The sequence below is a fragment of the Protopterus annectens genome, chromosome 8.part0, assembly GCF_019279795.1.
Source record: "Protopterus annectens isolate FY-2018-M chromosome 8.part0, PAN1.0, whole genome shotgun sequence".
NCBI classification, from domain to species: Eukaryota; Metazoa; Chordata; order Ceratodontiformes; family Protopteridae; genus Protopterus; species Protopterus annectens.
In genome coordinates this window covers 1818856559-1818928647 of record NC_056741.1, presented here as the reverse complement: position 1 = coordinate 1818928647, position 72089 = coordinate 1818856559, and the positions used below count along the sequence as shown (strand labels likewise).

The following is a 72089-nucleotide window of genomic DNA, read 5'->3' as shown; positions in this document are numbered from 1 at the left end:
CTGCATGTACTCTAAGCTTTACTGAAGCTATTCTGGGTTTTGTTAGGGAGACCACACCCTTTAGCCTGTATCTTTTAACCTTGTGCTGCATACTATCTACATTAGCTTTGGAAGGTATTGGAAGCAAGCTTTACTCATTTGTAAGCATACTTGTGTGCCTTTCTGTAAGCTCATGCGTCTGACAAATCTCAATGGCCTTGTTTAAAGTTAAATCACTGTCTTGATGCAGAATCTTTCTCACTGTGTTATTATTAGTACCACACAAGCCTGTCTTTTATCAACTAATCTCTCAAATCACCAAATCTGCATGTTTTAGCCTAATTTCTCAAGTTGGTTAAGTATGCTGCAAAAGTTTCACCAGGCTTTTGATTGCTTATGTAAAATAATTGCCTTTCCATTGTAATAGTAATTTGGGGGTTACATATTTCTCTAAATTTACATTTTAAGTACTTAAGGTCTTCCCTAGTTTCATCCAGTACCACAATATGGTGGTCTCCCCCCTCCTCTGCAAACACAGCAGGTACATATACAAATGAATGCTCTCTTTCAATGGCTTCTGAACCATTGGTTCATAGGTTCATAGGTAGGTACTAGGCTATCGGCCCAAGGGCCTATGTAAGCATAGCCAGCAAGGTTTCCTGGCTTATGCCACCCAATAAAGTTATTTTCCTGTGCCACTGTTGAGCAGAGACACAGAAGTGATCCCCAAGGTGTATTTCCTATTTCCCATCCATTCATCGAAATTTTTCTTGAAGAGTGCTAATGAAGAACTTTGCTTGACATAGATGGGTAGCCTGTTCCAGAGTATGGGAAGTCTCTGGGATAGGAATCTATCCCTCCAGCATGTCCTGTCTATTGTGGTGACAAGGTTTAGGTCCCAAGAGAGTGTAGCTCAGAGGGATTGGGATTTCTTTAGGTGTAGCATGTCCAACAGCTCTGGGTTTGACACAGCTTAATATGTTAGGCAGAGATCACCTCGGAGTAGGTGATATGCTACGGAGTAAAGCTGGAGTTTTTTGAGACGGTCAGTGTAGGGCATTTGTTTGAGTCCAGTAATCTTCTTTGTGAGGTACTTCTGTGGCCTTTCCAGCTGCTACAGATGTCTTGTGAGGTACATTCCAAAAGGGGCGTTGTACTCTATAATGGGTCTAATGAGTGTTGAGTAGAGGGGACCTCTTTTTTCCTGGATGAGAACCCTTTTATGATGAGGTGTGCCACGTAGAAGGACTTCCTGACTACTGTGGCGATGTGACTATCAAAGGAGGGACTACTGTCCACCTGGGTCCCAAGGTCTCTTATCATGCATTCGGTGTTACGTAAATTGCTGCCTATGTGGTAGTTCATGGGTACAGAGTTTTTACCAAAGGGGATGACACTGCACTTTTTGGCATTGAGCTTGAGGCCATGGCTCTGAAAACCAGGCATCTGTCTCAGAGAGGCCCTTCTGTAGGATGTTCACATGTTTGGGGGACTTGACTATGGCTCCTAGTTTGCATCATCTGCGAACTTTGTTAGCCAGAGGCCTTCTGTGTTAGCCTGTACTTCAGAGAAGTAGATACCAAACAGGAGTGGTCCCAGGACGGAACCCTGTGGTACTTTACTTGTCACTGGTTTGAGGTCAGATTTGGAGTCTGCAACTTTTACAGTGTGGGTTCTGTCAGTGAGCCAGTTGGCAACCCATCTTGTGATGTATGGATTTATGCCTAGTTTATTGAGTTTAGCTATAATTCCAGAATGGGGGATGGTGTTGAAAGCCTTGGCGAGGTCAAGATAGGCTGTGTGAACCACCTTACCCTCATCTACGGCTTTGGCGACTGCCTCAAAAAAGTTGATCAGGTTCAGGAGGCATGATCTGCCTTTCACAAATCCAAACTGGGTGGGATCCAGAGTTTGGAGGTTACCAATGTCTTTGTTTATGAGTTTCATGATGATACGTTCCATGGCCTTGCAGACCAGGCTCATCAGGCTAATAGGTCTATAGTTCCCGGGATCAGTGGTGGCTCCCCCTTTGTGGAGTGGGATAACTGTTGCGGTGCGCCATTCAGTGGGCACAAAGCCTGATGCGAGGCTATTATTGAACATGGTGCTTAAGTGAGGAGCCAGTTCATTCTGAATTTCGTGTAAAACGCAGCCTGGGATGTTGTCCGGTCCCATGGATGCTGTGTTTTTGGCTTTAGAGAGTGCAGTTTTCACTTGCGTAGTTGTGATTACAGGGACTCTGCATTCTTCCTGTATAGATATGGGCCCTTTAGGGGGTGGGGGTGGGGTAAAATTAGAACTGAACCTATCTGCCAGGATGTTGGCAATATCAGTTGGTTCTGTAATTTTCATGCCTTGTGCTGTAACTCAGAGCAGATCTGGGTGTTGCCATTGAGATTCTTGACATAGCTATAGAATTCTTTGTGGTTGTCCTTGGAATTAGTGGTGATTTTATTTTCGTAGCTAGCTTTGGAAGATCTTATAAGGGATCTCAGCTTCTTACTGAGGCTGACCAGGGAGCTCCTCCACTCATGGGATTTTACTCTCTTTTGCAACAGTTTCTTCCTTCTGTTGTACAGTTTATTTATGGCAGGGACCACCAGATTGGCTTACTTTTTTTGGAGGATAGTGTCTTGGTTCTGTTTGGGATAGCACGATCCATTCACTCATGTAAGTGCTTATAGGGTGCTTATAGAGTGCATTTGTGTAGGATTCAACAGTTGTAACTGTATTGTCCATTTGCATGGGTGTTAGTGCCAACTAAATTAAGCAGAATAAATGCCTTTATGCATGTGCCTTTGTCAGAAAAAGCAGCCTGTATGGAAATATCTTACTCTTGCTCAAACACTCCAATTTTCTCCAAAATTGTTATCAAACACAAAAAAGGAAAAAATTGCTGTTCCAGATCAAGAAGGAGCAGTTGCCCAATTGTAAGCAATCTCTCCTTAGCCTGAACAAGCAAATAAGAGCACTAATGAAATCTTCTAAAGCAAAATTTCAGTCCAAATTGGCCATATCTACTAAAGACAGTCATAAGGCTTTCTTCACATATGTCCACATTCTCAAAGGTAGCACCCAGATCTGTTCTGAACTGGTGGTCATGGACACCACATGCACAAATGCAATAGATATAGCCAGCTTGCTGGCTGACAGATTCAGTGAAAACTTCACCCAACGGTCTCCCCCATCAGTAAATCAGGACATCCCCAGTACTTGCTCCCCCCCCCTTTATCTCTAGGGAACAGTTCATCACTGCTCTGTCAAAGGCAAAAACTACAGCCTCTATGGGACCCGATAACATCCCAAGCCACATCCAACATGCACTCAGACAGGAACTTTCAGTACCATTAGGCACCCTATTCAACCAAAGCCTGAGTACAGGCTTCATCTCAGTTGAGTGGAGGACATCCACACTGTCAACCCTTTGCACAAAGATGGAGCATCCACTGATCTGGGAAATTATAGACCCATCAGTCTAACTAGTCTAAACTGCAAGGCCATGGAACAGATTATCATAAACCTCATTAACAAGGACATTGGCAACCTCCAAACACTCATTCTCACATAGTTTTGCTTCATCAAGGAGAGGTCATGTCTGTTCATCTTGGTTGACTTCTTTGAAACAGTTACCAAAGCCATGGACGAGCGGAAGAGAGTGCACGCCGCCTACCTTGACCTGGCCAAAGCCTTCGACACTATTCCCCACTCAGGCATAATAGATACATTTTCTCAACTAGGCATCAATCCATATGTTACCAGATGGATGGCAAACTGGCTCACCAATAAAACCCACCTAGCCAAAATAGGGGAAGCCACCTCAAGTAGTAGACCCTTAATGAATGGTGTACCCCAAGGATTAGTCTTGGAGCCTTTGTTATCTAAGATATGCTTTTCTGAAGTGCATAATGCATCATCATTCCCTTTATGGAGAGTGACGTCCCCACAAATTATTACATCCTAAACATGCAATCAGTCAAGAGGGATTTGGGCATCCAGGTTGATAGCAACCTGTCATTTGACCACCATGTTGCTTCCATTGTATGGAAAGCTTTCCACATGGACTACCTTATAAGTAAGGGCGTCTCATCCAGGGACAATCAGGTCATAATATACCTGTATTCTTCTCTTATACAATGCCCCTTTTGACATGTACCTCACAAAGCACATGCAACAGCTGGAGAGAACACAGAGGTTCCTCACCAAGAGAATCCAGGACCTCAAACATCTATCCTATAATGACAGGCTAAAATTCCTGTCCCTCTACTCAGTTTCATACAGGCTCCTTTAAGATGACCTCTGTCTGGCATACAAAGCAATCTCAGACCCCAACTTGATGGGACTGCTGTATATCTGCATCTCAAGCTCGACTCGAGTAACCCACACGCGCGACCTCAGCCTGGTCTGTGACATCAATAGGACTTGTTGGCGGGACAGATTTGTGTCCCAGAGACTCCCTCATCTGTGGATTAGACTCCCTCTCCATGTCAAAAAGAGTACCTCATTATACCTTTTTAAGCGAAATTGGATAACTGGATGGGAAACAGAAAATACACCCTCAGGATTCCACCTGTGTTCCTGCTGGACTGGGGCAGTGAGTGCTGATTTGGCTAAACATGGGCTAAACTCTTGGTTAGGATTATAAGAGCCTCAGGGCCACTAGCCTAGTAACTTCCTATGATCCTAAGTGGATTTGGTCTGTGAAATCCTTCTGCCATGCAAACAAATTATGTTTAAACAAAATCTAACCTTGGCCCTTGTAATTATGCACAAACATGCGCACACACCAGGTACTTGTAATAATATTCAAATGGACAATGAACTCTTTGAAAAATGGTACTTTCCAAAATATTATTTGAAATGACTGTACTTTGAGAAATAACTGCACTGTAATGCTGCACACACTTGTCAATACTGCATACTTCAGATATTTTGAATAGCTTTAGTTAATGCAAAAACGTAGTACATAAAAAATACGGTCATTCTCCCTTTTTTATACATTTTATGTGATTTGAATATTGTTTCAAATTTTTTTGTAATTATTTCAATATTTCTATCAATATGTCACAGTTCCAGACATTTTGTTTAATTAGACATTCATTTTGAGCATTCTGAGTGCTTCATTTTATATTCATTGTGAGAAAAATCATTTAAGTGAGTTTTCGTACCTGGAATTGATTTCTGACCTGTTTGCAAGTCATTTGAGCAGTAGGGATGGTCCATTCATGTATATTCCTCCATTTCTAACTTCTTACCTAATGGTTCTGATTCTGGATCCCATTCTGACACCATGTCACTCATCTTGTACATCTGAATAAGATGAAGAGGCTTGGGTGTTCTTTTATGTCGTTTATTACATACAAACACATCAGGATGGATGGCAGGAACATTAAACATATTGTTAACCAGCTGTCTTTGGTTAACTTGCCTTGTGCTTGCTAACTGTTTTTTTTGATTGTTACATTCAACACACAGCCACCATTGTACTTTTTTAATCTCTGCTTTTTTTTTTTTTGTAAATTGTTCTATTTTCAACTGAAATTGGAGGCCTTCTCCCCCGGCGGATACTGAAAATATGATATATGTCCAGCTCACTAGCCCGGTCGTCAAATAATAATAAATAAACTAACTAACTGACTGACTGACTGACTGACTGACTATTACGTACTTGCATGCTCTCACTCTGGCTGCTCACTCAAAATGGCACTCTTGCTTGCACATGCTCAGTACTTATATGTACTTGCCCACTGAATGGAATGCTTCTTAAAGGTATATCACAAACTCTGATCTACATGTATGACATTGCAGGATTTATATAATTACTACTTTCCATTGAATTGTGAAGGATGCTGTGAGTGCTCTACTATTTCTTCTTTTTTTTTTTGCTGGGGGTGGACCAAATAGGTAGCACATTGCAAAGGCATACTTATCATAAATGTTTATCAAGCAGCCTTCATGCCATGCCTATGTACAGGTTGTACTCATACACAGTCACCACTCCCCACTCCCCAGCCCACATGTCCCGCTGATATTTTATAAGCGTCTAAAGTAATAATACTGTGTTTGTGGATAGGTGATTACACGTGCAGGTAGTTATGTCTTTATAAGTCTAGTGACTGAAAAGAGGCAACAGACCAGCTCACTTACCTGGTAAACAAATAGCAATAAATAAATAAATATATAAAAAGAATTGGGTGACTGAAATAGTTGCCTACATACAATGAACCACATATCAGCTGTGTATGTAAGTGGCAGGCAGGTTAATAAACAGTGGCAGTTCGAGCCTGTTGAGACCATGTTGCATACACTGGGTGTATCCATATATTCATGAACATTACTGAAATCATGCAAAGACTATATGGTGGCATTATCTTGGACTATGTGACATATGCTCATACACATGTCAGGAGAAGTCCTACATCCTTCCACATTTGAACCCTATATTTTCCTCCTGGTGGTCAGTCACCCCTGCTCCATATCGATATCACACACAGACACTACATATATAACTCTTCCACATAAATCTGACATGTAAATGTGGGTAGCATCCCTAACATACCTCAGTAGCACATGGTCTTCCTATCACTATCTTGTTGCTTGTGTAGCTGTATTGAAGTATGTCAGTCCTATTTATTTTTTCTTATATCTTATCACAAAAAAAGCAAATTTTTCTGTGCAGAGAATGAGATCTTGCTTTAGACCCTCCATCTGCATTGTTGGCAGATGTTTCATTATGAAAAATCTGATTGGGCCTTCCACAAGCATGGCTAGTGGGATGTGATAGCAGACATCTTTGCTGTTGGAGGGCAAAACTGAACATATGATGAAGACAGAAGACAGGCCACCAAAATGATTATTGTCATAAAATCTATAATGGCCAACATGGCACAGTTAGAGGTCCACCTACTAAACAAACTTTTAATAGAGATGTAAACATTCTTGACATCTCTGCCTGGAGTTCAGGCAGCTCGGACATCCATGGTGGAGTGATAGACTGGGTAATGAATTATGCAGGGTATTATGCATATCTGGTTTTGATGGGTATGTTTGAACGTGGCATATAATCTGCAATAGTACTTTACCATGTGCTAATACAATGTGCAACCATTACTTCTTAGTTTTACAGAAACATCAGGGGTGTAGATACAGAGGCTACCTGCCCAGTGCATTTTGACCTGCATTTTCTTCTACTGCTGTTTTAACTATTAGTACTGTATTCATTGGGCTACAGGATTGGTGAAGGGTTCATACATACTTTGGGTAATCTATAAGTATTTTCACTGGTGCTATGTTATGAGGGTTCTCCATCATGAATCTATGCCTGCCCATAGTCAGATAAATTACTGGTTCTGATGATGATGGCAGCCATATCCCAGCATAGTCGATGGTTATGACCTTAGTAGTGGACATGAACAATGTCAAGGCCACATTCCCACCTCATTCCATAGACAAAGTTTCTATGCCTATACATATCACCCATAATCCCAAGATGACACCAATGGATGGGAAAATGCACACAGATTCTGAGGGAATTGCGCCACTCCCATCAGCATACTCACCCTTGCTTGTTGCAAGCTCCACAGAGCATGATATAAAGGGATAGTGTGCCATGGCTACCATCAATTTCCCGCATTGAGTGCGTTCATGGTCACTACCCAGGACTCTAGTATGTAGGCAGGCAGACACCAACACAGCATAATTGAGATGGTTGAGGTAGCACATGGTCTGTGTAATGACCCTAGGGAGTGTAAGGGCCAGATAAACAATATCATGGACATGTCATGTGGAGTTTCCATGGCCTATGCATGTCCCATGTCTAGCCCACTTCCGAAGGCATAGTTTTGAACCAGAAGCACCACTGCTTTCATATACCATCTGGTTTTATGGGTATAATGGGCATATGTCCTAGCCACCAAACTGCAGCATAGTGTTGCATTATCTACTGAAGTTGTGTTCTAGCAGGCACATGCAGAAACACACACACACACATACACACACACACACACACACACACACACACACACACACACACACACACACACACACACACACACACACACACACACACACACACACACACACACACACTTCCCATTGATGATCACTGTTGCAGTACAAATTGTACGAGTTATATCCTATAAAGGATATAGCAGCCAGACAGCTTCCAAAGCTTCAGGGCACCTTCCATGAGCCCAAATCAATAGTCAACCTGAGCTGAGCTAAGTAAAAGTCAGGTTGCAGTGCCAAGACCTTCAGAGGTTTCATGCCAACAGACAGAAGGAGTCGAAAGCCCTAGAAGCCAATGTGAAGGAACCAAAAAAAAAATGTTCACACCGTGGTATACAATTAAAAGGGGTGAATGGAGAGGTTACTGCAGCAGTGATCGTTCGAGCATCTACTATTATGATACGTTTACTTGCACTAATGTATTATCGTTCTCATACTGATCCTCACTAAAGTAGCCTAAGCTCTGTGGTTAGACTGCCATAATTTAGTTAGACTGGGAGAAGCAAGGATGTGGGTCCATGAGACCCTGGGGAAGGGTACTAGCAAAGCCTGGAGAAGCAGTCTAGTTTATGATGCTTTATAAAACTATGTGCAAAAGACCAAGCTGCTGCTAGTTCTAGAATACTAGAATGCAGCTCTTTCCTTAAAGCCAATGATGAAGACAGAACCCTGATAGAAAGAGCCCTTACCCTGCCTGGAAATGGTTTGTTGTGGTGGGAGTTATAAAAAAATAATGATGCATCTGTTTGGAAATAGTTTGTTTTTATTATGGTTGTTCTCTCTTCTTACCCACACAAAAAAAAGAACAATTGATCAGAAGTTCTGAAACATTTTATTCTGTCAAGATAGTAACCCAGTTGCTTGCAGGTCATGCAAAGCATGGAGTATCCTTTCTCCCTCATTATTAGGTTCTGGAAAGAAGAAAGGAAGATGTATAGTCATTCTGACATATCTGAATATCCTTTGTTCTGGGGGGGGGTTCCCCCTTTCTTTTTGAAACCTCCCTGCCATTTATTTTTAAAAATCTGCTTATCAGCTTATTGCTGGGACTGTTAATTTTCTTTTTTATGAAAGTTGAAGAGGGAGCTTAGAATCCCTTGGTAAACTTGGAAAAGAGCACCTCATTGGCCCTCTTCAAAAGGAACCTTGATGATTGGATGGGAGATAGGAAATTCACCCTGGGGATCATGTCAGTCGCCCTGCTAGACAGGGGCCCAGAGAAGTAAATACTGTGAGAAAAAATTTCCAGGGAATTGTTATGGCTTGGCTTGCATAGGCCTTAGGGCCGATAGCCTAGTGCCAACCTATGAACCTATGAACCTATGAAAAGGAGGTCTGAAAATAAGAGAGATCTCTTGAATCAGCTTTCCTCTCTTATCACACTTTTAAATTATCTCTGCAGCAGACAGAAAAAAAAAAAAATATATATATATATATATATATATATATATATATATATATATATATATATTTTTTTTTTTTTCTGTCCAATCGAAAGTTAAAAATTTCACTTTTGACATTCTTGGGGAGGTTTTGAGAATGCAGCCATGCAAGCCTCCTCATAACAATGAGTAGTGACTTGACAAACAGAGGAAACCAAGTTACACAGAGCAGATTTCTCCTCACAAGAGGTAACAGATGCCAAAATAGTCCTCATATTCTCACAGGTGGCAAGCATAAAATTCAACTTACACTTTTTTTTTCCAAACATATCAAAAACTTCCCATCCTTGTTGGAAATAACAGGATTAGAATCATATGTTTATTGGTTCATAGGTAGGTACTAGGCTTTCGGCCCAAGGGCCTATGTAAGCCTAGCCAGCAAGGTTCCCTGGCTTACACCACCCAAGAAAGTTATTTTCCTGTGCCACTGTCGAGCAGAGACACAGAAGTGGTCCCTGGGGTGAATTTCCTATTTCCCATCCACTCATCAAGATTTTTCTTGAAGAGTGCTAATGAAGAACTTTGCTTGACATAGATGGGTAGCCTGTTACAGAGTATGGGAAGTCTCTAGGACAGGAATCTATCCCTCCAGCATGTCTTGTTTATTCTGGTGACAAGGTTTAGGTCCCTAGATCGTGTAGCTTGGAGGAATTGGGATTTCTCTAGGTGTAGCATGTCCAACAGCTTTGGGTTTGACATAGCTTTATATGTTAGGCAGAGATCACCTTGGAGTAGCCGACATGCTACGGAGTAAAGCTGGAGTTTTTTGAGGCGGTCAGTGTAGGGCATTTGTTTGAGGCCAATAATCCTCTTTGTGATGTACTTCTGTGGCCTTTCCAGCTGCTGCAGATGTCTTGTGAGGTACATTCCAAAAGGGGCCTTGTACTCTATAATGGGTCTAATGAGTGTTGAGTAGAGGGGAACAATGACCTCTTTTTTCCTGGATGAGAACCCTTTTTATGATGAGGTGTGCCATGTAGAAGGACTTCCTGACTACTGTGGTGATGTGACTATCAAAGGAGGGACTACTGTCCACCTGGGTCCCAAGGTCTCTTATCAAGCATTTGGTGTTATGTATATTGCTGCCTATGTGGTAGTTCATGGGTACAGAGTTTTTACCAAAGGGTAGGACACTGCAGTTTTTGGCATTGAGCTTGAGGCCATGGCTCTGACACCAGGCATCTGTCTCAGTGAGGCCCTTCTGTAGGATGTCCACATCATTTAGGGACTTGACTATGGCTCCTAGTTTGCAGTCATCTGCAAACTTCATTTGCCAGAGGCCTTCTGTGTTAGTCTGTACTTCAGAGAAGTAGATACCAAATAGGAGAGGTCCCAGGATGGAACCCTGTGGTACTCCACTTGTCACTGCTTTGAGGTCAGATTTGGAGTCTGCAACTTTTGCAGTGTAGGTTCTGTCAGTGAACCAGTTGGCAACCCATCTTGTGACGTAGGGATTTATACCTAGTTTATTGAGTTTAGCTATAACTCCAGAATGGGGGATGGTGTTGAAAGCCTTGGCAAGGTCAAGATAGGCTGTGTGACAAAGCAAAATCAAAACATATACTCTTGAATAGAGATGATGTTTATCATCTGAGTGAGTATCAAATTATTGGAGAAAGAGTTTCATCACTCGAATACCTAGGAATTCTTATAGCTGACAACATAAATACTACTATAACTTTAAATTATAATAAAATTCAAAACTTAATTCAAAAACAAATTGATACCTGGAATAAATTAACGTTAAAATTTGAAGATAGATTACAGATAATAAAAATGATATTATTACCCCAAATAAACTATATAGCATTAGCAATTCCTATCTTACCAAACAAAAAATTATAAAAAATTCAGAAACTCTTGATGGGCTTTCTATGGTATCCAAAAAATAGAATTGCTTTCACACACCATATTAGACCCTGGGACTTGGGAGGAATTAAATTTCCAGATATAGAGACATACATTAAAGCTTCCATCTTTAAACTTCTACTACAATGGATAAACCCAAACTACTCGTCTAGGTGGAAAACTCTACATACAACTTTTTTCTTAAATGAAAATAAAACATTAAAAAATATAGACTTGAAGAATCATAACAACATATTTTGGCACTTATTAAGTAGCAATCTACAAAACAATACAACAAAACCTACCAATTTATCATACTTAAATAACATATATAATCTATTTAGAAATTTCTTAAAAACAAATTCTGATATAAAACTATGGTTTGGACTTTTGATACCTTTTAATACAACAAAGAATTTTAAAGAAAAAATTCAAGAAAAAAATGTATTAAATGGGAAACTAATAATTTTATTTGTTGGTTCCAATGCTTAAACAATTCTAGCACATTAAACATCCAACAAGTAATAGATGAATTTAAAATACTTGATAAAGATAGAGAAGATCTCCAAAAAGTATTGCATCACGCAAAAAGTTTGTGGGAGGTTATTAATAATTCAAGTTTTAATTCTAAGCCAAAACTCATAAATTATATACAAGAAATAATTTATGACAAGCATAACAAGTTAATTTCTATATCTAAAATATATAAAATATTAATAGTGTATAAAACCAAAATAACTCAAAACACATGGAATACTATAACAAAAGATCTGACTACGAGCCTATTTCCTGAAAGTAAAAATGATCTTCTGCAATCAGTTAAATTAACCTCTAACTTCCAGATATGGAAAATCTTCACATGGAAATTTTTGCATAGAGCTTTTTATACCCCAAACAAAATTGCTAAATTTAATCCTAATCAGAAAGCTATTTGTTGGAGATGTACTCTAAATTGTGAAGCAGATTGGTTACATATATTTTACGATTGTATTAAAAAGTTATGGGATGACATTAATAAGTTTCTTCAAGCCATTTATAATGATACATTTGTTTTAACAAAATCATTAATTTTTTTGAATGCTGATGCCTTAATAACTGTTAATAAAAGAGATCAACTTCTTTTATGGACTATTCTGGCTGTGGCCAGAAAATGTATAACAAGAAGATGGAAATCCACAATCTCTCCAAGTTCTGAAGACTTCATTTCTCTTTTAAGGGAATCTGCACTAAAAGAAATAAAAGTTAAAGAAGAAAGAATTTTTCCCAGACGTTGGATTAACAACCCTTGGAATAGTCTTGATACTCATAGACACACTACAAAAAGACACAACTTTCTCTTCATGAATTTAAAGGGGACATGGAATAATGTGAACTTAAAGTAATATATAATTATAAATGTCATATGTGTTTTTTTTTTCTCTCTGTTTCCTTTCATTGGACCATTTGTAAATATTGTACATATTGTTATGATTATTAACTGCTTCTGTTAACTTGATCTGTAATTAATAGTGACTGTATCACAATTTACTCATAAACATAAAAAAAAATAAAAATCTGCTGAGTAAAAAAAAAAAAAAAAAAAAAAAAAAGATAGGCTGTGTGAACCACCTTACCCTCATCTACGGATTTGGTGACTGCCTCAATGAAGTCAATCAGGTTCAGGAGGCATGATCTGCCTTTCACAATCCTGAACTGGGTGGGATCCAGAGTTTGGAGGTTACCAATGTCTTTGTTTATGATTTCCATGATGATACGTTCCATGGCCTGGCAGACCAGGCTCGTCAGACTAATAGGTCGATAGTTCCTGGGATCAGTGGTGGCTCCCCCTTTGTGGAGTGGGATAACTGTTGCTGTGCACCATTCAGTGGGCACAAAGCCTGATGTGAGGCTATTATTGAACATGGTGCTTAAGTGGGGAGCCAGTTCGTTCTAAAGTTCGTGTAAAATACAGCCTGGGATGTTGTCCGGTCCCATGGATGCTGTGTTTTTGGCTTTAGAGAGTGCAGCTTTTACCTACGTAGTTGTGATTACAGGGACTCTGCATTCTTCCTTTATAGATGTTGGCCCTTTAGGGGGTGAGAGGGGAGTAAAGTTAGCACTGAACCTATCTGCCAGGATGTTGGCAATATCAGTTGGCTCTGTAATTTTCTTGCCTTTGTGCTGTAATTCAGAGCAGATCTGGGAGTTTCCATTGAGATTCTTGACATAGCTATAGAATGCTTTGTAGTTGTCCTTGGAATAAATGGCAATTTTGTTTTCGTAGCTAGCTTTGGAGGATCTTATAAGGGATCTCAGCTTCTTACTGAGGCTGACCAGGGAGCTCCTCCACTTATGGGATTTTACTCTCTTTTGCAACAGTTTCTTCCTTCTGTTGTACAGTTTGTTTATGGCAGGGGACCACCAGATTGGCTTCCTTTTTATGGAGGATAGCATCTTGGTTCTGTCTGGGATAGCACAATCCATGCACTCGTGTAAGTGCTTATAGAGTGCATTTGTGTAGGATTCAGCACTTTTAACAGTATTGTCCATCTGCACGGGTGTCATGAAGTTCACCACTTCTGTCTTAAGAAGCATGAAGTTGGCTTTGGAGAATTTTTTTTACTGTGGTTTCCTTAATGGGGGGTGGGGGCAGGATGTGGATATCAAGGGTGATTAACTTATGGTTGGATTGGACCAACTATTTAGCAACTGGGTTTATTAAAGCAATAGATCAGGGATAAGTGCATAATAACTTAAAAGACTGTGGTACTTGCATAATCTGTTTTTTTTTTAGGGTCAGCAGGCTGACTGACAGGGAAATTGCAGGCTGTGGCAAAAACATCCTCCAAAGTAGACAGGAGTAGGTTCTAAAACTTCTACTTTCAACAAATCATAATACTTTCAGAGGAACTGATAAAAATCTTTGTTTCCCATTGAAAAAACTGATTCCTTCTGGAAATAGTCTCAGTGAAAGAGAATCCTTCTAAGGGACTGATAAAACCCACACTGTCCTCTGAATATAAGTCTGAGATCTGTAGAGACAGAATAATGTGTTTGTTCAGACTCATTTTAAAGTTTATTCTCTTGACTCTCTTCAGAAAATGAAGAATTATTTTTTCTTTCACCAGAAAGAGCCATATAGGAAGGGTCAAGACCCTACAATAAACCACAAGCTAAGCCCAATAAGTTACTCCTGTCTAGTGTCACTAAGACAGAAGAAGACATTTTTGTTTCATTTTGACAGAAATTTCAGCAATGACCTTTGTAGGGATAGGTACAGATTTCTGGATAAGCAGAGAGGCATTACTTGCCCCTTCTCCCAGGACCAACAAAAGTGGCTCTCCTCTGCCCAAAAATGGCACACCAACAGCTGCAGAGGATGTGTCAAACTCCAGGTCCATTGTGACTGTAAGGACTACACCAGTGAGACCCAAGGAAAAAGAAGTGTGGTCCAAGGAACAAGCTTTGGCCACAGAACAATCACCCACCTGCATTTAAAGCATAATATCAGCATACCATGGTGCCAATCTATTCTTTTTCTGGCAGAAAGATTGTAGAACCAAGTAACCAGAAGGTCGTTCTATGGTTAAAATGAAAAATGTGCCTGATTCCTTAGGAAGCTTAGCAGCAATGATTCATGAGCAGGTATGTTGTAAAAAGTTACTTTTCCTCCTATAAAACACTGTAAAAAGTACATTAAATACTTACTACTCACAACAACAACAAAGAAAATAATACCAGTTTCTCCACAGAAAAAGTATTTAAAAAAAGTTTCAACAACTTTTTTCACAAAAGACAAAATGTAACACTAACATTTAAAAGACAACAAAAGTTATATGACAGTAATAAAAACACTTTCTCCTAGACAAAATATAAATATTTTATAGAAAAAATAAGTTTTCTGTCACAAAATGAAAAGTGGACTTTTTTCCCCAAAGGAAATTTATCCTCCATGCACTGGAACAGTGTTAGACGACTTTTGATCCCCAAAAGCTTGAACTGGAGTGGCTGGAGATCTCTGAGGGCTTGGTGCCCAAACTTTACTTTTAGTCAGCTTAACTCAACATAACTAATGGTTTGGATGAGTGGAAGGTGGCTTGAAGCTTCAGAAGTTGGCCAGCTGTTATATCCTTCGCAGGATATAACCCATATAGCTTAGACTATCACAGCAGTGATTAATATGAAGGACATTTTACTTTATTGTAGGGTTATACTGCAGTGCAGCCACACTATATACATTTAGACAGTAGAAGCAGGCCTTTTGCAGGCCAAACACACATTTGATAATGACCTGGGTCTGTGACATGGCGCTGTTTTAGCCATCCTCTGCCATAGTATGGGGGCTTTCTAATTGGTGTCATTAGCCATGAATCAAGAGTAGATCTGGCATCACCAATATAATGTCTCTAGGGAAAAATCACCCAGCAAAAATTGTTGGTAAAGGTCACATATGTACCATGTGTGGAAGTTGTGGATAGTGTGGGGGTAGCCTGCAGACACACTGTGCAGTATACTTTGTCCATATAGACCACCTGGCAGGTGATAGGGTGGAACCCCTACAACTAACATACTTTTGATTCTACTCCCAAAATGGTGCCTTTAATGCAATGCAGGTATACTCTATGGCCCAAAGAATCTTGGGAAAACTGACTTTGTCCTAAAAAGCCCACACAGTGTTGCCCCTTTTCTCTGTGTGCTCTCTTACATACTATAGCATGGTATTGAGTAACTGATGGAGTATCCTTGAGGCAGATGCCTGGGATTCACCCTCTGTATCCCCCAGTTGGCTGCTGAAAGGTCAAAGCATTGTCAAAGCCACACTTACATTTGTGTCCACTGAGATAGGTACTCCACTCATGCCTTGTGACTACACATGAAAGTTATAGATATAGTCCAGCACCTATGTGGTGATACTATCAACTTGGTAGCAGTCCATGCTTTCTCTGTCATGAAGTCCATAAAAATGTTAGTCATGGCTGGATGCTTGGCACAGCTGAAAGCAGCATTATGAAACCAGCAATGATAACATCCTCTTTTATTTATATATTTACTAGTGTATCAGCTACCATGTATACGATTTTGTTGTCTGTCTCTTGTAATTCCCAGTTTTTGCTGGGGTCAACAACCCTGGAGATAGCATTGCTCTGTGGATAATATATACAGTTCTGACTCACTTTTCTATTTTATTTGCCCTCATTTGCATGCGCGATTTGTTTCATTCTAATACCGTTGCCCATTTCTATCTCATTTAAAACATTTGCATATTATGCAAGCCACGGGATTTTTTTTTTTACTTTCTGCAGTCATGCTGACTGTGTCTTGGAAATGCCCCCCACATTGCACATGGTCACTCTTCATGCAAGATAGGATAATGTGGCAGGAAAACTATTTCTGAATCCCTATATTTATGTGTTGTTTGATAACCTAGAGAATAAAAAGGACAATTTACACATAGTTTAGTTTTACGGAAGGAGGTAACCCAGTCTTCTAACATTTCAGGCTCTCATACACACACACACACACACACACACACACACACACACACACACACACACACACACACACACATTATGTCTATCTCTGAGGTGTAGTTTTTATACCAAGAATTCAAGCTACATATTTTTTCTCCATATTAGCATTTTACAATTGCTTTTTTTAGCCAATAAGAAAGAAACAATGTGCTTCACTTTGTAGGCACAAGCAGATATTTAAGTACTGTATCTTTCATTAGTAACGTAACAACTCCTAATGAAGGGATCATCCTAGCCCAAAAGCTTGAGTTACAGGAAAAATATGCCGCTCTAATAAAAGTACATCATAAAGGTGCATACCTCTCAACTGTCCAGAATTTCATGGAATGCCAGGATTTATACCTCACAATGTTGGTCTGTGACTCATAAGATGTGTGGTTTTCTAGCAAATCACTGAAGATTGTTGTAACTAAATAATGACAGATGTTTGAATTTTAGACTTCAGGTACTTCAGAAAAATACATGCTAATGGAAAATCTGTTATTCTAGCAACTTTCTAAGTTTGTAAGAGCAACATTTAAAAATCATTCCCTGATTTGGGGCCTTTGTCCCTAACCCACACCAATTATTTTTGGATTGGGCATACATCCATGGTCTACAATGTCTTTGTGTTTTCTGTGTGAGAGTATGAGCTTTGGACCTACATATAAAATGTTTTGGAAACATCTTTATTCAGTCTATCAGTCTCAGTTAATGGTTTTGCAGAATTAATTAATCATCAAGGAAGTAAAACATTTTCAGAGTAAGGAAAACATACAATCAGTTCAGAGAACAGTGAACAAAATTATGAAGAAAAAATCAACATGTTCTGCTATCTATTATACACAAATCACACGGTAATTAGTTTATATTGTCACAACATTGTGCTGACAGATGTTATCAAAATAAAACTTTTGTCACAACAATAGTATTAGGTCATTTATAAAATTCCTAGAAGCTCTGGTGAGAATTTGTCATAATACCAGCAATTCACAGATTAATTCAATATTCCCAAATGTATTACAGACCAGACCACAGTCTGCCCTTGTTATAATTTGCAGTTAAATATTTCCAAAAAGAAGTTAACCTTTTCAACTAGGGTTACTCTGATGCAAATTCCAGTCATTCTGGTTTCTGTGTTTCTAATGTCTCCATTAAAAATGAAGTTCTACATCACAAACTAACCATTTTATTATAAGGTACAATAATAGCCATTTTCATCAGTCAGCAGAAGCATGCAAAACATTCTCAATTTCAGATAATTTGAGCTGCATCATTGCTGTCCTTACTGAAATGTATATACCTACATGGATGTAAACAGGACTAGTATGATGAATATTTGGAAAACTAAATTATGTAAATTAAGATATACTGTAATAGTAAGGATGTGATTTGTAGGGTGGCCACGGTGGTGTAGCAGTTAGTGTTGCTGCCTCACAGCAAGAGGTTCTCTGGTTCGATCCTTGGCTGGGGTGCCTTCTGTGCGGAGTCTGCATGTAATCCCTGTGGTCGCGTGGGTTTCCTCCGGGTGCTCCGGTTTCCTCCCACATCCCAAAGACATGCTGTAGGTGGATTGGACACACTAAATTGGCCCTAGGCATCAGTGTGTGCATGTGTGTGCCTTCTGTGGAAGGTTGGGTGCTGGGCTAGCAACTTGACACTGTAAAACTCCACTGCCAATCATGAGCGGACAGTGATCCGCTGTGGTGACCCCTAACTGGGAAAAGCCGAAAGAAGAAGAAGTAAGGATGCGATTCGTAGTCCTACAAAACAGTGCTTCACCAATATGCTAATGCAGTAATTACAAGCCTGCATTCTAATCAAAAACATCCAAGCAAAGTAGACAGAGAGAGAGAGAGAAGTGTATAAAGTAGGCTAAAGCAATCTGCAGGAATACTTATGTAGGTGTATGTGAATATATATATATATATATATATATATATATATATATATATATATATATATATATATATATATATATGGATCTACCTGACTACATTGACAGTTCAGAAGAGCGAAAACGACTTCACCAACACCAGAAGATCGACAAGTTAGAAGACCGACGGAGGAAAACACCGACGCTGAAAACACTGAGATGGGGAAAGGATGTGTAAGTATGCGGTAGTGACGGACGTTAGGGTGCGAGTAAGGTAAGTGTGCGATGTTGACGGTCTGTAGGGATAGGGGTGGGATAAGTGAGTTAGGGTTAGGGCGCGGGTTAGGTAAGGGTGCGAGTAAGGTAAGTGTGCGATGTTGGCGGTCTGTAGGGATAGGGGTGGGATAAGTGAGTTAGGGTTAGGGCGCGGGTTAGGTAAGGGTGCAGTAGTGATAGTTTTTGGGTTAGGGGCGGGTTAAGTGAGTTAGGGTTAGGGCACGGGTTAGGTGAGTGTGTGATAGTGACGGACCTTAGGGTTAGGGTTTCGGTTAGGGTTGTAGATAGTTGTGTATGTATGGGTTAGTGTTGGTTTGTAAGGATTTTGGTGTGCTTGTGTTGGGTGTGTGGGTTTTGGACAGGGGATTTGTTTTGTTTGTTGATTGTTGTTGTTATGATGTGTCGAGTGTATGAGGTGTCGTGTTTGTGAACTGTCGATCTTCTGGCATCGGTGAAGTCATTTTCGCTCTTCTGAACTGTCGATGTAGTCAGGTAGATCCATATATATATATATATATATATATGGAATCACTACGTAATACCGAAACTACACACTCCCAAAGCCCACAATACCGAGACTAAAATCCCTAAACCACACATTACCAACATTTTAAAAGCGCGAAATTCAAAATCGCGAAAGTACTACATAAATACAGCACACACACAAACATACACACAGCCTCCCCCCATAACCAAACAAACCACCTTACACTAAAGATAGCCCCCCTGCACCCCCCCATGTGGGGGGCTATGCCCCCCACACCCCCCGACTTTAATATTCCAACTCCGAAATCGCACAGACATACACACAAGGCAAACTCACACCCACACATTATAGCTCCTCTCTCACACACACACACGCACACACATACACACACACACACACACACACACACACACACACACACACACACACACACACTAAAGCCCGTCACAAACACACTTACACACACATACTTACCTGAACCGCAACACCAGAAGCACCAACTCAAAATCCCTTACCATCGGGATTTTGAATTTCGCGCTTCTGGTCTTTCGGTAATATTCTATTTCGGCTACATGGTCTCGAGCGGTAAGTGCCTCTTTGCACTGATGTTGTGAGGTTTGACTTCAAGAAGCTACATATAGCTGAGCTCAGCACTGCCAGGAAGCAGTCAAACTCACGTCCCCTGCTCCCTTGTTCTATGGTTGTCTGTCAAAGAACACCACTTTATTTCTTTTGTAAGTGTGGAAAGGGGTTGGAAAGAAACTTGGAAAATAACGTAAACAAAGGAAACACAGTAGAGGGTTATGCTGTATGAGGTGGTAGAAGTGAGCAGTTTATTTATTTATCTGGAAGGGGATATATATTTCAGAGAGAAAGAGGGGTCTAAGGGAAGAAAGGAAAGGATAAAGAGAAGCAAATGGAAGTATGGGAGGTCTGGAACAGATAAGGATTAGGACAATACAAATAAAAATACAGACAAGACAGACAGGGGTGGGAAGTCATACAATGGGTAAGATTCAGAGACTGATGAGCAGATGATGGACATATGGTAAAAGGTAGGAGTTGAGAAAATGCACAAAGGGTGGGTATAGCACTATAGGATGGATACACTGATAATGTGATACTGGGGCTCAGAACTGCCATGAGTATCATGCCATCCTAGAGACCATCATACAGAGCTCTGCTGACTGGTGCTTGACTAAACAGACCCCATTGTTGAGATGGTAGCTTCCAGAAGTTCAGTAGTCAACATGCGGGAAAAGAGAGTCTTGCATTCACTGCAGAAGAAGGTCATATTGGTTCACCACTTCTTCACAGCCTCTCTACAGCAGCTTCAGCCACAGGTTCACCACTTCTTCACAGCCTCTCTACAGCAGCCTCAGCCACAGGTTCACCACTTCTTCACAGCCTCTCTACAGCAGCCTCACCCACAAGTTCACCACTTCTTCACAGCCTCTCTACAGCAGCCTCAGCCACATGTTCACCACTTCTTCACAGCCTCTCTACAGCAGCCTCTGCCACAGCGTATAGCTGTGGCTGCTCTGGATGATGATGACTGCTGTGTCTTGGCCTGCCCACAAATAATGGCTACCACTTCTTACTAACAAAGAAGATCCTGGACATGTTGGGAGGAGATCACACACCTTGGTGTCATGAAGGGCTACAGCCTTGATGCTCTGGACTCTTTAAGACCTGGAGAGGGAGACAGCAGGGGAATCAAAAAATAAACATTAACAAAATGCATGTTTTTAATGATCTCAGGTTAAGTAACAACTTAGTTAAGGATACTAGAAACACGTACAAAGTCAGAGTAGCAGCGTTGCCCGCGTCCTGCGATAAATCTGGTGGTATATCTTGATCTCCTGCCATGCTGCAAATCAAAATGGAAAAAAGCGAAAAAAACCTTATTAGCAAAGTACTGGCATTGCTATTTTTATTAATTTATTTATTATTTATTTATTTTACATTTATTGACCGGGATTGTCTGACTGAGCTGAAGAGACCTTTTTCGTGAACATTTTGCTACACAAGTATTTAAATTAAATGTACAGTCCTGCCAGTAGACTTACTGGTATTGGTTCCCTCTGAAAAAGTGTAAATCATCACAATATTCCTACAGCCTGTGGCCACCTGCAAATACCTGCAGCAAGCAGTATCTCCTTATTCTGACTGTGATGGTTTCACTCACCCCCCCTCCCCTACTCTTGCAATTAATATTCTGCAGTGAGTTACCACTGTCTGCACAAGTTGCATAAAATGTTCTCATAGATAGAAACAGGGCACTACTACATGAATTTACTGCCAAAGTTGCACAGTGATAGAAAGCTTTCCATAAGTTGATAATCTTTTTTGTTATATTTTTTTTATAGGAGAATAAAGTACATAAAACCCCACCTTAAGGTAACATAATTCCACTTTCCTAAATGCTAGTTGCAACTGCTATACACAGTGGCAAATCTATTTAATATTATAAAGGACTAAGTGGAATCCTGAGAGTACAGCAACACTTTGCAACCATAACCCTGGTATTATTACTAAATAGTGCTACTGAAAGCCAAGTGAAGAAACATTTATTAAGTTACTCTCAGCACCATCCTGACGTTCTGCCACCACCTGGGCAAACACGTTAGACTACCAGCACAGCAGGTCACTGTACCTGTACTGAGACAGCTTACCTGTGCGAGATATTCCAGTCACTGACAACAACTCATCAGCAGCTTTTGTCCAGATATTAATTCTTTTCATGGAACCAACTTCTGCAGCTTGTAGCTTTTCCCTATAGTGGGTGCAGTTAACATACAGGAAGAGTTTAATCTCCCCTGCCTATCAGCTTGGGGATCTGGCCTCGGCATTCATAGATAGTATTTTGTATCAGAATCAAAAAGGAAAATGGTGTCTATTGTATGTAAATGCAACTCTAATGGTGTGAGATACACCTAATGGACTGTAACTATAAGCTTAGGCTAAAGGGCTACTGTCTGTTTCTGAACGGCATTGACACTCGTGCATGACTGAGGTGTATGTGCATGAAACTGTTGTTGCTCGTTCACAATATTTCACACTTGTTTATGACAATGACAATGCCTACACGTGTGCAGTGCTGCAATTTATAGAACACTGTTCCTAACAGAATTATTTACATAAGAACTTGGTAAACTCCCCAAATTTTGTTGAAACATCAGGAGCATAGCCACTTAATGCTCTGCTGGTTACCCCAGGAAAAGGATGAAAAAAAATAAGCAATTCAAAAATGACCCAAAAAGGTTTTATAGAAAACTGGGAAATAAAACAAAAGGAAAAGAAACATCACCAAAAAAGAAGAAATACGTACATTCTGGAGAAGAGTTTTTCTAAGAAGGGTTTTGGTGTTAAAGGGTGACTTAAAAACTACCACAAATTTGCGGTCGGCCACAGATGTAATTAGCCAGAGGGTCTGACTTTCTGCTTGGAGACCTGAAAAGTAAATGCCAAAAAGGAAAGATCAGTACTGGGCCCTGATGGACAAAGTGGGTCACCTTCATATTTTCTGATGAAGTACCCTCAACTTGCATTCTGTGGGTTCTGTCTTTCAACCTGTTTGCTATCCATTTTACCACATATGGGTTGCATTTTTAAAGTAATTAGGTTTTATATTTTGCTAGTATGAGGAATGGTGTTGAAGACCATGGACAGTTATACCTCTTGCATGGCATGGCCATCATCTACAGCCTCTGTAACCCTTTCAAAGAAATTTACCGGATTAAATAGAGAGAATCTACCCACTACAATTCCATACTGTTGAGATTCCAGTCTAATAAGAATCCTGATATTGCAGTTTATGAGGTTAGTTATAATATCATCTATGGTTTTGTAGATAAGGCTTGTCCCACCAGTAGGTCTGTGATCATCCAGGTCAGTTATAAGACCACCCTTATGGAGGGGAATCACCACTGCAGTGTTAGCACTCATCAGGAGTAAAACTCTTAGCTAAACTTACATGAAGCAGTTTAAGGAGTGAGTCTGAAAGTGCATCTTTAACTCTATTAATTAAGCAACAAAGGAATTCACCTGACCCAGTACACTCGCCCTATCTGTGCAAAATTTTTTATTTTTTGATATTTGGCCTGCCACCCTGTTTTGAAACTTCCTCTGCTAGTCAACCCCATGCCATTCGTATTACCCTTGGCATTCCTCCTCCAATATAACCCACAATGGAAAGTCTCCCTAATGTGAAAACTTCTAAGCATGAGGTTTCATTATCCCCATGTGCAAGTTCTAAGGGGTGAGAAGTCAGTGGCTCCAGGAACAGAATGGGGTGAGTTAGAAGCCATCACATTGCATGTTGTAATAATTGTCTGGAATCTCTAAGCCACTGCCCTGTGTTCTAACATCATTGTTATGCTGGGCAGGCAGTGGGGAATACCTTGAGTACATGTCATCCCCCCACCCTAGCCCATAGGACAGCCATGTCTGCTTTTAACTCATGCTATACAGACAGCAATTTCCTGTTTGAGGTCCAGCTTCTTCCAGAGCTCCACTTCATAAATGCCTGGTATGGCCTGCCTACCCAGAATAACAGGCCATCCTCCCTGCCTGCATTCTCAAGTACACAAGCCACTGATCAAACATGGTCACCTGGGTCATATTTAGGGCATTTTTCTTCCATGTCACATGTGTAGGTTTTATCCATGTAGCAATACTAATGAATGATAAACTAACTGTAACAACATGGTCGTTCTGTATCTGGATGCTTGTATACATGATGGCTGTCATAAAGAGTGCAACATATGATAAACAAAGTTAAATATACTACTGAATCTATGTATGCATGCCTTGCATACCTCTCAAATATATAGATTTTTGCAGAATGTCCAGATTTTTGCTTCATATTTTTGTTCTGTTCCTCATAACATTTGTAGTTTTATGGCAACTCACTGAGAATTTAAATCACTAAATACTAATAAATAATGACAGACATTTGAGTTTCAGACTTTATATCTTTCAGAGAATACATAATAATGCAAATACTGTCATTCTAGCAACTTTCTAAGTTTATATAGAGCAATATTTAAATGTTGTCCCTATTTTTGGGCCTTTGTCCCCCCATTCCTTCTGGCTTTGTCCAGATTTCTTGCATTGAGAGGTTGAGTGGTATGATGCCTTGTCTTTATCCTGAAGCCTTAATCAGTATGACTGCAATACTTACTACAAGCTGTACATATTTCAGTGTGGCCACTACTGTACGATCATAGGTTCATACATATGTACTTGGCTAGCTGTCCTTGTAGGCTATTTTAAGGTAAGTCAATCTCCCTTTTGGTGCTTGAATTAACCTCTCCCGTCTGTGTTACATTGGCCTTACCCATCCCATGGTTGATTATATATTACCCCAAGTGAAAATAACTGAGATCATACCATAGATAATTTGAGGGGACCCATGCATGGGATAAAGCATTTAAAAGCTGTTGCTGTTCATTAGTAATACATTGGGTGGTCCTGGGGTGAATTTTATGTTAACCATTCACATATCCAAGTTGTGCTTGAATATGAACAGGGATGAAAATTGTTTTACGTGGATGGGGAGTCTTTTCTAGAGCAGTGGTATCCTCTGCATGATATACCTGTCCCACTGTTGATATTGCATAGGAGGCTTAGATCTCTGGACTGATTATTTGTGATGCCATTTGACTTGCTTATGTGAAGTTCATAGGTTCATAAGTTCATAGGTGTTTACTAGGCTAATGACCACAAAGGCCTTTTTAAGCCTAGCCATGCATCCCAAATCTCTGACAAGTTCTGATACCCTTGATAAGTATAAGCATGGGCCTGTGAGATGAAACATTTACAGGTTAATAGTGTCCATTAGAGACATAGGTGCCAAACCAGGGATGAAGTTTCAGTTTCCCATTCAATTGCCCAAGTTGCACTTGAATTAGGTTAGGGAGGAACTCAACTTCACATGGCTGGGGAGCTTGTTCCATAGATGGGGTAGTCTAAGGAATATATATACCTATCTCTCCAGCAGGTCCTATTTATATCACAGGCAAGGTTCAAGTCTTTAGAATGGGTAATTCAGGTGCTGTTTGTTTTGTGGATATGCAGGAGGTCAGTCAGAGTGGGGTCTGACAATGCCCTGTATGCCAGGCATAGATCTCCCCTCAACAGCCTGTAGGAGACAGAATACAGGAATAGGGCCTTAAGGTGGTCTGCACAGGATATTTTACTTATGCTCTGTATTCTTTTAGTGAGGAACCTCTGTGGACATTCCAGTTGTTGGATATGCCTGGTTAGGTACCTCCAAAAGGGGACACTGTATTCACTGATAGGCCTGATGAATGCTGAATACAGTGAAACAATGACTTCCTTTGACTTAGATGCCATACCTTTGTTTATAAGTTGTGCATCATAGAATGAGTTCCTCACCACTGTAGACATGTGATGGTCAAAGGCGAGGTTATTATCTATGTGTGTGTCCCTAAGCCCCTGACTACTGGGTCATCTCTAAGGAGTGTGTTGTCAATATGATAGTTTCCAGGGATGGATAATTTCTCAAAGGATACTATTAAGCATTTCTTGGCATTTAGTTTTAGTCCATGGCTCTGACACCAGTTGTTTGCCTGTGTCAGCTCTTCCTGGAAAAAAATTGTGTCAGTGTGAGATTCAATGACAGCTCCTAATTTGCAGTCATTTGCAAATGTAGTCAGCCACAGACCACTGACATTGGCCTTGACTTCTGAGAAGTAAATACCAAAAAAGGAGAACTCCAAGGACTGATCCCTGAGGGTCTCCACATATGAATGACCTCTCTGTAGAGGTGGACTCCCTAATTCTAATTTCCTGGGTCCTGTCTGTGAGCCAGTTGGATATCCACCGAGTGACAAGCGGGTATGTACCTAAACTTTTGAGTTTGTCAACAATGCTCGAGTTGTGTATTGTGTCAAATGCCTTGGCCAGGTCAAAGTAGGTAGTGTGAATGATTTTGCCCTCATCCATTGCTTTGGTGACCTTCTCAAATCTAACTGAGTTGGGTCCAATTTCTGGAAGTTTACTATATCTCTACTGATCATCTCCAGGATAATTCTTTCCATGGCTTTACATATAAGACTAGTGAGATTTATGGGTCTGTAGTTTCCAGGGTCTGTAGATGGCCCACCTTTGTGCAGAGGTCCATCAGTATTGGATCAGAGGATGCCTTGTATACCAGACACACGTCACCTCTTAGCAGTCTGCAAGATATCTAGTATAGTGACAGGGCTTTGAGCTGGTCCATTTAAGACATATTTTTTAGGTCATGTATCTTTTTAGTAGGTATGTCAGTGAGCTTTCTGGTTGCTGCATCGTCTGGACAGATACATGCCATAGGGGGGCTCTTATACTCAAAGAATGGCCAAATGGGTATAAGTAAATGTGAACAATTATATCTCAAGATCTAGATGCAGTCCTTTTGTTTATAAGCTACACAACACAGATGGACTTTCTTGCAACAGTGGACACATGTTGGTTGAAAGTTAGTCACTGTCCACATATGTTCCTATATCTTGAACAGCTGGATCTGCTCTTAGAAAGTACTGTTAATGTGTTATTCCCTAGGGTAGATGACTTCCTAAAGAATATGATAATGCATTTTTTGGCATTTAGTTTCAGTCCATGGTTCTTTCACCAGTTATTTGTTTGGAACAAACCTTCCTGCAGGATGGCTAAGTAATTGGAGATTCAATGACTGCTCCCAGCTTGCTGACATCTGCAAACTTAGTCTGCCAGAACCCTTTGACATTAGCATTTACTTCAGAGGTCTCTTTGTAAAGAAGTTGGTTTTCCTGTTTTGATATCCAGCATCATATCTGTGAGCCATGTGGCAATTCAGCAGATAATGTAGGGGTTCGTTCTCAGTTTATTTAGTTTTTCTACTATGCCTAAGTAGGGGATTGCATCAAAAGATTTGGCCAGGTCAAGGTATGCTGAGTGTACCATTTTACCTTCACATGTTACTTTGGTGACCTTTTAAAAAGGATCAGTCAGGTTCTGTAAACATGGCATGCCATATTTAATACAGTTTACCTACAATATGTATACATACTCTTTTTTTAATTTAGCATTTGTTGCCTGGTTTATTCTCACTAGGTTAGTGGCCACTGTTCAGGGAATACCTGAGGTGGTATTTATATTGCTAGGGAAAATTTGGCAAGGACGTCAGGGAACTCTCCCTACCTCTACAACATGCATGGTCCATGTGGTCATTGACTGTCAGTGTCCGTTCCATTCTTAGCACAGTGGTATCTGGGAGAATGGCAGGCAAAACATAGCAACCAAAGAAAATGGAGTAGAGGTGAATGCCAATTCCACAGAAATGTTTGCTTAGTTTGAAAAGAATAGAGATATTTGGGAGAAGGAAGATGGAGATCAAATTGAAGATTCAGAGGAGATATTTCAGTGGGAGCAATTTGAAGGCTTGAAGGGAGAAGGAGATGTTATAATTACAACACTCCAACCTGAGGGTTGCAAGATGATATATTACAAAATGTGATTAAACAAAGTGAGTCGGAAACAGAAAAGGAAATATTGTGGGGTGAAATGATGGAGAGGATAAATAAGGAAGATGAACAGCATATAAAGAACAAATAATTTGGGGAAGTAGCTGGAACACAAAAAAAGCCAGAAGCAAGAGAAATAAGACAGAAGAATTGGAGAAGAAGAAGTATGTATTGAGAATTCAGTGTAAAGATGAACTGGAAATGGACAGGTATGAAATATAGGACAAGATAGTTGTGCCTTTAGGCATAAAGGCACAGGAGGTAAGAGCTTTTATTCTGCTAAAAGAAAAGACTAACTGTGACATTTGTGAGACTGCTAACATTTTAGAAATTTTTTGAAAGACTGTGAAAAGAAAAAAAAAAATATATATATATATATATATATATATATATATATATATATATATCTATGGAATAAATACATTATAAATACTTTTTTCGAGAAGTGCAGAAAAAAAGTTAATTTACAAAGTCGGATATAAACTGAAATAGACTGTAAAAATACTTACCAAAGAACTTTTTTAATGAAGGAAAGGATATTTCAGATGTTACTGATATTACAGGACTTTGGACAGGGTCTTGGAACGTTAATGTGATTGTAAAAATAGAATATTGTAAAATTGTACGTATTCCAATCATGATTAATGTTAATGATAATAATGCAATTGTTAAATACTGGGGACAACTAAGAACATGTTTTTTTTTTCTTTGGGAAGGAGGAACATTTAGTAAATAATTGTGATACAAAAGAAATGTTATTCATGTGGGGAAAATGGTCATGATGCTAAACATTGTGAAGAAAATATACCATAAATGTAAGCAAACAGGACATGTATGGATGAATTGTGGGAAGGAGAAAAGATTATAGAATGATGTAAAAGAAAAAAATAAAGAAAATGTAAATGAGAAGGAGCCATTGCAATAGGCAAAACAACAAAAATATAGGAGGGAAAGTAATGATACAAATCAAGAGAAAAATATGGATAATGCCCAAAAGGGGAAGGGGAAAAGGAATGTGATGAAGAAGATATAAACTGGAAAATTGTTAAAAAGAAAATTTCATTTGGGAAAAGGGTTACATATAGGAAAAGAAAACTTCAGGATTTAGGAATGAAATTTAAACAGAAAGGAAACAGATAAATAAATAATTTATCGTAAATCAAAGAGAAGGACAGCAAATAATCTTAGGATTTTAGCTATTAATGTTAATAGTATAAAGAATGTAGTTAGGAGACTTTGAGTGATAGAACGGTGCAATATGTGTGACATAGATTTGATAGTGTTAGAATATATTAGGGTTTTAAATAAAGAAGAAAGACAACAGACAGAAGCATTATGATTGGGGGTATAATATGGAATTTGGGCTATGAAAACTATTCAGGGATTGCTATGTTATATAGAAAGGGAATTGCAATTTTGGATTATACTTTAATTAAATTAGGGAGATTGATGATGGCAGTGGATTTTAGATGGGAAGGGAAAGTATATAGATTAATAGCAATATATGCATATGTGATATATAATGAAAGGAAAAGATTATTTCAGAGAAAATAAATGTGGAAATAGTAGTCAGAGGAGATTTTAATTGTGATTTAAAAGATAAAAAGCAAAGAAAGAATAGATTAGATACGAAATAGATAATATCGGAGATATGTAGATAGCTATTATCCTTCAGTGTTAATCAAGGCACAGTGATATATAAGAAGCTAGTCGGGAATAAATGCTGTCTGATTGAAAGCAGCTTGATGATATATTCATCCTCTATTAAAAGCCACCAAAATAAGGCAATGATGAAAAAAGAGCAACAAGGGTTAAATCACTGTGTCCAGACTGGGCAATGGAGCAAGAAGGGAAAGAATTAGGCAGGAAAAACATGAATTATGATGAATTGTAAGTCATAGCAAAACACGCAGAAAGTAGTAAAGAAAGTTGTGGAGAACAACCAGTTACAGCACAATAGCAAATTGAGGCAGAGTGGTCTTGCCAGAAAGAGAGCAGTGAGTAAAGCTTTGTAGGATCATTTTTGTTTGCAGACAGACTATAAAAGGCAAAATAAACTGGTAGGTTATACAAGTAAACCAGAGAAATACAGTCCTGAAGTAAAATATGTTAAGAATAACAGTAGTCACTTGTGAGGGGATAATTACTGAGATGGCCCAAAACTAGGCCCATGACAAACACATATAGAAGGTTCAACATTATTGACACTGTAAAGGATCAGCTGAGGTGCAGATGCAGTGATCCTACTAACCAGAAAATTACAAACTAACAAGATGGCAAGAATCAGTAATAACAGCATGTTAAAAACTAAACCAGTTCAAAAACAATTAAGATACATTGAATACATCCAGACCTGGTTATGAATGGATGGCAGGCAATCTCCAGCTTATGTAGAAAACATTAAGTTAATTATGTGTGAGAATGTAGTATTCCATTTCTATCTCCCATTAAAATGTATTTAACATATTTTTTTTACAAAGGAAATAATGAAAGATAACTAGTTCTTACTGGTGATAAAACAAAACATCTAGAGCTAAATTCAGTTCCTACTGACTTTTATAAAAGGATAATCAATATCATAGTCAAGGCTTCTAATGATATATATATATATTTAATTTTATCATCTTCCTATTAAAGTGTAGCAATAATCAAATGATTTATTATTATTATTATTATTATTATTATTATTATTAATATTATTAATGTTACCATCAACAGCAGCAGCATTATTATCATTATTATTATTTTATACTCTAGATACCATGTTGTTTGAATTAACAAAACCTGGATTTCAGTCAAGGCAAAGATCGGCAATCACAGTTATATTGTACAATTGTGGCACAGTCGTAACACAATATAAATTAAACAGTAAGTTAATTAAATGTATACATTAATCCATTTTTTTTTCACAAGAAATTATATCAATACTTGCACCTATGTCTTTGACAGGAAGTGGAGAGAGGTGGTAGAGGAAAAAGAGTAGAAGGTGTAAACATAGTAGAAATGGGTGAAGAAAACAAGCTTATTTGTACAGTAATAAAAATTATGCAGGAAAGGAGAGGGAAAGTGTATTACATGTGGAATGATAGAGTGAGGAATATAGTATAATTATTGATTGAGGAAAGTGTCAGAAAAAATATGTATTAATGTGTGAGCTTAATACTAATTAGAAACTAAATAAGTTAACACGTTTTTCATTCTATTTTATATTCACTATTTTATATACAGCTGAGTTTCATATGAGACTAAAAGATGCTTTTGAAACTGCAGTGTGCTTTCTGAAACTTGCAAGATGCCCTCTGACCTAGTAATTGCTAGCACAGCAATATTCATGTTTATGCCTTTTGGAAATGTACTTGAGAAGCAGGTGATTATCTGCTAGGTCAGGAAGCAAAGAATGAACAATGCTATATTCTGTAATGTAATGATTTTAAACAATCAGCTCTGTTCGAAGTATGAGAACACGCACAGCTGCAGAAGTTAGAGATAACATAGACAAAGGACTGTTGGAGAAATGAACTGCAATCTATACTTGCTTTGTGCTCAAATTAGCCATAGTACCTTGAATGGTAACATTGCATATATCTAACCGGTGGTAGCCAAGGCCACGTTGTTTTTCTTAGGAAGTTTCTCACAAAGATTGATAGTACAAGCAGAAAATCATATAAACAAGCACTACGAAATGATGATGTTAAAACCTGTGATTTACTACGTCAGCTTGGTAGGCAATGTCTTATTAGAAAATGTATAAAAATGCCTGCATTACCTGATTCTAGTTAGACAAACTCTGTATTAGCACATTTTTGTGTCCTTGCTGCAAGATTAAAGTGCCTTAACCTGAACCTACCGTGTATTGATCATTTTTAAAGTATATTTTTCCTTTGACAGTTTGGTCCTTTGGACCGGAAACCATATCTCTCACTCTGGCTCAGGTCAGAATTGGGCCCGGTGGCATGAACCTGTATGGAGAAGTGGTCACATCAGTTCTTCTGCTTTGAAAGGCCTCCAACGGAATTGTCATTCAAAAGAGGCCAGCCACTGTTTCTGATCTGTGATTGGAGGACGAGTCAACATTCCAGTGGGATCAACACACGGAGGGTCAGGTAAGGAGGAATTTACCTTTTTTCTGTTTTACATCAGGGACTTGTTACAGTATTATTGTTTTTATCAGGGAGATTTGCATGTTACAGGATACGTGCCCAAGGAGTGGCGTACGGCAACTGTGGTCCCACTCCACTGAGATGTCTCCTCTAATGACCCTGGTAATACCGCCCCTTAACAAAACAAGTCTAGTCTAAAAAGCTAGGAGAGGAGAGATGAGGCTCATAAACAAAATAAGATGGGGACTTTAAGACATTGGATTGACCCACCTATTTTTTGTCAAGGAGGATCAAGCCTTTTAATTTTGAGTTGCTTCTTGAAATATAATCCTGGAGCAATTGATAAGAGGAAGAGCAGTCCATACTACCTACACCTTGCTAGGCTTTGTTGCGACTTGATACCCTACAACACCCCTTGTAAACACCAAGAACTTACCCAAACCATATGTCACAAGATTATGTGCAAACTGTGGGACAGAACACACAGGTTTACAGAACCCACAGGGTTAGAGTTGCCCAAGCCGAAAGCAGAGTCCCAGGTCCACAAGAATCGGTCCTTGGCCCCTTGGTCCTATCTCCCTATTGAAGTACACTTAACTATGGGAGGACTGGGCACACATGGAGGACTTTGATGACAAAGTTCTAGAATCCATAGGTAGAAGGTCTGGACACTGTGAAGGGACAAGGGACTCCACGGAAACAGATAGCTGGGCGGCCTGCCATGGCCAGTGCCAAAGCATGGTTAAGGCTAAAAACCGGAAAAAAAAACAAGATACTCCCAAAAAACATATAGGCAATACCATATAGGTGGCAATCCACTAAGACCAGAAGACCCAGAGGTGGCAGTTGGGACCTGGGGCTCTTTTGACGCTAAAGTGGTTAGAACATTTACAAAGATTGCCCACCTGATAGAAAAGGGATTCACATCCATTCCTAGTGAGGTCAGAGGTTTTCCTTCCCATGTCAGACTTCCTGTGTAGTAATCACTTTCACTTACTCACCCCCATTAAGGATGTATCTCACTGACTTATCTACTGTAATCTAGAGCAATCTCGACCCAAAAGGATCTCACCAGGGAAGCCAAGGATATGCTGCAGATTGAAGGATTCAAGCTCTGAACTCTATTCAGTCAGCATACCCCGTCTGCCTCAAGAGTCGACATGTGCAAGGCCATGTCCATCCAACCCGAGATCCATAGACATGCTCCACCCTCAAAAAATGGAACAAATCCAAAGACAAAAAAAGCCTTAATTAAACTACCTCAGCGGATATAAATAAAATAAATATGGAGGGATATATGGATCCTCAGAGACTGAGATGCAGAGGACTCAAATCCCGGTCCCACCAATGGAGGCAGAAACTCGTCCATGTGAGGCAGAGCACCTCGCTGACTCTGTTCAAGAGAAATCTAGACCTTCGGATGGGAGATGCTGCTGGGTCTTCTGGGTCACTGCTGGACAGAGGCACAACAAAAGGCACAGCATTTTTTTTTTTTATATATTGGGCATGTAGGGCCTAATTTAGATAGCAGGCTTATAAATGCCTTAGGCAGAATGCCATGTGCAGATCAGGGACAAAAAAGACTGCTGTCTTGTCATAGATCAGGGAAACAGAATAGGTAGGCAGTTATTCTAGATAAACTCTGAAAAGGTATAAATCGTGGTACGACGTGATAAAAAGGGTTACGTAACAATTTCTAACTTAGCTAAGGCAACATGGGAAATCAGTGCACTAAAAGTTCCAAAGACCCGCCCTTAACCGAAGACGTGAAATACATGCAATTACAGCGTGCCGATAATGTTAGGTATTATACAAAATGGGTTAATAAATACAAATTTGACGGTAATCTCAATAAACCTTCACTTATTAAACTTGTTAGACAACTTAAAACAGAAGTGAAAGGTCAGCTAAAAAAGCAATGACAATTAGGAGTCCCTCAGGCACACAGGTGGCTTGAGGAAGCAAACCGCAGGGAACAAAAGATTAAAAATTCAAAAGAAATGTTCTTAGATAAAGAAGACAATAACTTGGTAATAGCAACAGCCCCTCCACCCCCTCCGCTTCCCTTACCAGAATATGAAGCGAGTGGACAAGCTGATCCACCTCCGCTATACCCAGCTGTTCCTCCAAAACCAAAACCGTTTGTCAGAGATCCTATCGAGACCAGGTCTCGAGCACGCAACTTAAGAAAGGATATTGAATTGTATAAAATGAATAAAAATTCACAAGCTATGAGTGAAGAAGAGATATGTCCACTCACAGAAGTACCAAATCCACTGGCAGGACAGGACCCAACTCTTCTAGTATATAGACCGTGGACACCGGAAGACATCCGGAAAGCCACAGAGGGAATTCCCCATCCAAAAGTTAATTTTAGAAAAATTTTAAAAGACTTACAGGGCATGAGGCTATGTTACCATTTGAATGGAGAGGAAGTAGAGAAAGTAGTCAGACAAATCGTAGGTCCAGATTGGCACATGATCAGTGGCAACTGAAATCCCCGTGACGCAGAGCTTAGACCACTCCCACATAGTAATGTAGAACTAGACAACAGAGTGAAAGGTCTGACAGACCGAATCTCTGAGAAATGGAAGCCTAGGGCTGATTGGACTTGCATTAATCAATGCATACTGCAAGAAGGTGAAACTGTTGATAGATATTATGCCAGATTATTAGAATGTTTTAATAACCATTGTGGAATGCAGGTACCTGAAGACCAAACACATGATTCCCCATATGAGCAGCAGCTAAAGAATGCATTTTTGAAAGGCAGTACTGCACCCCTTAGCAGCTTTATTACAAAGCACATGGTAGATCATCGAACAAGTAGATTACAGTCATTACTTGAATATGCAAGACATGTCGGAAGGCATTTTAATAGCAAAAAGAAAAAGAAAACTCAAGTATTTGCAGTAGAAGACGGATCAGAAGTCTTTGTAGTACAAACTGGGAAGAAGGGTAAGAAAAATGCTCACGGAAACAAACAATCTGATAAACGATCAGAGGACTTTGAAGAGAGAAAGAAAAGGGGTGAATGTTTTAAATGCGGGAAAAAGGGACATTTAGCAAGGGATTGCAGACAAAATAAAAAGGTAACCACAGAAGACAAGGAGGGTGAGGACTGACTATATGGTTGCCAAGAATCACTAGAAAGGGATAAACAAGAAAAGACAAGTGCAAATGTAGTAGAAGGGGTAGAGGATGTGATACAAGAGGTAGAGGATGTGCATGAAATCACAGATAATGAAGAAAATGAAATTTTGGACTTAGCATTATTGAGTCTAGAGCTCTACTTAGCAGACACAAAACCGGAAGTTACACTTCTGGTAGAGGGGAGGGAAGTTAAATTTCTGTGTGACTCAGGGGCATCACAGACCCTGATAGATCCTTCCAAACTACCAGAAAATTCAGAATCACTTGACTACATATTAGTGAAAGCAGCTAATGGACAGCTGTATCGGGAGCCACTCTCCCACAACATAGCGATAACTGACCCAGTTTCAGGGATGACCCAGAAAAGCAAAATTGTTGTTTCTGCAAAATGCCCAGTGAATCTCTTGGGCAGAGACCTAATGCAGATATTTGGCATAGCCATAGTTCCAACTATGCAGGGTATGGAAGCACAGCCACAAATGGATACTTTTGTAGTGGTACAGCCAGGACTTAGTTACGACTGGTCCAGGGGCATTAACCGAAGAACGTAGCCATCAGTAAATCCCCTCCTTGACACTGATAAACAGCATTTGTTGCATTGCACTCTATTTTACTGTAGCAAACCAAGACCTGATAATGAATATGAGCAAGAACTGTTTAAAAACCATGCTAACAGATTAGTATTACAAAATTTGTACTGGGACACAGAAGGAAACAGTGTAGTAAGCTGTTCATTGCCCCAGGAATTCCTAGCACTTTATAAATCTAATCGATTATCACATGTGAGTTTAGCTAAAGATAGAAACGTGAAGTGGGCAGACCTAGGAGAAAAAGTCACAAGGTGGGAAAAGCAGACAGAGTTAGAACTTTCTGAACACGGAGTATAAAAGCAGAAAATAAATTGGATAACGCAGACACACCCAGCTGTACACTCACAGGAAAGTGAGGACAGCTGAGTATCACTCTTACTAGAGGAAGAGGAAAAAGCCTTATGAGACATACCAGAGACTCTCTGGTCAACAGGGAAATCAGATGTAGGACTTATTCATACAGCAGGACCAGTTATTATCACGCCAAAATCAGCATTTAGACCTCAAAAGAGACAGTATCCCTTGAGAAAGGATGCAGAAATAGGAATCAAACCTATAATAGCAGCCTTACTTAAGGAAGGAGTCTTGATAGAATCTCCTGATTCACCATGTAATACACCCTTATTTCCTGTTAGGAAAGCAAACGGAGAATGGCGTATGGTCCAAGATTTACAAGCTGTAAATGACACAGTTATACCCAGGGCACCTACGGTGCTAGATCCACATACTTTATTGAATGATTTGAAACCTCAACAAAAGTATTTTTCTGTGGTAGATATTAGCAATGCATTTTTCTCAATACCGATACACCCTGACAGCCAACATTGGTTTGCATTTACATTTCAGGGGAAAAGGTATACTTATACGAGACTACCACAGGGATATTGTGAAAGTCCAACAATATTCTCACAAGAAATGGCAAGTAACCTGGCGAGATTTATCCCACCGAAAGGCAGTCAGATTTTACTTTATGTAGACGACATTCTGCTGGCAGCCCCCACCCAGTAAGAATGCAGAGAGGATACCATAGCATTATTACAATTTTTAACCACTCAAGGACACAAGGTAAACAAAAACAAACTGCAACTTTGGAAAAAACAGGTCAAATACCTGGGATATGTAATATCCAAAGAAGGCAGAATATTAGATGAAGACAGAAAAACAGCAATATTATAAGCACCGAAACCAACTACCAAGAAGGAAATGATGTCCTGCCTGGGTACTACTAACTTTTGTCGGAGTTGGATTCCAAACTATGCTTTGGAATCTGCTCTGCTGACCAACTTGATATTCAAAAAGCCTATGGCAGCACAAGATTTATTACAATGGACACCAGAAGCAGAATCAGCTTTCTGCAAATTGAAAGAACTGATAGCTTCTTCATTAGTTTTAGGATTACCAAACTATCATAAACGATTTTTCCAAACTGTAGATTGTAAGCAAGGTTATATGACATCAGTGTTAACACAACAGCATGGGGAAAAACAACACCCCATAGCTTACTATTCATCACAGCTGAACCCAGTGGATCGGTCTTTACCTCACTGTGTACAATCAGTAGTCGCAGCTGCAATGGCAGTGCAGGCTTCAGCCTCAGTAGTTTTGTTCCACCCTCTCACATTGAGAGTGCCTCATGCAGTCGCGATTATTTTACTGCAAGAAAAAGTAGCATATCTTTCTCCTGCTGGACATCTTTCCTGTATGACTATACCGTTGAGCCAACCTCATATGACAATTGAACAATGCACAACTTTGAATCCGTCAACCTTGCTCCCAACCCCTGCAGATGGCAAACCACACTGCTGCCTGCAGGAGATTGAGCAAAAGACACTACCTAGAAAAGATCTTACAGATGTTCCCTTGGATGATGTCAAGGTGACATACTATGTGGACGGCTCGTGCAGGAGGGGTCCTACAGGACAGAATCTAGTGGGGTATGCAGTAGTTTCTGATACTGAGATTTTAGAAGCAAAGTCTTTACCACATAACTTATCTGCACAAGCAGCAAAATTGATTGCTTTGACAAGGGCATGTACCTTGGCAAGAGGTAAAAAAGTGAACATTTTTACTGACAGTCAATATGCTTTTTCTACTGTACATGTGTTTTGTGCAGCAGTGGAAAAATAGAGGAATGATAACATCTACTGGTAAACCAATTAACCATGCGCAATTTATTTTAGACTTGTTAGACTCTATTCAGTTACCTCAGAAAGTAGCTATTTGCAAATGTGTAGCTCATACCAAGCAACAGGATAGAATTTCAAAAGGTAATGCGAGGGCTGATACAGCTGCAAAACACGCAGCTTCAGCTTCAGAAGTATTTCTTTTGAGGGAGGAATTACAACCATCTGAGATTTTAGACTTAGAAATGTTAAAAACAATGCAGACACTTACTACAAATGTAGAAAAACAACAGTGGATAAAATGAGGAGCAATCCTTGAGAAGGGACTGTACATCTCCAAAGAGAAGAAACCGATCTTGCCATCTAACTTGTTTAGATATGCAGCTTTGTTGAGCCATGGGCAGTGCCATGTCTCAACAGGGGGGATGGTACAGTTAGTGAATCGAGTGTTTATGACGTATGGATTTACAAACTACACAAAAAATTTTTGTGCAGCACGCCATGTTTGTAACAAGCATCATGCACAAGGGGCATTGAAACCTAAGCAAGGGAGTTTCCCTACACCACCGTATCCATTCCATACTATTTGTATGGATTTTATAGAGCTGAACAAATACGAAAATAAGAAGTACTGCCTTGTCGTTATAGATATGTTTTCCAAATGGGTGGAAGCTTTTCCAACTAAAAATCTAGATGCAGCTACTGTTGCAAAAGCCCTCGTTAAAGAAATTATTCCTAGATTTGGCATACTGGAAAAGATGTATAGTGACAATGGCACACACTTTGTAAATCAAACTATACAACAACTCAGCCGTTATTTCAGGATTTCTCTGAAAAATCATTGCACATACCACCCCCAATCTGCAGGATTAGTAGAGAGGCATAATGGGGTTTTGAAAAATAAGCTTAGGAAATTGATTAGTGAGACACAAAAGAACTGGGTGTACTGTCTACCTCTGGCACTGTTGAGCATGAGAACTGTTCCAAATGCAAAAGGGTTAACTCCTTTTGAAGTTCTGTTTGGGAGGGCATATTATACACCTCAGTGGAAACCTCTCATGCCTGCAGATCAGGAGGCTGACAGTTCACTTGCAGGGTATATGAGGCGATTTTTGAATAACAAACTTTTGCAGTTAAATTCTGTTTCAGATAAAGAGCAAACCAGACCATCGGAAGCAGCAGTAGCCCCAGGCGCATGGGTCTGGGTGAAGGTCGTGAAGAAAAAGAACTGGAGTTCTCCGAAGTGGGAAGGGCCATACCAGGTACTATTGTCGACACACACTGCAGTCAAGATCGCAGAGCGAGCATCCTGGATTCATTTGACACTTTGTAAACTGGTTAAGAACTTTGAACTGGACAAAAACCTTGTTACTGTTGTACAACGAGAAAAAAATGACCAGGTATAGAGTAAACAGAGGTACAGAACAACGAGAACAAAATGACCAGGTATAGAGTAAACAGAGATGCAGAACAACCTTAGAAAATTTGCATAATTATTCTGATAGCTATACTGATAACATTGATCTTTTTGTTGTGGCCTTTCCTTTTCCCAGCCACAAGAGTTGAACTGATCAAACATGATGCATTACTCATAGACTGGCATCCAAACTTTAATACTTACCAAGCAATTAAATATGTGTATGCTGATACTTTCATTATTTCGATCTGCTGGATTTGCACAGCTATACCGACAGCATACGGGGGATTATTAATGACTGCTGTCCCCCTAAGGGTCAATGAGACCTAGGAAAACTTGATTTTTGATACTACACCTGTGAAATCACAAGACAAAATAGCATTGTACCTACCTGTTACACAAAAAGGGATTGTATGTTTTTACAAGAATGACACTATTCAGGTGGGTTAGAGCAATTGCAATGTGACTGTTTCTTATAAATGTTATATTAAACCCAGTAAGACTAAAACTATTTGTGATACAAACTATGATGCATATTTCGCTAAAATGCATAGAAATGTTGATGAGATACAGCATAATCCTGTTCTTTAAAAGCAGCTTTCTATTATTGATAAGAAAATGTTTCATGCAGGGCAAGCTTATATCAATACTAAAGTAGAGAATTGTTATTTTGTTTGTGGGAAAAAAGCATATAAATGGCTACCTGAGAATTGGTCCGGCAGTTGTTTTTTGGGTTACCTGGTTCCAGCCATACGACACACTGCAGCTTTGCTCAGGGAAAAATCCGAAACGTCAGAGAGGTCAGCAGTAAACCTAGAAGTCCAATTAAGAGACCCGAGAATCCAGTAGGACGAATCTAAGCAGGATGGAGAAACCATAACTCCGTAAAAAACAAAGATAAACTGACACACATGGACTTGAGTGACACCATTATATCATGGGCAGGCATAGCCCCTGCATATGGCACAGTGAAATCAATTTGGGAGCTGAGAAAACTGTCTAAACTTCTTGAAGTTATGAGCAATGCAACTTTTTCTGCTCTTGAATTAGTGACTGATGAACTGAATGCTATGAGAACTGTGGTGCTTCAGAACCGCATGGATCTCGACTTCACCCTAGCGGCGAGAGGTGGTACGTGTGCTTTAATCAAAGAAGAATGCTGTTCGTACATTCCTGACAACCAGCACGAAATAAACGACCATCTTGAGGTGATCCAGCAAGTGTCGACCATGACCGAACCAGGCCCAAACCCTCTGACGGACTTTTTCCAGAATTTGTTTAGGGGGTGGGGTTCCATCCTAATGAACATCCTGATTGCCATTTGTGTGGGATTACTCCTATTAGGAGCATGCATTTGTTGTGGTATTCCATGCATGAAAAAGTTAATCAAAGAATTTATAGATATATCAGTTTCTGAGACTTTGTATCAAAGTACTGAAATTGAAGAATTGTTGAAAAGTGAAACACTTTCATAAGTTTAAACTGAATGACTCTCTTAACTGCAAATCCTGAATGGAAGAGGTTAGAAGAAGAAGCAAACTGCTTATTCTTTTGAAAATAGAATTAAAAAGTATTAACAGGGGGGAAATGTCAGAAAAATATGTATTAATGTGTGTGCTTAATGCTAATTAGAAACTAAATAAGTTAACACATTTTTCATTCTATTTTATATGCACTATTTTATATACAGCTGAGTTTCATATGAGACTAAAGATGCTTTTGAAACTGCAGTGTGCTTTCTGAAACTTGCAAGATGCCCTCTGACCTAGTAATTGTTAGCACAGCAATATTCATGTTTATGCCTTCTGGAAGCAGGTGATTATCTGCTAGGTCAGGAAGCAAAGAATGAACAATGCTATATTCTGTAATGTAATGATTTTAAACAATCAGCTCTGTTCGAAGTATGAGAACACGCACAGCTGCAGAAGTTAGAGATAACATAGACAAAGGACTATTGGAGAAATGAACTGCAATCTATACTTGCTTTGTGCTCAAATTAGCCATAGTACCTTGAATGCTAACATTGCATATATCTAACCGGTGGTAGCCAAGGCCACGTTGTTTTTCTTAGGAAGTTTCTCACAAAAATTGAAAGTACAAGCAGAAAATCATATAAACAAGCACTACGAAATGATGATGTTAAAATTTGTGATTTACTCTGTCAGCTTGGTAGGGAATGTCTTATTAGAAAATGTATAAAAATGCCTGCATTTACTGATTCTAGTTAGACAAACTCTGTATTAGCACGTTTTTGTCTCCTTGCTGCAAGATTAAAGTGCCTTAACCTGAACCTACTGTGTATTGATCATTTTTAAAGTATATTTTTCCTTTGACAGAAAGAAAGAAAGAAATAAAGAATAGTAGAATATTTAATTATGTAGTTCTACATGCACACTTATGAAGGATTGTCCAGCTATGTAGGATTGCTATTGGAAAAGAAGGGCACAGTATTACTTGATCATTTATTTGGCTTGCAAGAAATAAGTGAGATACTATAAATATTTTGGAAGTTTGAACCACTTGGAAGAATCTTGTGCATTTTTATGTATATGTCCTTGTTTGCAAGATGGTTACAAAGTCTGACCTTAAATACTTTTTCTTATTAATTTATACCAAAGAGTCGCATCCTCAAAATGTTTAATAAGGAGTAACAAGTGAACTTTCGGATTTTCCCAGTTCGGGGTTGCCACAGCGGAACTCCTGACTGCTAATGATTGGCAGTTGATTTTTACAGTGCTGAGTTGCCAGCCCAACGCCCAACCTTCAAAGAAGGCTCACCCATTCACACATGCGCACCTATCTGAATGTCTCTAAACATCACTCGACCATAGGGAGGACATGCAGACTCCACACAGGAGGCACTCCAGCCAAGAATTGAACATGAGAACCTCTTGCTGTGAGGTGACAATGCTAACCACTGCACTACAGTGGCTTCTAGGAGTAACAACAAGTCAAATTTCCAAAAGTACTTTGACATCTGATGGCATTACTTTTTTTTTTTTTTTTTTTTTTTTGTGAATCAGTCTTACCGTGTTATCTCACAATAAATGTTCACATAGCCATAGTTTGGATACATCATGAATTTGTCTGAAAGCATTACTTACTTGCATGAAGTGCAGATGGTAAGGTGGGATCCACAAATAATAATATAATCAATTTATGATAACCTATGTATGAATTTCGGCCTGTTACGAAGTCCATGAAGTCATTTTAGAATTGCAGGACATAAATGGATTTTTTTCTCTAAAGCTATAGCTGCTTTATATTTTAATATTTCTTGATAATCTTTAGTTAAAGTTGTAACTACATTCTACATTTCCTCAATTTCTCTTTTGTATATTAATCTTTTCCTGGTGAGCTGTAATACTGCTCTTCAGGAAAAATGTGCAGTCAATGGACAGCAGTTGCTCAACCTGTGGCAACTGATATCTGCTTTAGTGAACCAGTGTCCAACCTCAATGGGAACCTCAAAAAACAGTAGCTCCTAGAAGAAACTCAGGAAACAAGATGATATAGAGGCCTGTCTGTTAGTATCCAGTAGACAGGTGGCTTGAGAATACTGAGCCAACATGGAGAGGGCTAAAACATGTCTGTTCATTTATCTAGGACCCGCATTGACGGCATACACACAGTTGGGGGTTGCTGATACACACAACTGCTAGAGGTTAAATGTGAAATGTTAACTAGTGCTGGAGTCTTACTCCAGGCACTGTTTCTTAACTCATTCCCTTTTATGGAGTTCTTAGAATTTGCACTCTAACTTCTAATGGGTGCATCCTAAGCCTTCTGACAAATCAAGCTGTATCCTCACAGATAGAACAAATGTTTATAGTTATAAAACCACAAATGCTACTAATGAGTGTAAATGACAAATTATTCAGTACAAACTATTTTTGCAGTGGTTACATTCTTTAGATTCCATATTTAAACTAAATTCTATAAATCACAATACACAAAGCAACACTTTGAAAAAACTTTAATATTTCATTAACTATTCAAGCTATACATATGTTGTTGCAGCAGTATTCATCAAGCTGAGGACTTTCATATGAGGCTAAGCAGTTCCATCTGAGTCATTTGAGTTGTGAAATATTTACAGAAATATGAAAAGGAGTACAATATAAATAAAAAAGTATATGAACAACATCCATTAACTCTTTAGTTGCAATAGGTGGAGGTCAAGTATTAACGATGTTGTGTTCCTCATCATCTAAGCTTTGAAGATGACATCTTTCAATAGCTTGCAATATAACAAAGGTCTTGGCATTATTAATGTAGATATGAACCAACAATGTACCTCCTTGAGGTAATGCAATGATAATTCTGGAATAATGCCTAAACACGTCAATATCATTTAGTAAGTTACTTTTTACAACTGAACATTCAGTAAAATCATAAGTTGCAAACTTGAAGCATATTTTGAATTCATGGCTAGATGTTCATGTCCAGAGTGATTCTATGTTCTTTGAACAGTTTCCTGTTTTTGAAGAATGCTTGTTGCTATATGAAAGTGCAAACCTTGAGCTATACTTGCATGCATCAAGGACTAATAATAAGCCTCTAACTAAGTGTGCATCTTTCCTACAAATAAAAGAAACTGCTACTGTCTGAGTTGGTTAGTTTTAAATGTTCTAGAAAAGGGCATACATCCAAGAACTGCACAGTTGCAACAACAATATTATGCATGTAAAAGCTGTTAATGTTAATCACAAAGTTGTGCCTGAAAGCATGTCTACTGAATGTGATAATGCAGAACTACTGGAAGTGTAGAATCTGTTTTTTATCATTGTGTTGTTCACAGGTTTATAGGTGCTTACTAGGCTAAGGTCTCCAGGCCTTTTTAAGCCTGGTCATGTATCTTACAAGTTTTGATACCTTAGAGGCATAATAATAATAATAATAATAATAATAATAATAATAATAATAATAATAATAATATCCAATCGTTAATCAGGTGGGCACACTGAACACACAATCCCTTTTGAGGTGTGACACAGGAGTGATGTCTGGTTAGATGACTTTCTCAAGATCACACAGTAGGTGAATGGGGTCTTAGGGAATCAAACCCTGCACCACAGAAAATACAGCTCACAGCCTTAACCCTCTGTATATACAGGCTTGAGGATGGATGATCAAGCATTTACAAGCTGTCTCTGACTTCCAAAGATACCATGGGTACATATCTGATTCCCCATTCAGTGGTCCAAGTTAAGCACTAATTGGGTTAGGGAAGAACTCTGTTTTGCATGGATAGGAAGTTTATTCCAGGGATGAGGTAGTCTCTGAGACACAGACCTGTCTCTCAGACATATCCTATTTATGTTGCAGATGCAGTTTAAGTACCTAGATTGGGTAATTCTGATGCTATTTGTTTTGTGGATGTGCTAAAGGTCCATCACAGTGCTATCAGAGGAGGCTTTGTATGTCAGACGTAGATCACCTCTCAGCAATCTGTAGGAGTCCAAGTACAGGGATAGGGCTTTGAGGCGGTCCATTTAGGGGATGTTGTTTATGCCCTGTAGTTTTTTTTTTTTTTTTTAATGAGGAACTTCTGTGGACACCCCAGTTGTTGTGCATGCCTCATCTGGTACATATTGAAGAGGGCACTCTACTCAATGATTTATCTAATGAGAGCTGAGTATAGCAGAACAATGACATCCTTGGACCTAGATGTCATACATTTGCTCATAAGTTGCACAACATTGAATGATTCCTTCACTACAATAGGCACATAATGGTCAAAGGCCAAGTTACTGTTTACATGCATTCTCTAATCTCTGACTGCAGGGTCTTCTCTTAGGAGTGTATTAACAATGTGAAAGTTTCCAGAGGAAGCCATCTTCTCAAAAGTTGCTATTATGCATTCATTGGTAGTGAGTTTTATACCATGGCTTTGGCACATGTTATTAGTCTGTATGAGGCATTTTTAGAGAGTACTTGAATCATTGAGGGATTCTGTGACTCTGCCTAGTTTACAATCATCTCCAAATTTGGTCAGCCAGAAGTCCTTAATGTTGGCCTTAACTTCCTAGAAGTAGATGCCAAAAAGGAGTGGCCCCAGTAATGAACCTTGAGGGATGCCACTACTGACTGGACTCTTTGTGGAGGTAGATGCTTTAAGCATATTTGATTTGAATAAGAAAGACTGACTAGGCATTGAATGTTAAAGAAATCTTCAATTCAAACTTCAAAGAGTTAGTGTTATTCTATCACTAGGGAAAAACTTTAATTTTTGTTATACTTAAATTATTTCTTTAAAGACAATGGAAGAAGTGAATATGATTTATAAATACAACACTTCCTGGAGGCAATGTTCGAGTCTGGAAAATCAAAAAGCACCATGACAACTGTTTAGTACTTTCATTCCATGTTACTTTGGAACTTCATCAGAAAATCAAACTGCCTATGCAGTCACTATATAAATAGTCCCATCTCAATTTAACAGTCAGTAGTATGAAAAACACAATTAAATACATAACAGAGGTAATGAAGGTAATGAATATATTATTACCACTTCCCTTTCTAATAAAATACTTCCATGTGTTAATAAAAAATGTCATTGTATACGATATATTATCTTTATTTAAATAGTTACTGCTTAGGCAGTTTGATTTTCTGATGAATTTCCTAAGTAAAATTTAATGAAAGCACTAAATAGTTGTCATGGTGCTTTTGATTTTTCCAGACTCGAGCATTGCCTCCAGGAAGTCTTGTTGTTATTTTATGTATTTCATGGATTTGCTGTATTGGATTCATTATATGATTTATAAATAGTTTACAAAAGTACTTTAAAACAGAAAGCAATACTCAAGACTCATGCTCAGGCTATTGTTTTCTTACCTGAACCATATCCAAAAGTAAATTATATTGAAATCTGTTTTTTTTTACCCTGCTTTATTTGGTAGAAGCTTTACGTGGAAAATTATTCATAAGTATTTTCTGAAAACTTTTTTTTTTAAGTCTGCAATTTAAAAAATAATATCCTAAGTTAGAGATGTAAAGTCAAGAGATAAATTGGAAACATGTATTGTTGTAAAGGAGTATGTAAATCTTAACAAGACTTTAAGAAATTTGTTCAGCCTTTACAGTATGATAAATCTAAACTATCTAACCCCTTGGTCATGTTTAATGCGTCTATTCCTAATTGTGTTGATACATGACAAAGACCACTCATCTTGCGTTTATTAGTAGTAGCATGAACAATCATAAAGTAAAAATTAGAACAAACAATAGCCGTCCTCTTTTCAGAAGCTGATTAATGTTCTGTAAATTATTTATGAAAAAGAAATTACCAGCAACAAACAATAAAGCAACTAGGAATAAACATCTGTTTGTGGATCACATCTGTTTCAAAGTTTAGTACAAATAAGTTCATGGGTTAGCTGTCCTTGTGGGCCATAGGGAAAGAGAGTAGATTTTTGCTGGTAAGATAATGAAGATGTTGTGACTGGATGCAATTTTGAAGTATTTTGGGCACTGCAAAATATGACATTGAGGCTACAGTTTGTTGGGTCTGTTGAGGTACCCCCTTATGTAAAAAGATGATATATAAGGGATTCCAGATGGAGGGGTGGATCTATTTTAGTTTATCCAAATGGTTGAAATCATGTGCTTGGCAATTTAAAATATTGAAAACCAACTACAAAAAAATAAATAGCATTTTAGTGTGGGGGCTTAAGACCCCCTTCACCCCAAACACCCTCTGCTAATTATTTATATTAACTCTAAAATTGCACATTAGTGAGGAAAAGGGTACATTGTGCAACCCTAATGTACCACAATCTCCATACAACTCCTTCCTTTTTGTAGGTGGTTTTAAATATTTTAAATTGTCACTCACACAGGCTCATCCATATAAATGTCAACCAACTAAAACAGATCTAAGGGGGCATATGATTCAGTTGTAGTCATATTTATGAGGATAGAAATTGGGTAAATTAGAGCATCTGAAGCTATTTAGATGTATTTTGTGGGGATGTTGTCAATACCCAAAGTTGTTGGGTTTAGTTTCTTTAAAAGTATTTTTATTGGTGAGTTGGGGACTGTTTTAAAAAAGAGGTAGCTAAAGAGAGTTGTTGAGAAAGAGAGGTATTTTATTTATTTGGTGTACAACTGCTTAAGGCCTGAATTGAGTTTATGAAATGAATATGTAAATTATTAGCAAAGGTAGTACTGGTGTCTTCTGATTTTGGGTTGTGCTGGATTGCCTGGTTTGAGAAGGTTATTTACTAAGGACATAATATTTTGGAGTTCTTAAGGTGATTTCTTTTTTTTTTTTTTTAAGGTTGTGGAAATATATTTTTCATGTCTTATTTGATATTTGGCTTTGTTTATCAGTTGCCTAAATGCATGTAATAGGTGTGTACAATTTTGTTTGTTTGTTAGCCATCAGTTCCAGGTTCTATCTGTCTTAATATGGAGTTGAGTTGCTTGTTTGGAAGGGCAAGCCAGGTTGCTGGAATTGCTGTTCAACTATTGTTCTGCTTCCCAGCTTGCTGGAGTTGCTGTTCCACTATTGTTCTGCTGCCCAGGTTGCTGGAGTTGTTGCTCCACTATTGTTTTGCTGCCCAGGTTGCTGGAGTTGCTGTTCCACTATTGTTCTGCTGCCCAAGTTGCAGGAGTTGCTGATCAACTATTGTTCTGCTGCCCAGCTTGCTGGAGTTGCTGTTCCACTATTGTTCTGCTGCCCAGGTTGCTGGAGTTGCTGCTCCACTATTGTTTTGCTGCCCAGGTTGCTGGAGTTGCTGTTCCACTATTGTTCTGCTGCTCAAGTTGCTGGAGTTGCTGTTCAACTATTGTTCTGCTGCCCAGCTTGCTGGAGTTGCTGTTCCACTATTGTTCTGCTGCTGAGGTTGTTGGAGTTGATGTTCCACTCTTCTTCTGCTTGGGGCTTGGGCATTAAAGAATGATGATGAAGAGTTTGTTAAACGTGCTGACAGCATCATCAAAAGTAGGAAGTGGAGAAAGTTCCACTTACATGGTTGCAGGGTGAATGCAAAGGTTGAGTCTGAAGACACTGATCTTGGTAGTTGTGCAGTGTTACCAACTGGTAACTGCTGGGTTGTGGTCACTAAGAATATCAGGAAGAATGTCTGCTATTTGCATATTATTTAGGTTATTGGTTAGGATCCGGTCAAGTAGAGATCCTTTGGCTGTATTTGCTACTGTCCAGTAGGGATAGTGATTAGTTGTGTAAAGCTGAGGAGATTTGGGGTAGCAATTTGTGGGGTGAAGCTGTTAGCTGGCCAGTGTGAGTTGAGGTCATCTAGGATAAGTGTCACATTTGACACATTGGAAGAGATCCAGGATAGCATTTATTCAATGGTTTTCAGGTTGTTATCAGGTGAGATGCAAAAGATAATAATACATATGTGTTTGTAATGACTAGTACTGCGGTGGTGGTGCTGCGGTAGCATTGTCACCTCATAGCAAGATGTTGTCCCGTTCGATTCTCAGCTAGAGCGTCTTCTGTGTGGAGGCATACGTGAATGGGGCGTGCCTTCGTTGAAGGTTATGTGTCAAGGCTGGTAACCTGGTATGTAAAAATCCACTACCAATCATTAGCGGACCAGAGTTCCACTGTGGCGACCCATAAACAGGAAAAGCCGAAAGACACACACACACATGTGTTTGTAATGAGTAATCTTAAGAGTAGTTATTAGAATTCCTCCTTTATTATAAAATGGCATATTTTGTGGATAGGGTGGTAGTTCTAAAATGTTAAGATATATTATCGTAACTCCATCTTCCTTTTTTAATTTCCAAACTGCTCATAGTATATTGATTTCTGCTAGAAGGATTCAATATTTGGTTTTAGACAGGTTTTTGTTAGTGCCAGAATATCAGGGGATTTTGGGATGCCCATCTATGCAGTTCTGCCATTTTGTCACAGATGCTTTGAAGATTTATGTCACAGGGTTTTAAGGTGGTGGATCTTGGCTGAAGAAGTTTTGACTGAGTGGAGTTGGACTGAAACAGGTTAGTATCGCAGGGAGTGGGTCATGGGTTGGGGTGAATATCATCAAATGCTAACAGAGATAGATTGGAGTGGGAATTTGACAAATACTTACATATGGCTTACTGCAACAGGATAATGGTTTGATAAAGTCAAAGACGTGTTGTACAGGCTTGGAGCAATTTAGGAATAGATAGTATTTATTTGTTTGATAAGGTGGTAAGTAAATAGCTGAGGAGGGAAATCAGGTTCTACTTTATAAAGATATGTTTTGGCTTGTTAGAAGACAGCAAATGCAGTAATGAGGAGCATAGTTGATGGCATTAGCTGAAGTAAAGCTACTGGTTGATTGATGAATATATGAGTTAGTTTGGGCTGGAGAATGCTACCATGTTATGTTCTGTATTCAATGATATAGTTTAGAGAGCATGGCCAGTGATTAGTGCTTAGCAAGTGATGGAAGAAATGAGGAGTTTTCAGAGAAAGTTGGAGGAGGACAGAAGATGCTGGGGTATGAATGGTCAGGATGTGGGTGTGGATTGGTTGTCGACATAGGGCATAAGTTCAAAAGTAGTTGAGGCAGAGGTAGATGGGATTTGGAGTAAGCAGGGGAGGAAAGCTGCCACCAACATATACTGCAACTGTGTGGCATTTTCAAAAAACAATCAGTTAAGCTATGTGGATTTTGAATGACACTGTGGTCAAACGACACTTTTCCCTTTACTGTATTGGTGTTTTTCATTTGCTTTTTCAAACAGCAGGGCTGAACGTTTGTTAACTTACTAGGCAATTTTGCTCATCTAATTCAAGTTTCCATTGCAAATATTCCTGTATATGAATCTGTAGCATTATTCTTATTCTAATAAATATAGTTGGTATTAGAACTGTGCTACTTTTATATTTCAGTTAATAGCATGGTGGGGGATCATTTTTCTACCAAGTGGTAAAAACTACAGTTTAGCCAACTTCCTGTGGAAGAAATAAGGCTTTCTCACGTTGCAAGAATTTAATGTCCTCTTAATAAATTTGCAGATTTTACCAGTAAATGTCTAGTACTTACATTTCCAGATGGACAAAACAACATTGTCTTTGGAGTTCTGTGGACAGCTGGGCCTGGTAGAACAGAGTGGGTATTTTGTTCACTGCCCCTAGTTTGCCTCTAGCACTGCACACATTCACAGAAGCAGTATTGTATTCTCATGGAAGAATAGTTGTAGAAAGATATATTTCGAATATATAGATGTGAGTGTGTGTGTGTGTGTGTGTGTGTGTGTGTGTGTGTGTGTGTGTGTGTGTGTGTGTGTGTGTGTGTGTGTACACACACACACGCACACACACACACACACACACACACACACACACACACACACACACACACACACACACACACACACACACATCCATCCACAACCCCTTTTTCCCATTTGTGCACATGGAATTCATTTTAATAGAGTCTTTCCTATACAGGGTATCTTTGATTGCAATGCAAGTGATATGGTATACATGGCAATTTGCTTGTCATTTTATGCCTTTTAATTAGGCAAGAAAGAAACCAAGCTTAGAAATAGAATTTATCAGCATGTTTATTTTCTTGAAAAGAAGTACAAGACTAGTGGCCCACGAACATACAGAATGTTAAGAAATTTGTCTTGTGTTTTGGAAAAGGTTATCAAAAATAGTAGGGGAGGAAATTGGTTGTCCTTTCTAGAATATAGAAAAACATGCTGACAAGTATTACTTAATGCTACACCACTCCCAAGAATTAATGATAGCATTTCCATTAGCAGTGCACTATGTTTAAAAGTGAACAGGAGATGAATGACTTTGGTATGTTTATAAATCAGTATATTTTACAACACTGGGTCTATGTCAACTGGTTAGATGCAGTACTGCTTTGGTTCCTCACTGTAAAGTTTTTTATATGTATTTTGCTGATTTTCTTGTCCATGGCACTTTAAATGAAGTGGTTTTTAACCGAGTATAAATTTTGATTGAATAGTCTTTTTTATATAAGGGTTAACATTAATTAGTTATTTTATCTTATGAAATTAAAGAAACAGAAGCACTCATTTTAAGTTGGTTATCCAAAGTATATCCGCATGTATGTTTTTTTTTTAAGATTAATTAGCCATTATTGTATAATAGGTTTTTGCTTCACTATTATGTATATATGGATTTACATGTTTAAAAGCGAAGTAACATCTTTTTAACTTTTTTTCTTTTTCTAGCATTTTGGGGTGAAGGCCCATTTCCGTTTATAAAGTAGATTTGTAGATATATGTGTTAATGCTAGGGCAGTTATTTTAAAATGCTCTAAACAATAATAGGGTTCCATTACAACATCTTCTGTAGCTTTTATTGATTTATTAGAAGTAAAAATTGTTATTTTTAACTGAGTTTTGCAAAAAGATGGAGAGCGAGAGAGAGAGAGAGACAGGGTGTATTACTTGTCTAATGGATAAAGAAGTCAGGTAGGATCAAGCATTTTGCACTTATTTATTTATTTGACATTTGATTACCCAGAAAGTCTCATTGTGTCCGGAGAGCCCATTTTCAGGAGAGGCCCAGTACGAAAAGTTCCCAATGGTGAGACAGGTTACATGAATGCATGTAAAAAGAAATATAAATATAGAAGTCAAGACAATAAAAGTATATAATGAGCATAGGAAGAACAAAATTAAAAAAAAAGAATAAATAAGTTGCAAGTAGAAACTATTACAATAAATATGATCCATTCTTATAGGAGAAAAGTAGACTATATGACAATAGTTATATGGTATGGATAGTGACAAACAGTAAAATCACAAGTGGAGAAAAACAGGGTAAGGGTGAGAGAAGGATTTAGAGCATGTGGGGTGACTGGGTAAGGGATGATGGAAATATTAGACTAAAAGGAAGGCACTAGAGTGAGATAAAGAAAGTAGTTGGGGTGTGAAAGGAGTGAGCATGGAGATATCAGAGAGAATTGTAGACCTGTTACAGATAGTAGATGGAGAAAGAAATGGTGGGAAGGAAGAGAAGAAGGGAGTAAGGGAAGGAGACTTTGATATTTTGTGTAGTGATAACTGAAAAAGGTAGTTTAAGAAGGACATAGTGTCAAGTAGGGTTAGAGCAGGACCATATCCATGCTTTGTTTATGCATTCATTTAAAGTGTTTTAAATGAGTGGAAGTGATGTTTGATCTAATGATTGTGGGAAGTTTATTTCAAGCTTTGGCAGTAGAATAGGAGTATAGGGAGTTTCCAGGTGTTTTGCTGGGGTTGTGCACAGAAAGAAGATGTTTGTCTTTTGATCTTACAGATCTATTACAGAGATAGGTAGAAAGAACAGATGGCGATGCAAGTCAGGCAGTCGAACTATAGATAATGTTGTGGGCTATTAAGAGCTGTAATAAGGTGTGTTGTATGAGCTCCAGCCATTTTAATGATTGAAGTGCAATACAGTGATGAGGGGAATATGAAGAGTTTGTGGCAAATTTTGCAATTTTATTATCGCAAGTTTCAAGTTTTGTTAAGAGAGAGGTCTGAAGAGTAGTAAGGATATTGGCACCATACAAGATGAAAGGTAATAGGTAGGTATTAGCATGAGTGATTTGAGTAGACTGGTTAAGAAAAGGTGAATGTAAAGCGTATCTAGTTTCTTGTGATTTTTTTATGTCGTTTTGTATATGGAGGTCGAATTTTAAGTTATCATCAATAATTACACCTAGCAGCTTGGTGTATATGATTGGTTTCAATCAGTATGCTTTTTAGGGAATGAATTTTGAAACTTGTTCTATATTATTGTAGTTTTATTGGGGGGAAAAGTAGGAGTTTATTTTTGTTAGAGTTAAGAAGTAGTTGGGAGTTATATAGCCAGAGTTCAATAGATGAGAAAGTTTCTTGAGTAATTTTTTTGAAGGTCAGCTAAGTTATTAGCTGTGCAGATAATAGCTGAATTATCGGCATATTGGATTAAAGAGGTTTGACAGGTGGATGAACGTAGGATGTTTATGAAGATGTTAAACAAGAGAGGTTCAACGATGGAACCCTGGGATACTCCTGTGATAATTGGCAGGAAGGAAGAAAGTGAACCTTGACATTTTACTCACTGCTGTCTGTCTGACAGGTAAATTGTGAACCACATAAGGGAGATGGATGTGAGTCCAAATGAGGAAGTTTGGTGTAATAATTTAGTATGTGAAACAGTACTGAATGCTTTTGAGAGGTCTAAAAATACAGTGGATGCAAGTTGACCAGAATCTTTAGCATGATTTATGGTGCCCATGAATGATATTAGGGTAGTTGTGGTGCTGTGATTAGGTCTGAAACCATGCTAGGTAGGAGAAAGAAGTTTTTTTATGCAGAAGGTATTTAATGAGTTGTGTATGGATACATTTTTTTCACTATTTTAGACAAAGGTAATAAGATAGCAATGGGGCAGTAGTTAGATAAATCTGAGCAGTTACTGCCTTTGTGTAGTGGGATAATATAGGACTTTTCCAGATGCTTGGGACAAGAGATTCCATAATTGACCTGTTGATAAGAATACTGACTGAGTAAGTTATGGATTCAGCAGCAAGCTTAAGGTACTCATCTGGGAAATTATCAGGTGAATTAGTGCAAGGTTTGAGTTTTTGTAAAAGTTTTCTTATATGGTTAGTAGGGACTGGTTGAAGGGTAAATGTAAGAGTAGTAATAGCAGCACTATCTAGTAAAGATGTATCATTAGCAGAGGATTGCTTTTGTGAAGATAAGGAGCATGTATTGTTTAACACTAGGTTAGATATACTGTCAAATAAGTGAGATTTAAAGAGGGTGGCAATTAGCATAGGAGGTTTACCTGGGAAGGGGCTAGGATTCTGTTTTGTGCCTAGTTTAAGAAGTGAGTTGATTGTTGACCGGAATGTTTTGGAGTTTTGAGAGTAATTAGATTGTTGGTTGGTATAGAACTGATTTTTTTTATCTATTATAATAAGCTTTTTTAACTTTATTACAAATTTGTCAGTATTATAATGAATTATCTTGAGTTTTATTTTTTTGCCATTCATTCCAAGTTTTATTTCTAAGGGATGTTTTTTTGCTTGGTAGAAAGTAATATCCATGGGCCATGACTGATTTTTATTCAGTTAGTCCAAGAAGCTATTAAGAATATCTAAGAATGTGGTATTGAAATATTTTACAACTTCATCCAAAGGAATAATTTTTAGGATAGCCCAGTTAACATATTTTAGTATATATAGAAAACCTTCTAGATTAAATTTAGATAAGTTACAGGTTGTCTTGTAGACATGTTTGTTGGTATAAGAGGGTAAGTCATCACTTAATGTGCTGGAGAGAGTACCAGTTTGTGTAAATTTACTAGGGTCAGACATTAGGATCCAGTTGAGAATGAATCCTTGGTTGTAGGTTTTGTAATATCTTATAGGGGACAGTATAATTTGTATAAGGTTATATAGGTTAATAGGAGAGGTTGAGATAAGATTTAGTGTGCTTATGTTAACACCCCTGAGAATGATAGTTCATAGGAAATATTTGTTATGATCCAGTTTAAGGTATTTTCAAGTGTGGGGATGTTATGACCTGGGGGAATGTAGATGACTACAATACATAGGGTTTGGAAGTGTTAATTTTTAGAGTGGCAATGAGAAGCTCTGCATTATCAAATTTGGGGATAGGGCCTAAATACTTTGTTACTGTGAAGCTGTTAATATGGAATAATGTGATGCTGCCAGCATTCTTGCGTAATCTATCTAGTCTGTAGATCAGTTGGTTTAATGATCTGGTTATGCTATGTATGTGTTGGTTGGCCATAGCAACTGCAGGTGGGCGTGTTCTATCACTGCAGTTAACACAGCGTTGTAACATTCCAGTGGCAGTTAATAAAGAAGCTGTTAAACTGAAAACAGGTCTCCTCGCTCATTTCAACATAGTCTAATCAAATTATATCCTGGGGTAACAATTCAATGTCTTTCATTTCAGATTTTAGCCAGGTTTCTGTGGCAGCCAAGAAGTTGGGAGTATGCAGTCCTATCCAGGCATGGAAGTCTGAGATTTTATTTCAGATGCTGAGTGTAAAGAATTTTAGGGATGCGTTTAATGGGATAGGGGATGGAGTAGGGGTAATGGACCTGCCTGGTTTAGGATGAACATCACCAGCAAGGGAGATAAAAGAAAAATAGATGGAAAGTAGTTTGTGTATAGGAGGGGATTTAGTTAAGTAAAATTGAGATTTAGTAAATTTTGTTTTGCAAATCCATAACTGCAGATGATATATTTCCATTGTGGTATTTAGATGTAGAAGATCTATCTTTGTTTGACTCAGTGATAGTGTTTCTGTCAACTAGTTTTATAATAGTTATTTTGGAATTTCAGTGACAGGTTGAAAATAGAATAAATTCATATTATTAGAACTTCATAAATATACATTTAGTAATTTTAGTAATTTAGTAATAAAACACATATAGCAGAATTTATCTTTATTGTCATGTTATGAATCAAAGATTGTATCTTTAAACAAATTTTTAATCAAAATGACTGCTTTAAATATATTGCTAAAATTGTCTGCTACTGAAATGCTATGCAGTCAGTTTTGTATTTATGTCTTTGCATTGTTGAACTGTTATGTGATAGTCTGTGTGCTATTTTACATGACAGAGGAAAGAAAAGTTTTAGTTTATTGATTATTTGAATCTAATTCACATTCCTCATGACAATTTTTCATACCATGTATTAATTCTAGATTCTAATATATTACATTAGTTTAAGATGCTTTGATGTAAAGGTCAGAAAATTTTGCTTGTTATATCACAATGAAATATGACATAATTTGTTTCATACAAGGGTATAAAGGTTCCATATAAGTACACTAGCAAGACACTTTTTATTTCCCACTGCTTCTAACATTGACCCCCATTATAAAAAGAATTAAACAGAAATTTCCTAAGAATTATTAAATATATATGTTATAATATGCTTAAATTAATCATAGAGTTTCATATAGCTGGATATAAGACATACAATAATAAAACATTAATCTTAACTGTAAGCAACATTTCCTAAATAAGCAATCAGTTTCCAAATAGCATAGCTCTTACATTTTACATTTTCTTCTAGAAAAATAAGGAGCATATTTGTCTAAATCGTTTGCATAGCTTTAACAGCTTTTTAAACTAGTTTTCAGTTGTTGCCATTAGCATTTATCAAAACAATTGAAATAATTGTTTAACTGTTTCCATATAGTAACATTATCTCTAAGAGGAAGTTTTCAGGTAAACTTCTGAGAATATAGGTGTGAAATTACATCTGTTGTTATAGTTTAAAGAACTAGGGTGGATAAGTAAGAAGATGACAGTAAGTTACTTATGTCAGATGTGTGTGTGTGTGTGTGTGTGTGTGTGTGTGTGTGTGTGTGTGTGTGTGTGTGTGTGTGTGTGTGTGTGTGTGTGTGTGTGTTACATGAACTACTGTTGTACACATTCATTATGTCCTGAAAAGCTAGTGTTTTTATATGTGGTACAGTTGGTTGAATAACATAATTGTCAAAGTTCATTATATCAACTATTACATAATTCCTGGGCTTTTCCCACTTCTTCATGTCTGTGCAACCAAGGAGTTAGTATATTTAATTTCAGGGATGGGGGTAGATCCCCCACAGCAGGAGGTGTGAAGAACAAAGCACCCCCCCCACACACACACACATAAATGTTATTTTTTTGTTTTTCTATTTGTAATTATTTCTGTAATTGCAAAAGTAATACATTGGTTTACATTTACAATTGCTTTTTCATTGATTATAATTGGGAATAATGATATTTTCTGATGAGATTGTCCCTTGTTTTATGTTGTAGTCAAACTCACTGGTGGTTATTAATTATAAATGTATGTATATTTATATGAAGATTGTTGCAATACCAAATGAGAGAAAAGTCACAAAATAAATGTAGATGGACTTGCATTTTTTTCCTAGAACAGTGATACTGTAAGTAACATACTAAATATTCTTTGCTTACTACAAACACTTCTGTACTGTTTACTCATACTTGCTCGCTGTAATTCAAGCTCCCAAAACTATATTGCTCCCAAACCTTTCCAAAATCCTAACTCTATTCCTAAAACTGCCTTCATAAACTCTAACCTTAAATATTTCTTCCAGCTCCCTAAACCAAAAATTCCTTCCTGCTCCCTAACCCTAAAACTCCTTTCTCATTCCCTAAACCTAACACTTCAACTTCTTCCTGAAACTAAGAACTCCCTTTACCCCTTTTAACCCTTAAATCCCCCTCCCTTTCACTAATCCTAACCCTCCTCCTGCTGCTCCCTCACCACACCTGCTTGCTCAAACCCACATGCATGTTTAGCCATGAGCTCAAACTTATATTCACATCCAAGCACAACAAGCAGCCTGCACAAGTGACAAGATGCTCGAGGCCCTGGCTTTGAGACCATGTTTTAGAAAACTTGGGATTTGAGCATGTATAGTGAACACACTTATTTCACTTATTCAGTTCAGTAACTTGCATTTTGCTAATAAACTGGCAAAATGAAGTTAATAATCAGTGAAAAGAAAAAGTGACATGGAAAGTTTACATGAATAAATTATGTGCAATAAAGAATACAGTCATTTTCATCACAGCTCAAACAAGAATAGTATTAGATCTGGCACAAGCATTGGGATACATGGCTAGGCATAACAAGGCCACGGTGGTTGTTACCCTATTACACACCTATGAACCTATCAACCTATTGATGAAAGCACTTGAGTGGAAAATGCTTTGCAAGTTTCTAATCATATTTTCTGTTGTTGTAGGTACTAACACCAATGGGGTCAAATACCGCTAAAGATACCTATTCTAGTTCAACAGCACACACTCTGAATAAATGGGAGACCGTTATATATTATGTTAAGCAATGTATAACAGTCGCCCATTTATTCAGAGTATGTGTTGTTGAATTAGTTTCTGGTCACTTTGTTTCATGGTTTTTGATACCTATGCTAGCATTTTTCTGAAAATGATAATAACAATTTAAAGTATACTACTGAATTTTAATTTAAGATCTCACATTTTTAGTGAGGATTAGAGAAAATGTTGAATTTTTTTTTTTTATTTTCTAGATGTGCAAATTTAGTCAAATGAATTTATTAATTTTGATTCCAGGAAAATTAATATATTAAACAAAGAACTCTTTTAATCTAGATTTACACTCTGTGATAGCTGCTTTATGTGAGAAGGATATCCACCACCGTAAATAGCACAAGTAACCAAAAACTGAGGGTAATGCTACTCAACGCCAGAAGTTTAAACCTCAAAATGCATGCACTCGAGGCACTCCTCAGTATGGAGAACATCGATATCTGTGCAGTAACAGAAACCTGGTTTAAGCCTCCAGAGAGCACCCCAGCACTACCAGGCTTTAACTCATACCATACTTTTTGGCCACAGAACCCAGACCGAAACACAAAAGGCCGGGCTGTATCCATATTCATCAAGGAAACCCACACCTCCAGGTTAGTGGCACAGCACAATGCCTCAGAGATCATCCATGTGCAACTAACAACAGGCAAAACTGCAATTCAAATTGTAGCTTGCTACAGATCACCCACCATGACCCAGGGCCCCCATTCCATGTTTATGGAGACACTGTGAAATATGAAGGTCCTACCAAATGCCCATATATTGGGTGATTTCAATTACCCAAACATTAACTGGGAGAACTACTCAAGTACTAACTCCCTTGCCCAATGCTTCCTAGAATTTATAAACTCGAACGCCCTGGATCAACTGGTCAACACCCCCACCAGAGGTGACAACATATTGGACCTGGTCATCACCAACATGGGTGACCGGTGTTCTATACCGGAGGTCAACCCCTCGCTGGTTAGATCAGATGATAGACTAATCACTCTGGATATCCACATTCCACTCCTGCCCCCAATCAAGGAAACCACTGTGAAAAACTTTTCAAAAGCAAACTTCACATCACTTAAGGCTGAGGTGGAAAGGTTAACAGCCCCCATGCTAAAGGATAACGCTGTCCAAACTGCTGAATCCTTTACAAAGGCACTCTATGAGCACCTGCAAGAATGCATGGATCATGCTACCCCAAGCAAAACCAAGACTTACTCCTCCAAGAAAAGGAAACCAGTCTGGTGGACCCCTGCCATAAACAAGTTATACAATAGAAGGAGGAAACTTGTACAGAAAAGAGTAAAATCCCAAGAAGGAAAGACATCCCTGATCAGTATCAGAAAGAAACTATGATCCCTCATAAAATCATCTAAGGCTAGCTTCAAAAAAAAAATTGCCAAGGACTCCAAAGATAACCACAAAGAATTCTTTAGCTATGTCAGGAACTTAAGTTGAAACTCTCAGATCTGCTCTGAGTTAGTGCAGAATGGCACAAAATACATTGAACCAACTGATATTGCCAACATTCTGGCAAACAGGTTTAGTGCAAACTTCACCCCCCTCTCACCCCCTAAAGGGCCCATAACCATACCAGAAGAATGTAGAGCCCCAGCAATCACTGACACACAGGTTAAAACAGACCCATCCAAAGCCAAAAGTACAGCTTCAATGGGACTTTGCGGTGTCCCAGGCTGTGTCTTACACGAGCTCCAAAATGAAGTAACCCCTCCCCTAAACACACTGTTCAAACTCAGCTTATTTACAGGCTATGTACCATAGAGTGGCACAAAGCTACAGTTATCCCGCTCTACAAAGGTGGAGCCTTAACAGATCCCGGGAAGTATCACCCTATAAGCCTGACTAGCCTGGTCTGCAAGGCTATGGAGCGCATCATCATGGAACTTATTAACAGAGACATTGGGAACCTCCAAACATTGGACCCTACCCATTTTGGCTTTGTTAAGGAAAGATCATGCCTCCTAAACCTGATGGACTTCTTTGAAACAGTTACCAAGGCTTTAGATGATGGAAAGGAGATCCACACAGCCTACCTAGACCTCACAAAGGCTTTCGACACCATTTTCCATTCTGGTATTATAGACAAGCTCACCAGCCTGAACATAAACTGCTACATCACAAGATGGGTTGCCAATTGGCTCATGGATAGAGCCCACACGGTGAGAGCTGCAGGCTCTAGGTCCAATTCTAAACCAGTTACAAGTGGCGTCCCCCAGGGCTCAGATCTGGGACCTCTCCTGTTCGGTATGCATTTCTCAGAGGTACAGGCAAGCACAGGAGGACTATGGCTGACCAAGTTCACAGATGACTGCAAACTGGGGGCCATAATTGACTCTCCGGCTTATACAGGCATTCTTCAGAAGCTTTGACTGAGTGGTTTGTTCTTCATTCAAATCCTAGTTGTTTACTTCAATTCAAAGTGGTGGTGTTGTCATGCTATATTGCCAAGGTGGTTAGAAAATCCTTCTATGTGGCCCACCTAATCACAAAATGATTCGCATCTAGAACAAAAGAGGGTATTGTGCCCCTCTACTCATCAGACCCATCATAGAGTACAACACCCCATTTGGGAAGTACCTTACAAAACACCTGCTACAGCTGGAAAGACCACAGAAGTACCTTACCAAGAGGATTACTGGCCTCAAACAGATGCCCTATGCAGCCCGACTGAAGAAACTCCATTTCTACTTGGTTGCATACCGCTTACTCAGAGGTGATCTCTGCCTGACATACAAGGCCATGTCAAACCCAGAATTGATGGACATGCTCCACCTAAAAAAAAAAAAAAACAAATCCTCAAGCGCCACACGCTCTAGGGATCTAAATCTCACCACAATGATAAATAGGACGTGCTGGAGGGATAGATTCCTGTCCCCGAGACTCCCCATGCTTTGGAACAGGATTCCAATCTACATTAGGCAGAGCCCCTCACTAACACTCTTCAAAGGAAACCTTGACGAGTGGATGGGAAACAGAAAATTTTCCCAGCAGATCACTGCAGTGGCTCTCCTGGACAGAGGCACAGGAACTAATCTAAGGGGGCGGCGAAAGCCAACACATTCTGGCTAGGCTTATAAATGCCTTTGGACAGATAGCCTAGTACTTAACTATGAACCTATAACTATGAACCTATGATAAAGTATCATAGGAGCACAGGAACTTACTAAGCTAATGGCCCTAGGGCCCTTACTAGCCTAGCCAAATTTTTATCCTTATTTCCACGATCAGCACCTATTGCTCCTGTCCAAGAGGGACACAGGTGGAACCCCTGGGGTGAGTTTACGATCACCCATCCAATCGTCCAGATTGTGTTTGAAGAGGCCAATGAGATGCTCTGTTTGACATGGAGTGGGAGTCTGTTCCACAGGTGTGGTAACCTCTGGGAGAGAAATCTGTCCATCCATAAGATTCTATTAATGTTGCATACCAGGTTAAGGTCTTTAGAGTGAGTAATCCCTTTATTATTTGACTTTCAGATATGAAGCATTTCCAGTAATGCAGGGTCAGAGATTGCCTTTTATGCAAGGCAGAGATCACCTCTGAGTAATCTGTATAAAGCAGAATAAAGTGACAGTGATTTCAGATAATCTCCATAGAACAGATGGTGAAGACCTTGGATTTTCCTTGTGAGGAAAATTTGTGGTTTAAATAATTGCTGCAGGTGCTTAGGAAGGTATATACCAAAAAGGGCATTGCACTCAATTATTGGCCTGATGAGGGAACAGTACAGGGAGGTAACAACTTCTTTTTTTCAGGAGACAATGCCCTTACTTATGAGATGAGTAAAATAGAGTGTCCTTCTTACCATTGTGGATACATGGTGGTTAAAGTTAAGATTGCTGTCAACCTGTGTGGCCAGGTCTCTCACCACTGAGTGTGCACCTAAGGTTTTGCTGCTGATGTGGTAGTTAGCAGGAGAATCACTTTTACCAAAAGGACTAATTGTTAGAGTGTGCTCAACAATATACTAAGGTTGAAAGTAATTTTGCTGCAATTATGCAACATAAATAATGTATAAGATAAAGCTTGCTTAAATGTAGAAATAGAGTTTAGTAATATGTAATCAGCATCCATACTAAATTACCATGGCTTGGAAAAGGAATCTGCTGAATGGACATTTTTCCCCTTACAGACTCAAAACAGGATGTATGCAAGAGTAAAAATACAAAATCTGCTTTTAAAGAATGGACACTTTTCCCTTACAGACTCAAAACAGGATGTATGCAAGAGCAAAAATACAAAATCTGCTTTTAAATAATGGACATTTTTCCCTTACTGACTCAAAACAGGATGTATGCAAGAACAAAAATGCAAAATCTGCTTTTTAAGAACAATGACATGTTATGCTGCATGGAAAAACAGGATGGCACAAGAACAGATGTTTTTATACAAAGATCCAAATAAAATACAGGATGTTCACACTGTCAGAAAAACTGATCTCTGACAATGTGTTTTCTCAAAAATATGTTTTTCTTCATAAAAAACAGGATATGCTTATCAGCATTGACATAAGAACACATGTTTCTATACACAGATTCAAATAGAATACAGGACAATGTGTTTCCTCAAAAATATGTTTTACTACATGGACATCAGGACACTGTTACAGGATATTCACACTGTCAGAAAAGCTGGTCTCTTACAAGACATTGTTAAACAAGGAAGTTTAGTATTGTTTCTACAGGATAAGCAATTCTCCAAAATATGCTTATGCGTGACTAAAAAGAGTATATAAAGAGCTGTATAAATCCAGTTGTTTAGGGGTATGGTAGGAACACATTTGGTGTTCTGAGGTAAATATTATATCTCTCACATCATCTGTACTATATGAGAAGTAAAGTTGGAACAGTACTTTTAAGCTGCAACGTGGTTTTGTTTGATTTATTATAAAAAGTTATTTGTTACTGCTCTTTAAAGTTGATGCTGCAAAGTATATTCTCTCATCAGTGTATATTCTGCAAGTTTCTGTATGCAACAGACTGTGAATGTAAATATAATCAGACTTTGAATTTTAGCAGAATCCAGCCAGCAAGACTGAGTGTCATAAGAACACTGCAAATCCATCACACCAAGCAGTAAGCAGCTCCATGTAATTTTTTCACTAATAATACATTTTTTTTGCATTAAGTTTATGGCCATGACTTTGGCACCAATCATTTATTTGTGTAAGACCCACTTGTAGGATGTTGACATCATTTGGAAATTCTATGACCACTCCCAGTTTGCAGACATCAAATAATTTGTCAAACACAGACCTTTAGTTTTTGCTTGTACTGTAGAGAAATATGTTCCAAACAGTAGAGGTCTCAGGACTGATCCCTGTGGAACACCACTGGTTATAGGTCTGCTGTTGGAGGTGGATTCTCCTATTTTGACTATATGAGTTCTGTCAGTGAGCCAGTTAGCAACCAATCTAATAATATAAGGGCTGATGCCTAGTTGGTTGAGGATGTCAATGATGCCTGAGTGGGGGATAGTGTCAAATGCCTTGGCTAAGTCCAGGTAGGCTGTATGCACAGATTTCCCCTCATCCAGGACCTTGGTGACTGTCTCGAAGAAGTCCACCAAGTTTAACAGGCATGATCTCCCTTTGACAAATCTAAACTGAGTAGTGTCAAGTGCTTGGAGATTACCTATTTCTTTGTTAATAAGGTCCATGATGATTTACTCCATGGCCTTGCAGATAAGGCTAGTCAGGCTTATAGGTCTATAGTTCCCAGGGTCAGTGGAAGCATCACCTTTGTGCAAGGGAATAACGGTGGCTGTTTTCCCTTCAGCTGGTATGAAGAAGGTGCTTATCAAACACTGCGTTTTGTTAAACCTAAGAGATGAACATTTAGCTATTAAACATTTAAGAAGCTACATGCATTTAAGATGCATAACAGATAAGAGTGCTGGATTACTTACAATGGAAGCAAGTATATACAAAAAATGGTAACAGAAATGTTAGATGATAAAAGTAGTTATGTTGCTGCAGGATTAAGACATGCAACTCGGGCTCACAGAAGTATAATCTTGAATTTAATAGAGCTGTTGCATGAAAACTTTATAAACAATGAAACACTGCAGTATTTTTATCAATTGAATATGTTTTCCTTGGAATCCCAAAAATCCATATAGACCAATTATTTCAGATGACAGAAGCAAGATAGAACCTTTTTTTCAAAGCTTATAGGCAAAATACTCAACTTAAAGAACATAAAATGTCATAACTTCTGAAGGGTTCATAATGATTATTGGGTAAACTTTGCTCTTGTAAGTGGAAAGATAGTTATCCTTTGAGAACTATGGATCTAACATCCTTGTATACATATATACCTCAAGCTACAGCTGAATGTGAAGGAGTTTCAAATGTTACTCAAGCCAGTATCCAAACTTCCTACCCAGGAGTTACAGCTTATCTGCACTTTAGTATAAACTTAATTCTATTTGACAGCAAAGACTGCTGCCAGAAAAATAGGGTAACCATGGTAGTCACTATTGTCAGCTTGGAAATGACTAAACTGGAAGCTGAATGTTTACTCAACATAAAATGCATGGGTTTTTAATGGATTTTTTTTTTTGTCTGAGAAGGTTCCGGGTTGTCAAAAATGTTGCCATTTTTATCATTTACTAAAAAAATGGGCTAAAATAACTAGATTGTTTTATATGGTAGGTTTTGGTCATTAAAGTAGTAGAATTATGCATTCACAAATTTACAGGAAACCCACTTTTGCAAACACATATGTTTAGTAAAGTAATGTGCAACCATTCCATGTTAAGAAGGGCATTGTAAAAGGGCAATCATGAAGAATGTTTGGATCGATCATAGATGATTGCGTGTTCTATACTAAGCTGCCTGAGATAAGAAATGCATTATTGGCTAGAAGTTAGAGTGAAATTTTGATATCTCCTACTTTTAAATATGTGAAGGCTGTCAGAAGCTCATAATATAGACCAGTTTTACACCTGGACAGATAAAGTGGTAGCAATGTTGAAGAGACAGAGACTATAGATGAAAAATATGACAAGGATGTGTTCTGTTATGTGTAGTGTAGATGCAAAGGGCACCAAAGACATAATTTCTACTAATTGAAAGTTTATTTGAGGCAACCTAATCCTAAGCAAGCATCATAGAGCTAACACATTGTTCCTTAGTAAAGAAGCTGGAATATAAAATGATTATTAGAGCAAAGTAGCAATTATAACCAAAAGATGACACAGTAGAACAATGTATTGGGCATCTATCCCTGTGTTTTTTGCAAAATGTGTAAACGTATATGGAAAGACCCTTGAATTGATTTTCAACACTTGAGTAGATGTTTTGGTGCTAGAAAGCATTTTAATTGAAGGTATGTTATTTTTGATAATGGATAACTATACATAAGCTTGCGAAAGGAATCTATGAACACCAATCTGCTGTTTAGAACAAATCTAATGTCAAAGCTTTGTTTAGATAATACTGACCTTTATAGTCATTTTTAAAAAGTTTCCTTTTATATTTTCATAGGGTCAGTAAAGATGGAAGAGGCAGTGTCATCGACAATATAAAAAATATTAGTTGATAGTGCTAAACATTGACAATAAACCCGGATTTAATGGTTGCTTTAATATGAAAAGTTTGCTTAAAGCCAGAGCTTGAAAGTATTTTTTATGTGCCTGAATACAGAACTTGGGAGTCGTCACTTTAAATGACAAAGTTGGTTGGCATGTGACATGTTTGTGGGTTTTTAAATGTGAATCTAGTTTTCAAATTATTTTATTCTAAAGAAGTATTTTTAATAAAGACAATGTTCTAAATCCTTTTTTCTTTGTGTCCATTTATCTAAGTGTTGATTTTATTTTTTTTATTGCATATACATTTATGCAAATAATGCAATATTTCTCTTTCTTAATGCCTCTGTATCATCTGCAGGATTGTTGATAATACCTTCGGATTCTTGCTTAATGACTTAGATGCACTGGTATTATTCTATATTTCTATTGTTTGTGATTTTATGTATTGTTTCAGCTTAAGACCAGTAGTTGACATGTCAGAGCTGCCTTTATTTTTTTTAAGACAGCATATATTTCTATTTTCTTTCTTTTATATTACTTTCTTTTATTTTTATTTTGTTGTTTGATACAGTTTGTTTTGTGTTTTACTTCAATAATTTCCCATTTCTGACTTATTTTTGAAAAAAAAATAGCTTTCTTTACATACGAATGTTATGGTATTTGATGGCACACAGTGGTACTGAATTAGTATATAACTACATATGTTAAGATAAGAATAGAAGCCGGTAAAAACACAAACAGTGAAATGGGTTTTATGGCTTCTTCTGTATGTACACACTAGTTTAAAAACCAAAGAAATCTGGGGTGTAATATACTCTGCGCCTACTATTAACACCCTCCAAAGCTGAGCAAATCCAAAACACCACGTAACAAAAGGTATTTCTGCACATACCTTCATCCGAGAAAAAAAACTTTTTTTTTCTTTTGCCCTTTTTTTGCATATATATAAATGGGGCATTGAATCTCTATTTTTCTATTATGTGCAATGCTGAGCAGGCTCAGGATGATCTCTCAGATCCCTACCAAACAAAGGTTTTTTTCACACAAAAGTTATTAGTGAATGCATTCTTTAAAATATAACTATTACCAACCAATATATACTGCCCTTCTTAGGTAAAATTAGGTAACTAAAAAGGGGTCTAATGAAGTATGGTCTATAAGAGATATATCATATGAATAAGTTAAGAAAAATGAAAAAGAAAGAAAAAAAATAAAATGCCAGACCTCAAACTCTTTATTGTGGGGGCTGCACCCCCAACACCCCCACTAAATATATATTCCACTCCAGGATCGCACTACAGTGAGGAAAGGGCAAATATTCCAACCTTTACTCTACTACGATTCCACAAGAAGCACTTTGAGGTCTGGCATTTACGCTCCTTCAACATTCTTAACATTCATTCATATGATATAGACCTAATGAGAACAGATAAATAATCAAATCTAGAATGCCATCCCATTTACTAGCTATGAACCTGTGTTTCTGCATTAATCAAGGAGGATTTTCTTCACATTTCCATACTCTCAATATGTATTTTACTCTCGATTTATACAGAGTAAAATACATATTGAGAGTAAAATACATATTGAGAGTATGTATTTTACTCTCGATTTATACAGAACTAAGTCTTTTATCATAAATATTTCATTTACCAGATTGCAAATCACACTTCATATGCAGAGCACATTTTATATGATTTATATGCCTGTGTTTAAAGTGAATGAAATCCACACCTTTCCTACACATGGAAACATTGTAAAATGCACTGGGTACCTTTTAATAAAATGCTACTACTTTGGTTAAACTCACCCATGACCAACAGTAACTTTCTGAGTGGTTTTATATAAACTGTTTAAACTAGATATATTCAAAAAGTCATTACAGTGCTCATTCCTAATTTCATATTCATATCTAATTTTCAAACAGATCCATAGCATTCACTAAATGATGTCCCTATGTGCATACAGCTTCCACTCAAAGCATTAACAAAAATAGTGGACCACTGTGAACCAGCACTGATAACAGTAAGTACATCCACAAAATGACAATAATTCAGTCACCAGTTAAAAAAAATATATATGTTTCACTTATAGGAATCAGCAGTAAAAGAAATTCATTATATCCTGTCCAAACCCATCCTATTCATGATTTCCCAAATGCCTGTCATTACAGTATGGAGGAAGCCATACAAGCCTCATCAGCATCACTATCGCTGTCATCTGAACTTCCTGCTTAACTAAAATAAATGACATCCTTGTAAGTTTATGGAGCTCCAGCATTAAAAGTTAAACTAACAACTTGGACATCATTAGAGGGGAAAAAAAGCACCCCAGTTCCCACAATGATTTTATGCACTGAGCTGAGAGCCATAGAGGAAACCCATACTTAACGTCAAAGTTCAGAGGGCATTCCTCTCTGGAACACCCATGTTGATACCTTGCCAAAAGGATATAAGACCTAAAGAATATGATCAACATGCACTGACTCAAAGCCCTGTCATTATACTTGGTGTCCTACAGACTGCTAAGACATGAGCTATGCCTGGCATGTAAAGCATCCTCCAACCCAACACAGACAGACCTACTGTACATCAGCAAGTCAAATGGCATCACAAATACTCAATCCAGGAATCTAAAATTCTTCTGCATTATCAACATAATAACCAGACCTGGACTGATATATCTTGCAAAGGATACCACTGCTCTGGAGCAGGCTAACCATTCATGTAAACTAAAACTCATTCCAGTCTATATTAAAGCTCAACTTGGATCTATGGATGAGTAATAGAAAATTTACCCCAGGACTGGTTCTATACTATTAATGGACAGAGGCATCTCCTACATGATTTATCCCATGCATGCGTGCCCTCAAATTATCTGTGGTATGATCCCTGTTACTCTCACTAGGGGTAATACATAATTATCGATGATAGGATGGGAAAAGCCAGTCTAACACCAAACAAGATGGGTTAATTCAAACATTAAAAAGAAATTGGCCAGCCTTGTACTGACATGAACCTATGAACCTATTCCACAGAGAATTATATGGAGGCAGGGCATCATACAATGAAAAATGATGTAAAAAGGGAAAATAATCATGGATCATTAAACAATTATTATGAAATTACAGAAAGGTATTACAGCAGTAAAACAACAATCAATGTAAGAATAGCAGCAAATTACTTTAAGATAGTTTGGGTTTCATTTGGAAACTAGGCTTGATATTTGTTCTGTAATATAAACTGCAGTTTGACTGGAAAACTCATTTTGAATCGTATGCTATTCTGGATGAAAACAGATCAAAAAGATGCCAGTTTTTGTCTCTAATTTGTAAGGCAACAAAATGTCCTGTAACATTCACAGCTTTTGACTTTTCCAAATAGTCTTTTTTTTTTATATTTTGCTACTTTCATAATAGCTGACACATAGTTATATAGCATTTTAAGCACATTTTTTAGCCATATTTATTCTTGGCTTTTTATGTACTCATCCTGTAACCATGAATTTTCCTCAGAGTTGCTCTTCCAGTATGGTGACTAAGGTATATTGACCAGTATTTATTACTTGAGGTTGCTTGAATTTTTCTGTTCACCTCTGCTTAAGATGTTATTTCTATTACCACGTGTTTCCATAGGAAGCAGTTCTTCATCTACACTAGTTAAGTTTTTGTACAGTCCTGCATAATCCTTTCAGCTTAATGATTTTTCATTCAGTTTTAGCTATTTTATTTGAAGAGTGCTCCAATATATGTCATAAATATTTTGGGCTTGTATGAAAGAAATCTAGGATATTTAATTAAACTAAGTTTCAATAGCTACCATGACTGGGGTGCCTGGGACTCCTCATACCTGACATTTTGTTATTTCTGTACTTTACCTAAGTACATAGTTCATACCTCTCAACCTCTTACTGTAAAAAATCTGGAAAGCCCAACAAAATGGGGGGACAAAGGCCCAAAAATAGGGACATATTTTAAATATTGCTCATAAACTTAGAAAGTTGCTAGAGTAACAGGGCCTTTTTTAACATACATTTTCTGAAGGATTTGAAGTCTGAAACTGAAATGTTTGTCATTATTTGTGACTCCAATCCTCAGATCATCCCAGTGATTTCCCAGAAAACCACAAATTTTATGAGGAACAGGCCAAAAATTTGAGCCAAACATCTGGACATTCTGTGAAAATATGTAGAGGTGAGAGGTATGAATTGTAGTAATTTCAGACCAGCTACATCAGACAGTTTTGTCAGATATAAATGAGCAGCTCATCTTGAAAGGACTTAACATATCATGATTTGGGAACGTGCAGTTACTGATATTGGCACTATTCTGCCCCTACATAAAGATGTTGAATTTGTGATAATTCAGCCTTCAGCTGCAACAAAATGGCCTTCAAAATATTCAGCTATTCAGCAATAACTAAGTCAGCGACATCCTTTGCAATATACTCTTAAACTGCTATGTAAGAAAACAGTAATTTTTAAGGATTCTATCTGAAACACATGTTTTATTAGTGTCCCCAGAGGATAGCATACTCAGGATTGGACAAATGCTCCTCACATTAACTCATGCATCCTTTGATTTGCAGAAGTTGTAAACAATATGGATAAACCTAAACATCACAAAAGAAGTAAAACTTTTTTTGTTGCAGAAGTATTACAGCAAAAGAATTAGATAATGACAAATGCTTATAAAATAACTCATGTTCATCAATATGAACTAAAATATAATCTTCCCAAACAAGATTTTTAGAAATGTATGTAACAAAAAAGTATGCACAGCTATAGGAATAAACTGCCTCTCACATGCAGACATACAAACATCCACACACACACGCAAACATGCCTGTTTGCACACACATACACAAGCAATACCACACCATAAAAGACAATTCTGCTTCCGAAATATTGCCTTGCTGTAGACAAAGAAAACATAAGAATATTTACACTAAACTATATTAACATTATTTAAACTTTTTTCAAACATCATAGCATTGAAACAAATGGCAACCTGCAAAATGCAGAAAATAGAATGCAAATTGTTTCAGCTTCTTGTTATCCTAGATATTCAGCCAAGCATGGCAAAGTATTTTTTAGTATACCTATATAGATATCGCAGAACTCTTGTGGCTAAGCCAAGAAATGCTCATTTTTTCTTACTAAGATGGGATTTCCCTCAGCATGCAATTTGCAGTGGCAGTACAGTGAATCCTGTGAATAATTACTGCTTTCATCCCAGCAATGGCCGCTGACACCTGATGCTAAAAAGACCTGCTCTGACAGGTTCCGACGAAAACCCCCATGAACTGATTTGCAGTAGCTAAGCTCTGGCACAGAGCAGTTCATCTTGTGGAACCTGACCCTTGTCAAAACAGCAAGCACGTCATGTCCTGGAATTCATGGCCCAGTACAACACAACAGCTGGTACTAAGGAATAGCACTATCTGGACAGTTTCCCAGAAAGAAAGCTAAATTCTTAGTCTGTCATTTTCAGAGGCTGTTAACACAAAGTCAATTACATTTACATCTTGTATCTTTATTATCGGATACACATTACATAAGTAAAACACTATGCATTCTGGTGGGCTGAAATTGAAAATCTGTTTCCCTTTTTCTTCACACAGCCATTACAGCTATCTGCACAGCCATTACAGCTATCTGTTTAGGTTCTTGTTGTTTGTGATTTGTTTTAGATAGTCATGGGACCTCTTGCAAAAGCAATGTACATGTGTAATGCAGAATACACCTGTGCCTACGTGTTTTGTATCATTTAACCTCATTTAAATGGTTTATTTCAATCTGCATCAAAGCAATGCATATGTTGAGTCCAATGCAACTTTATATCCCTAGCGTGGACAATGCTCCTTGCAGATCAAATGGGTTGAGTAAATACATGGACTGAAGTAATACAAATGCTAGGAGAATATTCTTCTTAAAGGGTCGGCATGTGTTTTAGTACACCAGGCGACATAGACATAATCTTTTGTGTATTAGACCAGAGCAAGTATGACACATAGAGCTGATATTGGTGGTGGTGGCGGTGGTGGTGGGGTATTTTTATGCAACAGACAAAAACAAAAGTGTGCTGGCTTCAACATCTACCACATCTTTCGTACTCAACTGAAGCAGCTTAAAGTCCCACTTAAAGAAAGTAATGTTTTTCATGGATATTAACTGCTTTTGTGTTATAATGAAAAATCCAGATAGGATTTTAACGTTCATCCCACAGGTTTTGCAGGATACAGTTTCTATCTGCCTCAGAATGGGTCAAACAGACTTCCATTTGATGCAATATTATTTAGTCCGGCTGTCATGTGACTCAAAATGCACTTGACAGGTCTAAAGGACTTTGATGCATGTTCTGCAGTAGGGGTGTTATTTATGCCTTTTATTTATGTATGA

The 72089-nt window shown here is 38.2% G+C and overlaps 1 long non-coding RNA gene across 1 annotated transcript; it reads right to left on the bottom strand.

The window, feature by feature from the left end:
* Positions 1–19934: 19934 nt before the first annotated feature.
* Positions 19935–70936, bottom strand: LOC122808125. The gene is made up of 3 exons (XR_006365793.1): positions 70790–70936; positions 21203–21271; positions 19935–21093 (listed from the first exon to the last, which is right to left on the bottom strand). It is a non-coding gene; the product is annotated as an uncharacterized LOC122808125 (long non-coding RNA).
* Between the last annotated feature and the right edge of the window lie 1153 nt (positions 70937–72089).